Consider the following 72089-nt stretch of genomic DNA (forward strand, 5'->3'; position numbering starts at 1 on the left):
AGTTGGTAGTATTTCTAAAGAATAAGCTCACGAACTAGGAGAAATTTCTTATTGAAGTACACTCGCGCTACTCAAGGACGAAATCGTTGGAACTTCTCCTTTGCAATTTTTCGGGACTGCGGCCTACTTTGCCCTGCACATCGCACTGAGCAACAGGAGAATAGGCAGGACAGTGATCTTGGCGATGGTTGCTCTGCTGGCGTGAACAACGCGCTTTGCCTGTCGCGTCAAGTAAAACAGGGATGTCTGCTTGCGAAGGAGGTCGTCTTGGCCGTAGTAAGAAAAAAAGCAAGTATTGTTGTTTCCAGGTGAAAAAGAAACCACGGACGGCATGAGAAGGGTAGGTAATGTACGTCGATTGGATCTGCTCGTCTGGCGAGTTGTGACCGAGACAAGCGGATCCAATCGGCATGCATTGAATCTAATCGGCATATGTCGGATCCCATGGGCTTCGATAATCCAGGAGCAGTGACGTTTGGTCTCGCTGTTGCATCTGCAGGATTATGGCAGCCCCATTATTTTTATTGCGATCCCCAGAAGATGATTAGCCTGTTTTATTACTTTGTCGTTTATTAGTTTGTTTATTACCCGGATCCAAACCATGAGGCAGAGATCATTCGAAGAATAAGAATGGGGTGGAGGGCATTTGGCAGGCATTCTCAGATAATGAATGGCAGCCTACCATTGTCCCTTAAGAAGAAAGTGTATGACAGCTGCATCTTACCGGTATTCACCTACGGGGCAGAAACTTGGAGGATCACTAAGAGGGTTCAACTTAAATTGAGGATGACTCAGCGCGCAATGGAACGGAAATGGTTAAGTGTAAAATTAAGGTACAAGAAGAGAGCGGAGTGGGTCAGGGAACAAACGCGTGTTAAGTATATATTAGTAGAAATTAAGAAGAAATGGACGTGGGCGGGGCATGTAATGCGAAGGCAAGATAACGGTTGGTCATTAAGGGTAACAGAGTGGATCCCTAGAGAAGGCAAGAGTGGCAGGGGGCGGCAGAAAGTTAGATGGGCAGATGAGATCAAGAAGTTTGCGGGGATAAACGGGTAGCAGATAGGATAGGACCGGGGTAATTGGAGATTAATGGGAGAGGCCTTTGCCCTGCAGTGAGCGTAGATAGGCGGGTGATGATGATGATTATTTTGTTGAGCTGTAGGTGCTAAGCAAACGCTGAAATCCCGGCCCCGTGAGTTTGTACAGTGTTTTCTTCTGTCTTGTATTTAGCGCGCGTTTCTGGTTTTCCGGAAACAAGCAACTTCCACGCAAAGGTTAGCGCACCGCAAACCACTTATTCAGTGATTTCAGTGGTCGATGTAACGCTTTTTAAACGGAGCGATGGTAGCGAAGCCGATAACACGATATAAGCAAAATAATTTACTGTTCGAGGAGTTCGATGCCTAAGATAAAGCACTGACACGAAGGGAAGACGAAACCAACCCGCGTACGTCATTTGGTTCTAGGTTTCAATCCAGGACTACTTTGTAAGAAGGTTGGCTCGTGATGAAAAGGAAGCGCCGTATGCCTTGATGTGTTTGAAACTGTGTCGGAGTAATCTTCGATAAAAGTTAGATTGAACGGGTTGTTACGAAGACCAATAAAGCCTGCGAGTAACCATCATCAAACCGGATGTCGAAAAGAAAGGTAGGTAACTAAAAAAATTAAAGATAATTTTTTTTCTACTAAGGCTAAACTTGAGCCATCAGTTGCGCCGATAGCAGTCTATAGAGAACGGAGCACCTGCAGAACTTCAGTGGCGCCGAAACCTCAACGCACTGGCATCAATTGCCTCCATCACCAGCCGTAACTGTTGGAATAGAACAATTGACTTCGGATTCAGGCAAGCCCCCAGAACCAAATCGAAAAGAAACGGCTGTTGCGCGTAATCTTCGCGAAGCAATAACTAGGAAAAATTCCTTGGGGCACTTGACCCCCCTCACGTGCTTTGAAGGCGAGTCAGGTGATGCTTATTAACAACCTTCCTACTGCTAAACCGTACTTAGTCTTTCTTCGCTTTCGCTTTTCTTTCTGGTGTCGCGAATCACGTCAGCCAACAGACCAGCACTAGGTACAGCTTCCATAGAATCAGGGTTCCGCCCGGCCGTTGTGCACCTATTGTACTAACGCGCCATCACGTTCAGCGGTCACGGGCTATCCTACAAATTTTCGGTTTCCAGCTTATAGTATTTTTAATGTTGTAAAGTGGGCATCAGAGTAATTGGCCTATTCATTGGAGGTTGTGGCTGTTACTACACCAGGGTGGCCAATCCTGCTCGGGTGAGGGAGTACATTACCGGCAATGGGCGCCGGGGTCAGGCCGCACCCCAAGCCCCTTTGTGCAATTCCATCAATACGCGGATCTTTTTTTTTAATCCGGCGGGAATTGCCCGGCACCGGGATTCGAACCACGGTCCTTCTGCATGCGAGGCGGGTGTTCTACCTCTACGCCATCGCTGCAACTTAGACATATTAGTAGAAATTAAGAAGAAGGAATGGACGTGGGCAGGGCATGTAATACGAAGGCAAGATAACCGCTGGTCATTAAGGGTAACAGAGTGGATCCCTAGAGTAGGCAAGCGTTGCAGGGGGCGGCAGAAAGTTAGATGGGCAGATGAGATCAAGAAGTTTACGGGGATAAATTTGTCACAGTTGGCACAGGACCGAGGTAATTGGAGAATAATGGGAGAGGCCTTTGCCGTGCAGTGGGCGTAGATAGGCTGATGATGAAAGTAGGCATATTCGCCCTTTAAAGCTCCAGATGGTTGGCCCCTCCCTGCATTCGGTTTTGCCCAATGACGAAAAGAACAACTTTCGTTCTAGCGCTCAAATCTAGTCGGGTCACTCATGGGCATTTTCTAAACTCTTAGCAAGAACCGCAACTACACCTTCCTGCAGAAGGAGGTGTTTGAGGCTTTTCTCCCTTAACAAAAACAAAACTGGCTCTCTTCGGCATTCCGTAAGAGTAACGTCGCGATAAAAAATAATCGCGGGCCATCTCCACTAACGTGAAACTTGGGGAGGGGCGAAGCATGTAGTGTATAAGTTTATTCTTGGCACCTTGACGTTTTTGCCAAAGGAGATGAAACCGTTGGGGGGTACACGTTTACAGCTTTGCTGTAAAAGTCTCTTGTCTTTGAAGACCAAAGCTCTCAAGCGCGAGGCATAAATTAGTGTCCCGGTATTTTTTAGCACTCATTCGTTCTAGCGTGAGGCGTAAACGAGTTTCCGGTGTTAATTCCTCGTTCCTTAAAGCTGGTTAATTCCAAAAGCAAGAGGAAGCCGTCTCCGTTCATATTAATGGATGTTCGAACTAACTAAAGGGAAACAGAATAACAGTACACTGTCTTTGGGAGGCAGTAGTTTGGGCCAACACGTTGATGATTAATAAAGTCCGTGATTGCCGCCTGTCCTTTGTCCTCGAAGGCGACAGACAGCACTTTTTGATCGAATGAGCGAATGTGGCAGCAGTCTTCCACTTCGCGAACTTCAAAACTAATAAAAGGAGCGCTGCATTCAATCTGGCCAGGGTATCCACAGGCGGAGGGTTGCACCGGGGTTTCGTCCTCCTCCACCTCGTCGTCGTCACTGGCCGAGACAGGTTCGGCGGTTGTGACCTGAGAAATGATTTCCTCATCGGTCAGCGCACCATACATCCCGGCACTCGCGTGCACCTCGACATAGTTCGCAGAAAAGACTAGGGTTTTACCTAGCTATATCCGGGATTTCATTCAAAAAATTGGGTTTTGCCTAACTTCACCTTTTCATTCCATTCTTCCTGCGGTTCGGGAAGCCATGCAGCCTGGTGTGTGCGGAGCGGGTACACGCGTTCCTCTGGTCAAGTGCAAGGCGCCAGCCCGGCCGAGCTGTGGTCCGTAGTTTGAATTATTTGTGGTGGATCCTACCCGCGTTATAATTAACGGGCTTTTTTATACATAAACTTCCATTGAGTGTGGCCGGACCCAATCGTAAAGTTCTGATAAGCAACATTCCTGGGAGTCGTCACACCATATATGGAAATGATATCATGGTATGATGCGGAACAGGGGTGACGTAGAAGTGGAGCAGTGCTTGGAGAGGACCACAGATGTAGTTGATGCCTGTGCTAGAAGCAAGGGTTCGCAATGAACCGCAGAAAAGTCTGCTCCACTAATCTTTAAAAAACCCAGAAGAGAAACAAGAGGCAACAACGAAATTCACATAACAGGCGAGTTCATTCCTCGATAAAACTGTATCACGATCCTGGGTTAACACATTCTACCAGCCATGGGTAATGGGGCTACACTCAAGAAACTCGAGGCAGCAACAGAACAACTTCTCCCGATGATCAGAACACTCAGGAATAAACTCCACGTATAAGGTGAAACGGAAGCTATACGGCTAGTACAAGCTTTCGCAGAATCCGGTATTATCTACGCGACAGCGCATCTCCGATTCACCGACGGTGAGAAATAGAAAGGAAGCACTAGATTTAGAGAAGAAAAACGTACAGGACAGCCTCTGGGATTCCGAAGTGGACATCCACCATCATACTTCTGGAGCTCAGGATTGACAACGCGGTGGGAGAGCTGTGGGAAGCTCGGAAGGTTATCCAAAATAAACGGATATTCCAAGGAACCAATGGAAAGTGGCTCTGGAGTAGCCAGGTCTCGCCACCCACGGCGGGAAGGCAGAGCCGCTGAAAGATCTAACCCCAGACGCGTGAGCAAAAATTACAATCAGCCGTATACCAAGAAATATGCACTGCCTAGAAAATGACGAGAGAAGAGCCAGGGCCGAGTTTCTGGGGAGACTAAGGAACAGCAAACAGAACACTATATACGTGGACGCCACCGGACCTCGAGCGGGAAAGATCGTATTGGCAGTTCCAACACCAGATGGAAGATTTGTAAACTCAGCTACCCTAAATACGAACAGGCGAACATCGCTATCTGGGATGAAGAGACAAACATTGCCATGGCCATCACTTCCAACCAAAGGACACTAATTTTAGCTGATTCGCCGGAGGCCTGAAGACACCTTACGCAATGAAGTGAAACCGATCAATCACATCTTTTGTAAATACTCATCGGAAAAGGTGCTTATCATCTGGACTCCAGGACACACAGGTCAAAAGTTGAACTAGACTGCTGATGCCACGCCTCAAGGTCTTGTTAATCCAGCCCTCCTGTATCAATTCCCGTCCTTGGACATGGCGACCGTCACATTCACCGAATATTTAAGCATTAGGGCTCAACAGAAGAAGTTATCCACTGACAGACAGCAGCCTCACTAAAGAAGATTACACTCTCTAGTGACTACAAACACACACACATCCCACACTGGCTAAACCCCACTCCTGGTACCCCACACTACATTCCACCTTTCTCCCGAACTACAGGGGGAGGGCGGTCGCTAACCACACAGTATGGTCTTGCTAGTACACACCAACTATACACGCAATCACAAACATGTAAAGAGAGTAGTGGGAGGCCACCATAACCAGCGATGACCCTGCCTGCCAGCGATAACTGTTAGAAAGAGCCACATCGGCGTTGGAAGCCAGTGGAATCCTGAAATCAGGATATGCACCGTCTTTTCTCCCTGATTTTTTACTCTTTAATAAAGATATTGAATAACCACATTTGACTAAACTAAAGAGTAAATATAAAGAAGAGAGAGGAGTGGGTCAGGGAATAAACACGTGTTAAGGACATATTACATAGTAGAAATTAAGAAGAAATGGGTGTGGCACTGGATAACTGGAAATCTATGGGAGAGGCCTTTGCCGTGCATGGGGCGTAGACAGGCTGATGACGATGAAATATATTTTCAATCAATCAATCAATCAATCAATCAATCAATCAATCAATCAATCAATCAATCAATCAATCAATCAATCAATCAATCAATCAATCAATCAATCAATCAATCAATCAATCAATCAATCAATCAATCAATCAATCAGTCAATCAACCAATCAATAAATGCGAACTTTTGAAGTTGGCATTAACTGGCTTTAATTGTAATGCATTACACGTGGTTCAGTGACCTGGTTCTGACTGGACAATTTTCGAGGTAAGTTTTTATAACGTCTATTATCTCGGCAGAGTAGTACGGTCACCGACGTTTCCTCAGCAGTAATGTGACAAGTCTTGGAAACAGCAGTGGAAAATGGTAGCAGCTCATGTTTTCCAGATTCCCTGAAGTACAATAGCACTCTAGGCTCCGCGAGCTCGCGCACATTATATTTCCTGTATAGAACAATTTTTAAGCTACAGAAGAAGTTTCAGCTCACGCACAAAACCTTTATTCATGCATTTTATAGGTTGTTTGGAATATTAATATGTTCTATTATATAGTGCTTTATTTTATCCAATATGCTGCACACTTCTTTGCAATGAATATTTCGTTCTTTGACTGAATCAGAAAGTGTAGCGTTTTATTTATTCCATACACTTTTGTTGAAATCCGCTGATTTATAGCGGGTCTGCATGAGCTTTTTTTGTTAACCATTTGGCAACACTGCCAAATTTTCCGACTGCGAATCATAGATTTTTCCACCGTAGATAAATCTTACTTATTCCTAGTCATGCCATTGCCATGTACAAACTTACCCGTATATGACACTTGAACATTATACGTTAGTGAACTAAGAAAGAATATACATTACAGGGAAAAAGATGCGATTCTACACAAATATTAGAGGTCATGTAAAACTCACCAGAACAGCCAACGCACCCTAAACGAATCTATGCATTCAATATTTTTTTTTTGTTTAGCTACATATGATATCTTTACAAGGAGTTGGCCTAGCTTGGGTGTCGTCGCACCCCAAGTATCCTTTCATCGTCCACTTAGTGTACACTAAGTGTACACCGAGAGTCATTTGCGATCAAGCCCGGCATCGAATGTGGTGCTCGTATCACAGAGGAGAAATTTTGAAAAGAACCGCCCAGATGCACACGTTTGGGTATGAAATTATGTACCTGGAGAACCAAGAAAACGCGTTTTATAGAGCGGCACCTGGCGAAAAACGTGTGTCAAATTATTCTAACATCCCCACATGCATGCTCTACTGTGGACATAGATTTCATCGCCGTCGGAAAATTCCCGCGGTAGGGTCGCGACCATGGGGACCACCCCGACCGTCACGCTTACATCTGCGGTTTGCTCAGCGAAGTCTCTCTTTATGGTCAGAACGCTCCTTAGACACCACCAGCGCCAAGCGGAGATAACGCGATACCCGCATGAACTGTGTCTTTTCTGCCGGCGGGACCTGGGGCGGCCTGCGTTATCTGATCTAACATCCCCGCGACCCTCTCCCCCTCCTTCAATCGCTTCACCTGCCTGTGGGCGAGGTACCTGGATGCCAGCCTTATCTGGTGGAAGATAAAATACGGTGGCGCCGCCTGCCAGAAAGGAGAAGCAGCAGCATAAGCAGCAGCAGCAGCAGCAGCAGCAGCCCCTATGGATCGGACCGAGAGCTAAAAAAAGCTTCGTTGAAAATTTACTGGTAAATCCATGTTATATGGAATTGGTAGAAACAGAAATTAAGATGAAAAGTGGGCACACACGCGCAATCGCACACGCATGGTAGGAGAGGAGCACTGGCCACATCTTTTCCGTTTTGGGTATTGGTGTGATGATAGAGCTCGTCCACTATCGTATTTAGCGCTGTTAGAACGAAATTAAAAGCAATCTTACATTATCACAATTCTGATTGCAGATCAGCATGTACATCAGTAGCGGTCTTACCTTAGTGCACAAAAATCCCCTTAAAAAACCAAGAACCGAGCACTAGTTGACAAATCTGTTCTCTAAAAACTAGTCACAAAATACAAATCAAGTTACAGAGTACAAATAAGTTCATAAAAATGAACAAATACAAGCTGTAGTCCACAAAATCCCCCCCAAAACGACTACTCCTTTAACGCTCCAGAAACATCGCGATGAATTGCCTTCGTGTTTTATCCCTATCGCCTTTATGCTCACATACGAGGTGACAACGTTTCGGATTGCAGTGCCGCCTGCAATCTCTACGGTAACAGGCAACAGGGGCAAAGCGAGCGCTACCACTGGGCGTGACGCGCGTTACGCAATGGCCTCGTCCATGCGTGGGTTAGCGCCGCGGGCACTGCAGTCCGCTTTCGTCCCGCCTTTACCGTCTCGTCCCGCGCGCTGTCTAGCAGCATCGACGAAGTCGGCTTCGCGGTCAACTGGGCCGCTGAGCCCCGCGGCCCAGTCGAGGTCAATGCCGCCGCTCCCGCCGGGACGGCCTTTCCCGCTGTCGTGGTCATCGGACCGAGATGCCGCTGCTGCCTGTCGCCGCTAGCCATGCGAGGCGCCGGCACGGCCACACTTTCGGTACTGCGCCTTTCCTTCTACTTCATTGCACGCTCCAAGGAGAGGGAACGGGTTGTTTGACGTCCGATTACGTCTCTGTCCGAGGGCAGAAGCCGAAGCGAGCGGCAAGACGGTGCCGCGCACGCGCAATAGAAGCAAGCGGGAAGCCGGGTGAAGGAACAAGTATGCCACTGCGTGCGTGATCGCCGTTGCCGAATAAGATAAGCGAGGATCAGGAAGCCTGACATCCACGGCTCAATTTCATTGACCTCTCTATGGAAGCGATATCGTTCGGCGTGTCAGCGTGTTAGCTCTCCTTTTCCTCCTTCTGCGAGGAGCGGGGGCGGCTTTCGTGCGACGGTTGTCACTTCCGGGAGCTCTGTACGCGAATGCAGCTGAATGTGCACTTGTAGAATACGGATTGGCTGTTTAGCCCTTTCCTCAAAGAGCTGCTCTTTAATCACAGCGGTCTTCCAGTAATGACGTACTGGGTAGACACTTGTGGTCTCACTAAACAACTTTATAGGAAACTTAGATCAACACAATGCGCTATGGAAAGGAGAATGCTAGGGGTCACGCTGAAGGGTAGGAAAACCGCCGCGTGGATTTGGGAACAGGCTAGGGTGGAGGTCTTTCTAGTTCAAATTAGGCGAAGGAAATGGGCATGGGCGGGTCATATAATGCGTATGTCTGGCAGCAGGTGGACCATCCGTTTAGCAGAATGGCTTCGAATAAATTGCGTACGCAATAGGAGTCGGCCGAGGACAAGATGCCGAGACGAGTTGCGAGAATTCGGGAGGAAAACATGGACTCAACTCGCAACCCATAGGCGTGGTTGGAGAGCCTTGGGAGAGGCTTTCGTCATGCACTGGACACAACCAGGATGATGATGATGATGATGATGATGATGATTTAGCCCTCCATTATGAAGAGTACTGATCGTCGCAGGGGGCAGAGATGTAACGTAGGAAACGTTTCAACTTTGTCTTTCACGAATAGGGCAGCAATGACCACTCAGGGACACACGCGAAATAATGACATCATAGAAAACGAATAAGAAACAAAAATGCAAGTAACACTCTACGGGATTTGTATCTTCCCGAGAGTGTGTCTCCAATGAGTTCGCCATTTAAATTTTGTAGGAGACGTAGACGTGCAAAAAATGCCAACGTTCATACGTCGACGTTTGCAAAGGCGCGCGTGAAAAAAAGAAATGAGCGAGAGCGAAGTGGGTGAGAACAGGAACATTGAGAAGAACCGCATCACTTACTCAGTATTTTGCGGTAAAGGTCGCTCTGGGTATTTTTATCTGAGCATTAAATTATTTATTTATATTCATTTATTCAGGCAACAAAAGTCTTGGGTGAGTAGAATGCAGATGGACTACGCGAAAGGGTGTGGTGAAATGCTTGTCATAAACGATATAAGGTGGACTGTGCCTGATTAAGTCCCATTCACTTGTACGGGAGCTTTGCTAACAGTGGTAGCAGCAATTGTACAGAAGGCAAAAGAAAAAATACCAAGGAACTTAACAGAAAGAAAGATCATAACGTACACGGAAGTGTAAAACAACAATCACTTCGTGTACACAAGAAATCCAATTCAGCAGAGTTCATTCCACGGGACGAGTAAGAAGGTACTGCTTAACATTGCGGTTGAAGGCAGGCATTGAACGGGGCTCATGCAACCATGAAACCTGGATCCAGTAACGCGGGGAGGCAAGACAGGTTGCATGAGTAACAGTCTGGTACAGGCGTAATTCGTCGTTTATGACACCTTCAAGCGCAGGTTGTCATTGTTTCTTAATCTAAAGCCACGCAACGTTTGTGCGTCGTGGTCAGCGAAAACTTTTGCAACTCAAACAGCAAGAGTGTGATGTCGGTTGGTCCGCTTTCACTTACATTTCGTATTTCTTGCACCGCACACAAGCCATGTATTCCCTCTAGCTGTATTACTTTTTGAAAAAAAAGCACCAAGGAATGTCTCCCCATTTCTTGTCCTTGAACATTACTAAATTGGTTGTCCTTTAAATCGGTTATCTTCAGCTGGGAGTATGTGCTTTTTTATAGATGCTGGTTTGTTAGATGCTCTGAATTCACTGCAAAGGCCAAAAATTTGTTTTAACGCGCAGCATTCTTTGCCGAGTACCACCATGGCCGGGACCGTGGAATAGTTATACTAGCGGAAATAGACATAATTTGTAGAACCAAATTTTGAAAAAAGAATAATAATAATAAAAAGGAAAAATATAAAAAATTATGGGAAATAGTCAACTGTATAACGCCTGCATTTGTTCAACAATTTAGATTTTGCGAAAGTTCTACCTCTAATTGCTATAATAGCTGAAATTGAGCTAATTGGCGCAATAAAATTTTGAAAAACTGAAAAATCACAAAATATCAAGAATACGGAAACTGCATACCGTGTAACGCCCTCCATTTCCACAATAATGCAGATTTCCCAAATGTTCCACCGGTAATCATTATAATAGGGTAAATGGAGATAATTGGGTGGACAGGATTTAAACAAAACATGAAAAATCGGCTGTAAAGAACTCACAGTCAAGACAAGCGGCATTAGTATGCTACGCATTAGTAGACAATTTTCTGAATTCCTGCAAATTTTATTTTCTTCTCTTTGATAAGGGTCTTATAATCATTAACAGTGCATCAAAAGAAACGTCGGGAGCAGGTTTTGAAAAGGAACACTGATCATTCTGTTTTTTGAAAAGCGAGCGCTTTTTAGCGTTCCTTTTTGATTGCGGTGGTCAACGCTGGTGTGGCACAAAGAGAAAACACTTCATTTGGCCCGAAAATTTTGAGCTTAGACGGTTAGCGAATCGGGTTCGTTGATAGCGGAGCCCGACTTAGACTGTCTGCTCTCCCGCCTCTGAGGGCTGAACTGGCGTATCTGAACAAAGCCTTATCGGTGTGAAAGGCCGGTCACGTTTCTGTGGTAGCGGGCCTGGTACAGTTACACGGCACACTCCCCCCGGTACAGCACCCAGCATCGTTCTGTTTGCTCTAGACTTCCGTTTGCGGATGTGCAGATTGTATTTGTGTGTGTATATATATATATATATATATATATATATATATATATATATATATATATATATATATATAGGGAGTAGTAGAACTTTGAAGATGGTAGAGAACACAAGAGAAGAAAAACTTCGAACAAGGTAAAAGCACGATTGTGGCCTACGTTTCAGCAAAGAGAACTTGCTTTCCTCAGGGCTTTCCTCAGAACTTGCTTTCCGCCCTGAGGAAAGCAAGTTCTCTTTGCTGAAACGTAGGCCACAATCGTGCTTTTACCTACCTTGTTCGAAGTTTTTCTTCTCTTGTGTATATATATTTATGTATACAGAAAGAAATGTATATATATATATATAAATATATATATATATATATATATATATATATATATATATATATAGGTTTGGGAAATGAGGGGCTCGTTGGGAAATACAGAAAGAAATGCCGGCAGTCTACAACGCCAAAGAAGGCATAGGGGAATGATTAGACTATTTTTTTACCGTTAGTGACGTTACATTATTTTTTTATTATTACGTGAGAAAGAAAGAAAAACACGCGCATGGGTTCGGTCCCCTCTCTGGGCGCGTGTTTTTCTTTCTTTCTCACGTAATAATAAAAAAATAATGTAACGTCACTAACGGTAAAAAAATAGTCTAATCATTCCCTTATGCCTTCTTTGGCGTTGTAGACTGCCGGCATTTCTTTCTGTATATATATATATATATATATATATATATATATATATATATATATATATATATATATATATATATATATATATATATATATATATATATATATATATATATATATATATATATATATATATATTGTAGCGTTGATTATGGACGCGATTGATGTAATTGTCACAGGCATTCATGCAAGGACAATTCCCCGTTGGGGATATTCGGCTTGGTGCACGCCCGACGACGAGGAGGCAGAAGCATCGCTTGGGCACGGGCCGATCGAGTATCGCGTCGGACATAGCTTGCTAAGCACGAAGAACCTCGGCTTCTCCGCAGCTCTAACTGCTCGTTAGTGGTCCAATAAACCACGCTTCAATATATATATATATATATATATATATAGATAGATACGGGACGAGGGACTCGGTAAGGACACATATCAAGGTTGCAGTCGTCATTGCCAGTGCTATTCCGCTGTTTCCGAAATATTTAATAGTGCCGAATGACGTGTGTTTGTCATGTTTCTCTGATACAGTCATAAATAAGCGAAAAAACGGCGTATTTTTTCTCGACTTATATTTTCGCTTATTTATCACTTTATCTAAGAAACATGATAAACACACGTCATTCGGCGCTACTAAATATTTCGGAAACAGCCGAATAGTACTGGCAATGACGACTGCAACCTTGATCTATATATATATATATATATATATATATATATATATATATATTTAAGGGTTGGCAGTGAAGAAAACTTCGGAAAGCAAAAGGGAGGTTGTGGTGGGTCATAGAAAGTAAAGCAGGTCGTGGGTTCGGATCCCACCCGGCGGGAATTTTTTCGCCACTTTCTTTATCACTAAAAATTCCTTCATCTGTCCCTTTGCTCTTCGAGGTTTTCTTGACTGCCAACCCTTATTTTCTGTCTGATTTCACCGAGCCCCTCATTTCCCCTTTTTGGCATTCGCAATATATATATATATATATATATATATATATATATATATATATATATATATATATATATATATATATATATATATATATATATATATATATATATATATATATATATATATATATATATATATAGATATATATATATATATATATATATATATATAATATCTTGTAAGTTGCTTGCGGGCCCCTCGTTAATCTACGTCTTTTAGTCTTTCAACTTTGCGGCGCTGCTTTCCTCTTACTCTCAACAATTTCCTAGCAACCTAATATTAAGTTTCGTCTCAGGAGGGTGAACGTGCCTTCCACGGATTCAACGTACGAGGCCCTCGGCTATTCCGTGCTGACTCACAGTTCCTTTTTTTTTGCGCGGTTGGATTCAGCCTACTCTAAATCAATGGGGACCATTGCGGAGACATCATGACCGCAGTTCTTTACGCCGACTGCCAGAAGACGCGGCACTCCTTCGTCGTTGCTCCAGTCCGCGCAAATGTGAAACCCCACGGTACTCCCACTCTTGACCCCTTCAAGAATGGAAAGATGAGTGTCTAAAGCCAGCTCTTGCTATCTCTCTCTTCGCGGAGCAGCCGCCCATCCGAAGGCGAAGCCGTGTCAATCCGGTGTCAGAGGCCATCCGCCAGAAGCCCCGGCCGCCGTCAGGCAACCCAATTACCCCGGGGGGCGAGCCGGCCCTGGCAGGGGCCAGAGGTGAAGAACTGGTGGCGGCGGCCAGCGGCGGCAGCCCGAGGCAACGGCGCCATCGGCCGTCCGGCGTCCCAGAAAAGGGCCGCTGCGGCCGTCCCGGAAACTGCTGACCCTGTTTTTTTTTCTCTCTGGGCGGCCCACTGCCCCGCTCGATGCGCGCCCATTGTCTTGGCGCCCCTCACCAGGCCCCCTCTTCGGCACCGCTAATGGCTCTCCCTGACTCCACGAGACGTTTCTCTTCCTATTCGTCCCGTTGCATGCGAATTCGAACGTCCTGGCCGGACTTCGGCACCGCAGGAGCGGTTCCAGGACGTCGAATACCGTGGAGAAACGCGGTTGGTCATATTGGTAGCAGCATTTATCCGAGCGCCTGTGATGCATGTCCATAGTTTGTACGTGAAGGGCGCTGTTCTTCTGTCCGAACAAACAATATACCTGTCAGAGATTCGGAGTTTTGTTTTAAGCATGCTTTTTAGGCCTTGTTGCCTGTGATTCGCAGCCGCCGCTAACGAATCCAAAAGGGATGCGCTTATGTTGCGTCGGCCTGACTCAGCTGCTCCTTTAAAGCCACATATTTCGCACATCACAGCAGTGACAACACCGCCATATGTCAGATGCAACGACTGCCTTCGCTGAAACTAAGCTGACGCTAATGTTGAGTCGAGTTAACGACTTATCTCGAGTTAAACGCTATCATAAGGCTGAAAAAATAACCTGGGCCTTGGGTATTTCTGTTCTGGGTTAAAAGGTGCGTGGTTTTAAAGGTCGCTTCCATTGATCTGATGCGACTTAGGTATCTCGTGAGTACAGTAAGCTGAACTGCTGCTACATCTCTAACGCTTCACATATGACAATGCCTGTGTGTTTTCGAACCACAAGAACACTGTCCGAATACAAAGACTCTGGCTGGAACACGCGAGTGTAGCTTTTCAATATTCCCACCGAGCGCCGTTGCTAGGCATCGCCTCAGAACCCAGGGACTTTCGTATATAAACAAACTAGGGAAAATGCCCTCTACCCCCTCTGCTTGTATTTGTTTTTTCTGAGAAAAAGGCCGCTTGTAATGGCCTGCAGAATGCGCTGCGTGGGAAAGTTCATTGGTGATGAATGGTGATGTCTGGTGCGGCAAAGCATAACCGCCGTGTCTTTACGCCCCTTTTTTGGCAAAGTGTATTTGCTGACATCAAATTGTGCAAGGGTGACAGAAAAATAAAAAGTGGGCCTGTGTCATCTCGTAGTGGCATGATATCGGGTAAAGAAATAGTCGGTGCTTGCTTTATATCGCGCATAACTTTGCTGTTCGTCCCTTTATTGAGTGTTCGTCCTTTAAATTCAGCGATATAGGTTCATCTCGTAAATTCAGCGCTAGGGGTATTTATGCCAGCTAGCCCAACACCAAACTATACTGAAATTAAAATCTCCGTTATGCACAATCTTCGCAGATGTAAGATTTCAACCGCTGGGAGTTTTCAGATCGTAATGCGATATTGGAAACCTAAATTTAGTTTTAATGTGTCGCCATCCTTGGAAAAGATTAATATTTGCCAATACCGGGGGAACTTGCCGAAAATTCAAAACAAGCGTTGGCACCGAAGGGCAACTTTGTTGAGGTCACAAATTTGCCCCGTTGTGTTGTTTACACGATCGCTTGCGTCTTCACCGAAAGTCTTTCTAAAGCCATGCAGCATTTTGCACCGAAGAACTCCTTAGTATTGGCGCCGCCAATTTCGGCTTCTTCGTGACGTACAGAGCCTCCGAAGTATTTTTGGGGATGGTATTCCACCCGCTATAAAACCAGCATGCTTGTATTTTACGAGTCGAATCGCGCCAACATGCTGGAAAGTAATATACGCGATAATAATAAGATGGCGGGACAGATAACAATCTGTACGGAAGAGGTACACCTGCGAGAACGAACTTGTTTTGCATGCTTAAACTTGTCCTGGGGACAGTCGTTAGCACTGTTTTATACATTCACCAGGTCGAGGTTTGCAGAATGCAAGCCATGTTACGGGCATTTTCGTACATCGCCTGCGCAAAGTGCGAAATTCGATTTTCCTCTCTCCATATCATCGTTTTGATCTATTGGCACCCCGCGACTAGATAGCCACACGTCTCAAAGCAATATTACCAGATTGGAACTCCGTATATCTTTTTGTGCTGCGGCCCCCCCCCCCCCCCCCCGCATAAAAAGGGCTACTTGTAAAATAAAACGGAGCATCGACGAACACGGGCAAATTGTTAGAAGGAACCCATCGTGGTAGTAATTAGCACGGCCGTTATGAGCTCCTGGCATTTTGTTATTATTCTCAAGGCAAAAAAAGCGCGCGTATCTGCTCATTTCGTTGCAAATGTCGACAAAAGCCGATACTCGACTGGCGCCCCTGCCTAGTAAATGCAGCCCTTCTCTTTTACCGCTCACCTCTCATGCTGTTCCTCTCCCGTCTACTTCCCCTCAATATAACACGCCAGAAGTTTGCTCAAGTCAGTTTAAATTTACCGTGTTACACTGCTACAGGCCGGGTACCTCGATGCCAGCGCTGTGGTACGGCGGAAACGTGTGTGAATCGAGGCGCCCTACTTCAACGTTTATAAACCACAATCCCCTACCTTACGCGCGTTCCAAGCACAATGTGGAGCCTATCTAGTAGAACTTTTCGTTACTGGTGCCATTTCATTTTTTTAAATGCCCCCAGGAGCTACAGTAGCGCGGGAAAACAGGCGACGAAGTGACTGTTTTTTCTGCAGTTGACGTCGTTTTCGCAAAAACCAAACGTGGATAAATTTTTTATAATGAAACACTGCAAATATCTTTTATGTACTCATTACCTGCCTTAAATTTGCGTAATGCCTTGTCCTTGGTCAAAAATGCTGACAAGTATGAACATTGCCACCGTACTTAGACGTCAGGATAGCTATGGGTAAATAAAGCTTTTGCTCTGCTTCTGTTTCACTTTCGCAGGGGGCCTGAATTGAGTACACACAGACAGACGGACCCAAATTGCTGCGCCTAAGCAGCCCAGGAAAGACTATCGTCTTTAAAAACCAATGTGAGAGACTTCCTCGTACGTGCTCATAAAAATCAATCAATCAATCAATCAATCAATCTCTCTCTCTCTCTCTCTCTCTCTCTCTCTCTCTCTCTCTATATATATATATATATATATATATATATATATATATATATATATATATATATTTAGTGTAGGCAGGAAACACTACAAATACTGTCACGATAAAAGCATTACGTCACCAACCTTGCTTCCCGCCATGAAATGTTTACTGGCGTTATCCTTTTAACTTTTTCGTGCATAAAACCCGGTAATGACGTTTAATCTTACTTGCTATTCGTCGCCTGAGTCATGTTCGAGGTAAAACCCCATTAACCACGGCTCATTCATCAAATAGTTGCAATTTTTCCTTAGCGTAAATTCTATAAATCATTTTTAAGGCTTGTGTCATTTGCGTTCCAGTACATATAGGCATGTTGAAATTGGATATCCCTTTCCCACCTTTATGTGCATCCTCATTGGGCAACTAAACATTTTGACTTGAATATGTTTGCATTTGTAGTTCCATGACTTTCGCAGTTCTTGTGTTATAGTTTTTCTCCGCCCCTCCTATGTAACACCCGTAAGAGCCTTTAGGGTAAACGAATAAAAAAAAAAGAGCTTTCTACATAGTCCCCTCGAAAACGTTTTCCTGGCTTTGGTACTCGTCTCATTGGGAAGGCAAACACGTTCGCACAGTGAAACTGTTACACGATTTGGTTACACGTCGGCGAGAAGACATCAATGGGAACAAAGCGCGCAGTGGCGCTCGCGAGCAGATAGCATCTACTATGCGCACGAGTAAGCCGCGTCAACCGAGCGTGGAAGGCGAACGTAATACAAAATGGCGGATGCTCGGAGTGTGTCGGGTCGTTAACCTTACGAACTTATCCTTGTACGTAAGAAGGCGGCGGGTGCGGTATCGTTGCTTCAAGATGGGAGATTTAATTAAGTTCTTGGCGCTGGTATGCGTGTTGTAGTTTCGTTTTAATAGAGTTGCCTGTGCGCCCGCCCTGTCAACGAAACGTGACCGGGCAACTTGTTGGTGGCTGGAGGCTGCAGGCGCGTCAAGGAGACGGACCTGTCTCGTTGCCTGTTACACCAAATGAGTTGGCGAGAAGTAAAAAAATGGTGTTATTCATTCGGGCAAACGTGAGACACCCTGCGATGATTCATCGGCATTTTAGGATAAGAGAGAAGAAAAAAATTATTGTACGCTTTTCGCTCTTTACACGGGTGCATTGCTGAAAAGGTGCTCATTCAGATAACCCGCCAGGGTCTTAGCTCAAATTTCTTTTTTGGTGCCTTTGCCTATTGTGTTCAAATCAAATCAAATCAAATCAAATCAGTTTATTTGCATCACAGTGATGCGGGCAGGCTCGGGCAAAAAGCGAACAGGTTTCACTTGAGGAAACCCGAGCCCCCCTTGGGTACAAGGCATACATCAAGGGCACATCTCCCACCCTCAGCAATACAGACGCTTCATGTGACAAGCGGTACATGCACTCCATTGGTAAAACAGATTGGATAAAAACACTGTCTCAATAAAATACCGCTATTACAAAACTACTTAGACACTACTTAGACACTCAAACATGATCTGAGTCAACACAAAATAGAGCTTAATATATAGCAATGCACAACAGCAATATCTATGAAAAACGAAATCGGCATAACAAGTGGCAGTTTGAAAATAGTAAAAGAAATGTTACAGGAAGTGCTCTCGTGTAGCGCGAGCACTAGATCCTTGTAGGCAGAAACCGTCTGATATGAAATTATTTAGTAGCCTCGGTAAGGCATACCTTATCATCTGCCGTCCATGCTCAGTACGGCAAAATGGAAGGTACCAAAATTGTTGCTTTCGAAACGTGTAAGTTACGGGCTTTGGTTTAAGGGATAGCATTTGTAAGAAACTTTCTTCAGAATTAGCAACAGATTTTTTATAACGCGTCGCCAAGCAAAATTTATATAAGTTAGGAACAGGTACAATATTAAAACGCGTGAACAACTCCTTGGTGTGGGCAAGGTAGTCAACGTTTGCTATGTGACGCACTGCTTTCTTTTGGAGCAGGTTCATTTTCTGTATGTTAGATTGTTGTTGTATTGTTTGTTGTATTGCCCCAGATAAGGAAGCAATAATTCACATGTGATACAAACAACGCGTTGTACAATAAAAGTTTTACAGATAATGGAAAGAAGGAGCGAACTTTGGCGAGTATTCCGACATATTTTCCTAACCTACTTAAGACTAAGTTTATGTGATGGTCCCAGCTCATGTTTTTGTGGAAAATAACTCCTAATGTTTTTACGGTGTCTACGACCTGTGTGATAGTGTTATCCATTATTATGCTGCGGTCCACTGAAACAACACTCTGTCTTGAATGAAATAACACGGCTTTCGTTTTTTTACTATTTATGAGTAAGGAATTTGCTGTACTCCACGAGTTCAACTTTTCTAAAACGCCATTTATATTTGAAATTAGAGAGGGTATATCTGTGCCTTTGAATAGGAGGGTTGTGTCGTCCGCATATAAAATGTAATGTGGTTTGTCGCTAATACATGTTATGTCATTCACGTACAGAATAAATAATAGCGGGCCTAAAATGCTTCCTTGCGGAACACCAGTGGTTATTTGTTGAAGAGTAGAGAGGTTCTTTCCTATTGCTACGCATTGCAACCTGTGTTCTAGATATGATTTAAGAAGATGAGACGCGATGCCACGGATGCCATATAACTCTAATTTTTGGAGGAGGGTCTGATGATTTAGGCGGTCAAAAGCCTTCGAAAAGTCTACAAATACACCCATACACAGTTGTTTATTTTCGAGTGCGTCAAGGATTATTTCTTTTTGCATTAGCAGAGCTGTTTCAGTAGACCTTTTGGGACGAAAGCCATACTGCGCTGGACTTATTAGTTAGGGGCAGTCGACTAGTAAGTATTATTTTTTGTGTCAGGCGAAGTCCTGTCTTGTTTTCATTTTACCAAAGTTCTGCAGAAATGACTACATTATTTCATTGCAAAAGCAGGTAGCCTAGCCGATTACAGCATCTTTCTTAGTGATTGAGAACGATCGACAGAATTCTGGCTTCATTGGGTCGGTTTGGTTATTAATGGTCTAATTACATCTAATTACAGCGTGAGCGCATGCTGGTGGAGATTTTCCTTCGTTATCTGTAGAAATTAATGAATGTGAGAGGGACATTATGTTCGCGAAAGACGGGCGAACTGACATCACGAAGTGTAACAATAATTGCGTGGAATAAATGTATAAAATAAAATTACGCCCACCTCCGCTCGCGGGAACCCTGGTGGGATGCGACGCTGAGGGGGGTTCAAGCGCAACGGAGAGCAACCGTCGACCGAAAGGCCGCCGGAGAGCGGTACACCGGTTATATGCGCAGCGCGCCCGAAGGAGAGGAGACCGCGGAGAGTGAGAGTACTGCACATGCGCAGCACCGCGCGCAGCGTCGCCCACCGGCGGAGTGAGAGCGCGCTGGGCCGCACACCCGCAGATGTTGAGAGAGTGTGTTCGCTCTCACCTGGGCACGCGCCGGCGCCAGTGCGTCTGCCGCGGCTATGACGCAACACAATCCAACACAATCCACTTTAATCCAATCCAATCCGAGTCAAGCCAAGCCGAGCCAATCCAATCGAATCCAATTCAATGCCCCTCGCGAGAGAGTGTTCGCTATCGGAGAGGAGAGGGGGAGAGTGGAAAGGCTGCGGACAACAACGGACGCACGCAGGAAGGACAGGGCCGGCGACAAGAGATGCTCTCAGCATCGCATCTAATAAATCTCTTTATATAAGACTCAAACGTATTTCTACTCAGTATTGCATAGTTCTAATTCTAAACCATTCGAGGCATGTTATGCACAAACCGATGGTGTTCTTTCAGGAAAATGTGTTGTGAGTAGCGAACATGTGTTGTGAACTGATAGGAATGTCGCGACAGTAGCCATGGAAAAATTACAGCATTCCATTATCCCGTTACATTATAGACAAGATCACAATACAGTATAAGTGTGGCAAACGTGAAGCATACTTGTTTTTTTGGGATGCATACTCGTCGCTCACATATTATTCACTCATAAAATATGGTCGCATTGGATGTGGTGAGTGAATGTGTATATTAGAACGTACCAATAGATACATTTGTGTTCATACGCGACATACATGAAGACAGACGGTAATTGTGGGCCGCTTCGCGTGGTTATGGTTGAACATCTTGGAGCTGTTACATGCCTTCATAGATGTGACGATTCCCGATGTATGCCGCCATAATGATATGATTTCGTGGTGTTTTAAGTTCTATGACTTTATCATTTCTTCAGAAACATAGTGTGAACGTACAGCTCGCACTTTTATATTATATATATATATATATATATATATATATATATATATATATATATATATATATATATATATATATATATATATATATATATATAAATATGAAAACGTATACTGTTGCGCTCCCACTGCGCCATTTGAAATAATAGAGGGCTGTTCCAACTATGGTTTGAACTTGGGATAGTTGGTTCTGCATAACATAACAAAAAAAAGAGCGCCTGAATGAGCAGCACGAACAGAGCGTACTCAGCTAGCAACTAAGCTCGTCTCTCTTCTTGCCCCTGCAATATAAAGGGAAAAATTCATGCAACCTTCCGCCTAACGACGACGATGGTTGAATGCGCAGCTTTCTCGTGATGGATTCATTGGTTGGCTAATCCAACACTGCGAGTATGTGCTACTCTGGATGTATGCTGTATGCGTCACTTTTCTAGAACACCCGCAGCAATTCTCGAGTGTGCACTCCGTAGGCCTAACGTTTGGGTTTGGGGTGTACGGCGGAAATCCATACCTGCAGCTTGGCGCCCGCTTCGGCCATATCCAAAGTGAGAAAATCGGACAGACGCCGGCTTCATAACACGAGGGATCGAGGTTCGATTCCGGCCGCGGGAAGGGTTCTTGTCTCTCACTTCACCCACGATCATTCATCATCATCGTCAGAGAAAGTTGGCTTTCTTGCAGGGCGGATTGAGGTACAACGGCATCAGCGAGGACACTGAAACTTCGCTTTAAGAGTAGAGTGACGTCAGATGTACGTCAATGAAAAAAAAAAACACAAACACATTAGGAATTCAAGCAATGTCCGATATCCAAATGTAGCTGTTGGGTCACCATCCCTGGAAGTCACGTGACTAGGTGGCCAAGTTCCAAGTTGTATTGCCTGGTGCAATAAAGACGAACTTAGTTGTTAGTCAGCGCTCGCGTTTCTGCACTCTTTTCTTGGCCCTCGTTTAAGCGGTGGTTTTCTTCATATGATGGGCGTTGTTTCGTTGCAATTCACTGGAGCAAGGAGCATCCGAGCGTCGTAAATTATTGAGTTATAGCAGGTGGAGAGATAACTATTCAGAAACTGGGCTTGAACAAACGCACTTGGGAGCTCAGTAAAGCAAGCACAGGATCACTCAACGACAGTCAGTTGGGGAAGAAATTTATTATGATAGGGACATCTCTAACGCATCCTGGTTGCACTGGGGAAGTGGGGAAGGGGTAAAATATATGGTGTGCGCTGAGGAAGGTGCATTTACCCGTATGTGTCGGCCCGCAGATAAGCCATATTGTTTGCTCAATTTTCAAGGCCCAGCGTGAATAAAAGAAGTAAGTTCGGAAATTTACATCTGTTTTCGTCTCCTGAAACTTGAACCTATTTATTTATTCATTTATTTATTCGTTTATCGATTTTCCAATACTGGCAATACAGTGGAGGTGTGCATACATGAAAAATGACAATGCAAGCAAAAACAGACTAACAACTTCCAATTTACATTAATACATGCACACACACATTTTCACAAAGCCTTCACAAACGCTTCATTATCAACAATGCTGACTGTTGCAGAATGCAGGGCGTTCTATTCCCGGATAGTATAGAGAATGAAAGACAACTTAAACAACTCAGTTTTGCTGCGATATTCATGTACTTTATTGTTGTTGCCATGTCGCTGCGATATGTAGTGTGGTGAAAGTACGTACTTCTCGCGGGGTATCGCAACTTGATTGTAGTAAATATTATGAAATAACTTTAACCGCAACTTCTTCCTTCTTAGTTCTAGCAATTCCCACGCCAAGGACTCTCTTAAATTCGTCATACTTTGGTGTCTCGCGTAATTTCCAGAAACATAACGAGCTGCTAGGTTCTGTACTTTTTCTATTTGTTTTATCTATTGCTGTTGGCGGGCCCCACCAGTACATGCAGTAAATGTGTTTGCTTACTTTGTGTAAGCTTATTTAAGCAAAGTCCTGAATAAATGAAATGCGAACACGAAAATAGGAACTAAAACACGCAAAATCGGAAAATACTGTTCGTTGAGGTTCAATAATGGCGGGCTATTGGTATATTTTGAAAGGCACATTTCCCAACTTTGGTCTTGTAACTAACCCACGCGTCAGTTTGATTTGCATGGAAAGAAATGGCGCTATGTGAGTACTGTTGTTCATATTGCCGTGTTCGTGTTTCATTTGCCCATGACTGTTCGTTCAAAACAGTAGGCAGAAAAATATTTCTGTCGTCGGATTAATTACCGAATGCTAGCTGAAACACCTCCCACCAACCCTCCTGCTCCTCCCCCTCCCGCACCGTAGCCAAGGTGCGTATCTTTCGCACAATAATTTTCCAAAAACCGAGCAAAGTATTAGCCAATGTCACCATTTTATGACCAGTGAAATAGTAAATTGACCCCTTGAATCACACCTGGAATCATCAGCGTTGCAGAAAGGATAGTGTGTAAAACTTCTTTATTAAACGCAATCTTACGGGAGCGGAGCCTATTCAGCGTAGCCATGCGCCATCCTGGTTGTTACCATTCTCCCAACCTGCAGGAGCTGATCGCAAAGGCGGGAGCGGGGAAGCAGTATCTCGCAATGCTCAGCGGAACGGAGAGGGTTAAGAGTAAATCGAAGTTATACGTGCACTTCCGTATATCTAGTTGAGTTTGACGGACCGCGCACCGAATTAACAGTAAACTCCGCGTTGATTTCGAACCGTCAAGTGTTTGGCGGGGAGTTTAAGTCCTGACACTCATTCAACCTTTTCCTGTGCAGGAACGGCGGAATGCGGCGCGCCCTGCTCGTGGCGCTTGTGGCGGGGCTAGCGTCGGCGACGGGCTGGCATGGCGGTGGCGGTGGCGGCGGCGGAGGCGGCTGGCACCAGCACGTGCCAATCAAACTGCTCGTCAAGCACGTGCACAAGCCGATCCCGGTACCTAAGCCCATCCCGGTGCCGCGACCGTATCCAGTGTACAAGATGTTCCCCATCTTCAAGCCGTTCGCCGTCGCAAAACCCGTGCCCCAGAAATACGTCGTTCATCAGTACCACAACATACAGGTGCGGGATGTGTCGGCGGTGGTAGTTTTCGATCGTGTAACGGGCCGGCTACGATACGAAGGGGATGTGGTAAAGGAAAGCACGTTGCCGCCCTTACACCCCTCTTTAGGTTGCGACACTGGCCGAACCTGAGTACGTGTCGTCGCACCGTAGCCGCCACCTGCTAAAGGGGCCATGAAGACAAAATACTAGTTTGTATTATTCGAAAGATTTCGTGTTCTATAGTGCCCCCAGCGCTTGTCCGGAAGCAAACGATGCTTTGTTCACTGCGAAATTAATCAATTTAAGCTAACACTGATTCTCGCGCCAAAACGTGCGCTTGAATGACGTTTGCCATGACATCATAAGAACAGGTCTTTCAGCTAAACTGGGTGTGGAGCGCACACTTGCTTACTGTTAGTCAACCTAGATGGCCCCACCACACCGCAGCAAGCAGTTTTCTGCCTTTGGTTTGTTTGTGACTGCATTTACACCTGGGTTGTTTTTGCTTATGGAGAAAATAATCGTTTCGTGAAACATTTTGCTTGTTTGACAAATGTGGTCACGTAAGACACGTCGCTTGCGTCAATCGGCCAGTGTCGTCTGAGACGACCCCAAAGCCCCGCAGCGCTCTGCATGCAAACGAAGTATAGGGCGCGCAGTACCAACAGCACTACGCATCGGTACTTCTATGTTTACGTGTGCTTCCGTAAGGTCCACTGTTTGTCCCACCATTATTGTTGATATAAAGAGAATGCGCCTTAAATTTAAGCGCAAATAGCTCATTCAGCAAGCTTCGAAGTTCTGTTTAACTTGCGTTTGCTTTTTCCGGCCTCGCCAATCGCAGAGCTGGCTGGTATGACATCATGCGATCTTTTGCGGGAAATGAGCTAGTGGGTCACAACGCCATTCCCTTCTTGCCTAATTATACAGCGTATTTGAGCGAAGTTTACGTTAAAAGTGGCGTCAGCATGGTTCTAACGAGGCAATCTTTCGAATGAACCAAACTTGCATTGTGTCTTCATGGCCCTGCTAAAGTGTTGTTAACCATTACACGCATACTTTCGCACTTTGAATGTCCTTGTGCCTGACGCTACCATGCAATAATTTATCGGACATGCCAGTGGCAACACAAAATGGCCTTCGCCGAAAACTTTAAATGGCTGGTGAGAAATGTACCTGAGATACTTAGTAAAGTAAGACAGGTATAATATGACATTCATAGGGAAACAAATCCTGGGAAAATCAACCACTGTAGAGAGAGGGGGAGAAAATAAAAATTTAATACAGCAAACGGTGGAGGATGAGCCGTCACTCGGTGGGGTAGGTTCGCCTCTGTCCAAGTACCCTTGGGCCTTGGCTGCAGCCCTGGCACGGGTGCCAGAAACATCTGGTCAGCGTGACGGCTAGAAAAAAAAAAAACAGCAACACAAGGGCAGGCTGTCAGCTGGTAGAGTTTCTAAGAATGAATGTGTACTGACTAGCTAAGGTTGTTGTTCTGATAATACATTGCATCGCGGCAAAAATAAACAACCTTGCAATACGTTCACGTAAAAAGAAGGCAGAATAAATAACGATGAAGAAAATAGCTATTTGCTAATCGGGAAAAAGGAGAAAAACATAAGCAGTATTGGTACCAAAGACGACGTGTGCGTATAAATCTAATGCTCCCCGGCAAAATGACATGTAACAAGCTCAGCGGTATTGTTCTTGGTCTTCTGAAAAGGTAATCTCCTAAGTACGGTACAGATGCTCGATCTGGGGCGGTATTCTCGAGTTTTGTCCCTTTTGCGTCCCTTTCAAAAGTGTCCCTTTTGGCGAGCCCTGATTGGGTAAAAGCAAACAACCGGAAGTGACGTAACGCAAGTGCGGCAAACCTACTGTTAGCGCCATGGTTAGCGCTCACTGCTTAACCGGAAGTACGGCACGATGAAAGGGACGCAACAGGGACGTTTTCAAAAGGGACAGTTACGAGAATGCCGCCTCAGAAATTCTTTTCTGGGCTTTTAGTGCAGCACAAACAGCGAGCAAATGGCATAAGTTATGCAGGTAGTTTACATTTGTCATTGCACAAAATTACAATTGTGTTATAATGCAAGCACAGGCATAAGACAGCTCAAAACTGTATCCTGCTCCGATGCCCGTGGTTCTCTCGCTGAAGCGCAGTTTGTTCCAGCGTTTTGTTGTGCACGGTGGCTGAGGGCACAGTTTTTCTGCGCACTAAAGAATGCGTCCAATCCTCGCAACGTAACGACGCAGTAGATTGGTTGCCAGCAAGTAGTTACGTCCCAAAATCTTTGCTATTCTGAACAGTTTATTCCTGAACAGTTTATTCCTGCTTTATTCCTGAACAGTTAACTTCAACCTTGACAATATCATTTTAAATGCCCTAATGCGAATCCGGGCTGGGAACAATCTAAGCCCATTACCCATAGCGTTTCGTGTTGATTATATGAGTTAATGGTTACTTCTCTTATAAACGAGGTGGTTCTGCCGTTGCAATGCGAAGTGTCTTCTAGGTGTTCTTCAAGGCATGACTCGTGCTTTAGTGCAAAGTAACAACTGCCACAAAGAGGTGCATCTGGTCGTCGGTGGCGTGTTCGTAGACTGAAGAAAAACGTACAATGCGCAAGCTCGAAAATGTCTTTTGCTTTCACTCCATGCAGATCCCGGTGCCGGTGTTGAAGTTCATCCCGCATCACACATCCATTCCCATTCCGAAGCCGGTGGCCCTCCCTATTCCCATTCACGTGCCTAAGCCCGTGATCGTACCAGTGCCCAAACCAGTAACTGTCAAGAAGCCCTACCCGTTTCCTGTACACGTTCCGATCCCCAAGCCGTTCGTGGTGCCCATATTCAAGTCGGTGCCCGTGCCGGTGCCAAAGCCGATCCACAAGCTAATCAAGGTCATCAAGGAGATCCCCGTCTACATCAAAAAGCCTGTGCCTATATAGTGAGTCTGTGTTATATACCGCATCCGGTTCGAATGCTGGCCACGTCATTTAAAGTTGTTCCCATTTTAAGACTAACCAGTATCGACCAATACGTATATCAGTAATCACACCTGTACACTGAAATGACTCGTAAGTTATGCCCTAACCCTTAGCTGGACATGCGAAGTAGCCAGACATTGTTCCGCCTGGCTGGACCGGTACTTGAAATTACTAAAAAAGTGTTTAACTCCGCTGTATGAGTAAATCGCTTCCGTGTTTTCAAGAAGTAAACAAACTTCATTGATGTACGGTTGTGATGTGATGTCATGTACTGTTAGTTGCTACGGCAAATCCCTGGGGACTTTGATTTACTATCCATGCGCTTATTATACGTTTAAAATAATTACAATATAAACATACAAACTCGGGACACATGTATCATTGCCAACTGATATTGTTTTGTGTTATCGAAGGAATTCTTAAAGGTTCGAACAAAAATGACAGCATGAGCATAATTTAGATAAAAAAAGTTGTATTACGCGATAGTAGCCTTCATCACCTTAAGTGCGGGACAGTGGTAAGATGCTAGTGACATAGAAATCCCGAAAAGTGATTATGATACCAAAACAAGGACAAAAGCGCAGGCTGGGAAATGTCAGAACTATTTCCTTGACTTCCTCCAAAATGAAGCTCATAAAGTATGTTGTTCTGATGCGGCTGATGGATTTCCTTTAAGATGGGGTAGCGTGCTCCCCCGAACACATCGGCTACATGAACAGCGCTTTCCCTAACACTGCTTTGTACAACCGAAGAGGAAATGAGGGAAGTGAAGAAGGAAGTGTGCCCAGTTACGAGCTCTGCCTGTAATCGACTTGTCGAAAATAGTTGACAAGGTTTCGCACAACCTTATTTGAAAAATTTACTGCAAACAAAATGGGGTGCAAAAAAGGCGCATAGCTGCGTCTGGAGCGCCACAAATCCGGCACACGACCTGACACTTGGCGCCCTTGAATAAAAAAAATCACTCCTAAGGGGGGTCTTAAAGGGACCCAGAAAAGCCTTCTGTAAAAGTTACAAAAGGCCTGTATTGTCACGTAGCACCAATATAGCGATGCAATGCCGTTGGAATTATTCATCTACATTCAGTATTAGCTGCGCCAGAAGCAATTAAATGCACCTCTCCCCACTTGCCGATCGACTCCTCCTCCCTCTCTGCCTCCTTCAAAGCAGCTAGCTACATTCCTGCGCCTAGGCTCACGTCAATCACTGCGGACCCGCCTTTGCCGCCTTTGCCTCGGGATCGCGCAGGAAGGAGGAAGAGCAGCCGGAAGCCAATGGCAGTGACGCCGCCGGCGGCCGACCTTGCCGGCGATTGGGCGAATCAGGGGGCGCCTACGCCGTTGCGTCAGCAGCGATCGCCGTTGCGTCACCCGCGGTCGCCGTTGCGTCAACCGCGGTCGGCTAGCTGCGGCGTCGCGCTCATCGGCTGAGAAAGGCGATCTTCAAAAATTGTTTACAAATTATCTGTACAACGTATGGGGCTCACACTTGGCTAAAAAATCCCGCGTTATGTGTTCTACCACCTGAATGCATTTGATTGCCACCTTCACAAAGCTTTTCGGGGTCCCTTTAAGGCTAAATACCCGCGCCTCTATGGTTCAACATTCCGTCGATGGATCTCCCGCAAATAGTGATCAGCGCGGAAACTAAAGAATACGCGATATATGGCTGCCGCGTCACGGTGTGAGTGAAGTAACGCCACCAGCTGAGATTGAAGATGCAGTGCAAAAAGAGGTGCATGCAAGTCCGAATGTACGCTTCGAAAGTTGGGATTACCCGCTCACCGGAAAGGGCAAGAACTCCTGTTTCTCCACAAACACTGCAAAAACAAAACGCAGTAGCAATAACAGGGTATCTCAATGACATGTTTTTTTACAAAAAGGCAAACCATTACGTTACTGGGGTGGATAAAATCAAAGTCAAAGCCAGCCTAGCTAAGGAAGAAATCAAGACAATCAAAACAAAAGAAAACAGCAAGTAATAAATCAACACAAGAGTCCGAGCAGAGCTAAGTAAGTCCGTGAAAAAACTGTAGCCAGGTAATTCACACGCAGGCTAGGATCAACAACAGACACACATGTGGGAAGATGATGTCCTTGGAATAAAGGAGGCCTCATGCTTTCCCGAACGATGTACTGTTTTCCGCCTCTAAATACCAGTAAAACAGTAATTAAAAACTCAAAATTGGCTTTATGTTGCGCTAGTTCATACTGCCTATACACCTGCACCACGAACCCCCTCGAATAATTTACACTTTTCTGCAAGACAGTCAACTTCAGGGACTCCAGGAATTCGAACAAGGCGCAGAAATATGGGGAAGGTGAGGGTATGAGCTGAGAGAACAGTGCAAGCGTAAGATGCAGCTGACTCCCACCATGAGAGCTTTGGTATCTATAGCCCCCTACCAATAAACTCGAGCACTTCGAGGTGCAAGAAGCAGACATCACTGCGGGCGAAGGCCGTACTCCGAATAATTTAGACAAGAAAAACACTACAAATACAACAAAAGCTGTACACAGATGGCAGTCTCTTTGCAATGACACAAGCTGCACAACAGCAGTCGACAAACCATTGAAGTTAATTAATTAAGTTAAATTTATTCATCCTTTACAAGCACCAAAAATTTCAACTTTTTCCAAAAACACATTAAGCAGACCTAAGTGTCTGGATGAAATATTTTGATTGTGGGATAAAATAAAGGCGCAGTTCACTGGGCTATGGTATTTAGGCACCAAAATGTAGAATACGTTGTGGACGTAAGTGCAAAACTTGACAGGCACCATAAAAAGATGAAGCACGCCTCACCCTTTCGTCGTCCTCGTGGGCTTTCGCGCTCAGTTTTATGATGTTTCGAATACCAACTTTGGAAGGCGAAGTTTCTAATTACGGCACTTACGTGCACCATTTTTTATGCCCTGAACAGCTCGAAAAGGGAAAGGTCAACTGAGGTTTTTGAATCCCGAAGTCTTCCGTGGTACAAGATTACATGTTTAGAAGACGTTTATAGAGTGCAAGAATAATAGAGCGTATCTGTAATGACGAAGTGACCTATTGTATCAGTAAAATTAAAAACGTGATCACATTTACTTCCTTAGTTTTCGGCAGGCTTTGGTACTGCGAAATTTCTATTGTATTAAAATTTGTTTTGTAATGTGGTGGAGAAGATTTGTGTCCAGCGGTGCGGGTATTCTTTTCTCTTCACGGCAGCACATATGTGCATGTGCGCGAACGTTGAGCATTTAACGAGTGATGCCTAGTATTACTTTATTTAAGAAATTTGAAGTTCGAAACGGTGTTAGGGTTGTACTAGCAATCGTTTTATAACCACCCTGTCGCTAGCTTTCCAAGCTGAATTTGCTAATTACCACGCTTGTTAAAAATTATTGGGGCGTAAGGCTTGCTTTCGGTACATGTATACAAGCTTTATAAAACCTATTACCGCGCTAAAGAAAACATAATTGAGAATCACGAAGGATTGATTGTAGGGTTTAACGCGCCGACGCAACGCCGGCGATGAGGCGCGCCGTAGTGGACGGCTCCGGCTTAATTTTGACCACATGGGGATCCTTAACGTCCTCCGAAATGTCGTACATACGGGCATTTTCGCTTTTCGCCTCCATCAGAAAAGCGGCCGTCGCGGCCGGTAATCCAACCCGCGACCTTGTGCTCAGTAGCAGAACGCCTGAGCCACTGAGCCACCGCGGCGGGTGGAATCACAAAGGAGCTTCTCCCTGCTCTAGCCATGTTCACGAATTCAGCGCGTAAACTGGCGCACATTGTTTTCTTCCGGCAATGTCAAGCATCCGGGGAGGTGTTACAGCATTGGTCCCCTATTATTGTAGGGCGCATACTCACGTACTCATCATTTCTGAAGGAGTCATAAAGAAAAGAACAAAAATACTCAGTTCAGAACGGAAGTACGGTACCGTGCCACACATTTGTCTAAAATTCTTTGCATTTAGCGACTAAATTATCCCGAAGACTGGCTGACAGAAATTGTAAATAAATTATTGATACAATTGTGAAGGTATTCGTTACATCCGTCTTCGTAACTAAGTTGTTCAAAGATTTAATTACATGATAGCATTTCTCTCGCTACCCCTTCTTTTTCGCACTGTACATAGATTGTTAAATGCCCACCCCCAAGCATACAGAGCAATGGTTTTAAAACTTAGCGCTTGGCACACTTTTCTTGCATTACTACAAAGTCCTACATATTTGAGCGAAACCTTATTATACACACTCTAAACTACATTGAATGTTGTAGAGTGAAACTATCCTTGTTTTATTCCCGCTGGTTAGGCGGCTCTAAATTTACCACCGTGCGTTTATCACGACTTGAGCAACCTTGATTCCGGAAACATTAGATAAAATTTGCACAGCTTCACTGACATAATGTCGCGAACGCTTATGTTGATATGGAAGCTGCTTGGAAATCTTTAATCGTAAGGTTAAGCTTCGCAGAACTTCTCGAAGCTAACAGATGAATTTGAAGAAGCTACGACTGGCTGAGCAGTTATCTATCCACGCCAGGCTATCTCCTTGTGCCGACCACTATAGCTTATTGTGAACATTCGAGAAACTACCACTAAGTGTACGCGTACTATTCTCCATTTGATGCATAGCGCGCAACACTGCCAGTGCCAGACAGCGTGATTGCGTGCTTCCTCCGATGACGAACGTGGGCCGCAAAGCTGTTAAAAGGAATAAGCATCAAAATACTGTGAACACAATTATTCTAATTACAATTTGCGAGTGTTTCCTGGATGATGTTTCCTTGTGTTTCAGGCTGCTTTTAGAGTTTGATACGAGAGAAACTCAGAGATGACACGATGTGTTAAAGCACAATGCTGCGAGACGAGCGCGTATGAACTTTGAGCAGACGGCGCGAACGGTTTCGCCACTCATGCCTTTCCTTTCAGGAATGTAGACGATATTCTCTGGCGCTCGCATGTGAGCCACAACGCGAGGCGGAGTTATACCACTTGTTTATTTTTTGCTATGGACTACTTGCGTAGCTTCCACTGCGTTCCGGTGCTTGGCCCTTGGTCTCATCTTCGCTAGGTTATGCCCTTCCACATCGCGGCACCGCGTTACCGCGCCTCGTCCCTTGGAAACATCGACCAAGAACCGCTTCGCTGCTAAAACATTTGCGGTTTCTTAACGGGAATAGGCATAACTCTGACCTACATTTATAAAACAAACACGCAGGCGTCGTTACTGAGGGTACAATGACGTCTTCTTATGACATTGTACATCTTGGTGCAAAATACTCCCGTATGCTGGCAGGGTTCCGTTTCGCCGGAGTTCTGAACACGGGGAAAGTGGATCGCGCGATAGGAAACGATATATTTAGGTTATTTCATGAGGATTCTTTTTTTTAGTCGAAGTGCATGCATCTGCGTCCTGGAAAGCGTGACAGCCGCTGTTTCTTTCGACTGCATCCTTGTCTTCAATGCATCTACGTTCACGCTTTCAAGTAACGACTAGGCAAAACAACCTAGTTCTTTGTAGAGACGTAATTTAACTGCTCGGAATCAGGTCATTATGGTACGAAAAGTACCTTAGATCACCGAGCGTTAAAATGTGAGTAAGGATCAATTGTATTGCAGTTCCGGGAAAAAAAGCACACAACCTTAGTACTTAGTACAGTGGGCAGGTTTTCGCGGAAGGGGCGCCACGAGCTCCACGGCCAATAAGGAGTTTTTTCGACCTGCACGGTTACTGTATAAACAAAACATTTGGTACTTTTTAATGTTCCGCGTGCACTTTGCTTTTATGTTTTATGGTGAGTTCGTGAGCTTGAAGCAGGCCGATAACAGTGCTTGCTGTTTTTAAGAATATCAAGGAAGCGCTATTTGAAGCTCGAGGTTGCTTCCTTAACTGTATTCAATGTTAGACTCTGATGGTCTATATACACGCATGATATCTCCTGTTCCTCTTCAGCCGTGTTTGTATTCAGCCGTATTTATTGCACTCGTTTGCGTGTCTAAACAACAAGTATGCGTGTCTAAACAACAACTCTAAACAAATGTTTCCGGACATCGGTGTATTCTAATGTGGTTACTGAAAATTTTGAAGCTAGGGCGCTGAGCTTAGTGCGCACTCGCCATCAAAGCTATTTATACAAAAGCATGGCGCAGAAAACAGGGAAGGATGGTGTTGGTAGCTTTTTTGGGTGCCCAATGGTATTTGAAAACAGGCCACGTGAAAGAGAAACAGCTGTTCGTCTTGGGAAACTGCTCCAAAAATTATGCACCCCTGCGCTTAACCCCGACGATGGTTGAACGAGAAGGTTTCTCATGCTGTATTCCTTGGTTGGCCAATCCCACACGGCGAGTATGTGGCTCTGTGAAAGCATGCACCACTTTTCTAGAATAACCGTATACCAACTCCTGGGTGTGTGATTAGCCGAGACTGAAGAGACGGATACCTCATTGTGACACATAGAAAAGCCAACCTTGTTTCTCAGCAATTTACTGACAACCGATTATGCTATCTAGCCTATCTTCAATGTTATGCCGACCTGGTTAATGGCATAGAAAGATCGTAATCCACATAGCGCAGCTTTAAAGGTTTGCTCCCGTTTCTTAATAGGGCAGCACCTTTTTAAGTCACTGTTAGCTCAACTGCCATATACTCGCCTTATTGTGTGTAACACGAACCTCCTCTGCGCATTTACGTCCAGCGTACATGAAGTGAGCCACGGCTGGAAGGGTGGCTGGAAAGGCGGCTGGCACTCGTCCGGTAACCACGAGGGTCTACTGTCCAGCCAAGTGGCGGCCGCCGTGGCCGCCGCACACAGTGGACGTGGAGGAGGCCGCGGACATGGGGGCGCCAGGTTCCATCCCCACCGACACCACGCACAGCAGGCGTCCGAGGCGGCGCCCATCATTGCCGCCCTTCACCACGTCAGCAGTTCTGGCGGCGGAGGCTACGGTGGAGGCTATGGCGGTGGCTACGGTGGAGGATATGGCGGAGGCTCCGGCGGAGGCTATGGCGGAGGCTCCGGCGGAGGCTATGGAAGCGCGGGCCTCAACGCCGCCCTGCAGCACGCGTCAAAGGCATCTGCCCTGGAGGCGGTACGCCAGGTGTCTTCGGCATCGGCGGCACTGCAACACGCCAGCGGTTCTCCCCTGGAAGCAGTGCACCACGTGACACATGGCGCCTCGTCCGCTTCGTCGGCGTTGAGTCACTTACCCGATCACGTGAGCAGACACCATTTGTTCAAAATTGTGGTCGTGTTGCTTAGTGGTGTCTTGGGTTCTGTGTTTATTTAATGCTTATATATGTCTAACACAACATATACTGTGACTCGGACTGGTATGTTGTGATGCCTAAAATTTTTGATTGTATAAAACAATCAACGAATAAAAATTTGGAGACTCAGGTGGAGGAAACCATCGATAACACGTCTTATATGCTTGCAATACCAGAGTCATGCCAGCAAAAAGACGACAGTATCGTTTTTCGTTTACAAGACGAGGAGGGTGGGAGAGCATGGGAGAGAAGAGAAGTGGAGCAGGATAGACGTAGAGGCGAGTGAAGCAGTAGCGTGACAGCCAACCAGGCGACGGTCAACCATAACTGCAGCCATGGCTCAGAGGTAGAGCACTCTCCTCGTTTGCGCGAGGTACCGGGTTCGAATCCTTGTACCGCTAGACACCCACCTGTTTTTTTAATTGCCACAGGCACACCTGGTCGAGTGTGGAACCTTGAAAGGGGAATTCATGTCTGGAAAGTTGCCTTTACCCTGGCGAGGGTCCCCTGACCTTTGTCCATCTGGCGGGGCCCCCAGCCATCATGCCGCGTTGCGCCATTGCCGGGAGTGAAAGAGTCTGGCGGCATGTCCTGGGCATCCACAATGGCTGTGGAAGGCACCCTGTGCATTCGTGTGCCTTGGTGGTGCTCTGCACCCGACCGGTAAAATAGGTAATAGGTACAAGCGACTCCCCGGCCTGGCGCTCGGCCCTTGAGGGGGGCCACAACTCTTGACAAGTTCACCCGGTTTGCATGGGAAGTCGCCCCTATTGAAAAAGGTGAATGCAAAAAACCAGGCGTGACACCCAACCAGAAGATAGGGACGTCAAATTTTCTCACACGCTTGGAACGCTTTAACGTGCTTAGAGTAAATGTAGTGTGACGCGAACGCGGGGTAGGCAAAAAATTATCTCAAATGGGAATGACGGTAGCTGAATGCGAATACTGCTGCACAACAAAACGACTGACAGGCCACTAATGTGCTAAACGTCCAAAGGCGACCGCTGACACAGAGGAGAAAAAACTCCAAGCGCCTTTGGTACGTTAAACGGCTGCGGCTCGTAATCTTCGGGCGCAAAATGCATAGGGATGGGCTATTGGATTCGAAGCACACCTGGAGGCGGTGTTGACGAACATGCCAACGAAGCAAAATAGTGCAAAAATTACAAATTCTCAGAAATTCAGCAATGAATATGCCATTGTCGCGATCTCTGCGTCCATTTTCGTTATGACTTTTTTTATTCCAACGCGTTTCTTTCCAACTATCTCGGTGCACTATCTAACTTGAAGGGATCATTTCACAATGAAAACGAGAAATATTAAAAAGCATGAGTATAACAGACAGGAGATTCCCAAAATTGTTAACTACGCTCTGTGGATTACTGACGCTGTTCACGCATATGCTTCACTTGCAGGCCACAAGTTCTGTGTCTGCAGTTCATCACACACACGCTGTGGCTGTACCGACTGTTATCAAGACTTACTCTTCCGGCGGTGGACATGGTGGATCATCGGGGCACAAGCCCCACTACGGCAACTATGGTAGTGCAAGCAGCACCGGCCACTACAGCACGGGCCGCACCAAAAGCCGCTACTCTCCGGCGTCGAGTTCCGGTTACAAGGCGAGCGGAAGCTACAGTAGGCCAACATCTGTTTCTTCAGGCAGCTCCTCCAGTTCGTCGAAAGGATCCAACGGGTAAGGAATGTTTTTATTAGATGCGTTCTGAAGGAAGAAGAAGAAACCGATTGTGGAGGGTAGGGAATGGGGAGATAGCGGCCAGTAACTGTCTGCCATGACGCCGACAGCTTAACTGGATGAATAAGGAAGAGGGCAGAAGGGAGAGTGCGTAGGGGGGATAGAGAAAGTAATGGGGAATCAAAGTCGATAGGTCACAGTAGCGAGAAGCAAGGCGCGAAATGCGAAGACGGAAAATAAAAATGAACAGGCAGACTAATCAGACATACAGGCAAACAATCAAACACACTAAACGAAAATTTTCTTCTATACACGGAAGTATGATTTATTTATTTATTTATTTATTTATTTCAAGTACCCTCAATCGCACAAGCATTGAAGAGGGGAGTGGGTTTTCGGGAAAAAAATACAAGTACGTAGCAAGTAACAAGGCGGCAAGAATGTAAGAGACTACATATGCTGGTAGTAACAGACAAAAAAGTTCATAAGAAAATACGCTAGTGGTTCTTCTGGACGAATGGGAAGAAATATTCGCGTTCTAAAGAACAAACGGGAAACATTTGTAGGCTACAAAGCAAACTACACAAACTTTACACAGTACTACACAAGAAATGCGCAGAACATGCGCTCAAGAACTGTTATTCAAGAGAAATGAAAATAAGCAACAAGCAAATATGACAACAACATGAACAGAAATAAGGTCACGTGGAATCGATACACCCGAAAAAGGCGATGATGGTCAGAGAGTGATGGTCAGAGAATGATGGTCAGAGAATGTGAATGAAATGTAAAAAAAGAACAAGCAGACTAATCAAACATACCAGTAGCCGAACAACACACTAAACAACAACAAAAAAGTGTTCTATACACTGCACTGTGATGGGCATGGTATGTCCATGAATAGTCCCGGCTAAGCAGATATGTAGTCCGGGGATGGGGGATACATTGGTGAAACTTTCGGTCCCGCACCACGGCTTGTTTTAGTGTTCGGTTTGGGATTGCCTTGCTCTCACACACTGTCGCGCACACACACACTGTGGCAAGGATGTGACATCACAGCACCGCATACTGTGCACAAAATGGCAGGTTGTATGAGCAGTGGAGCAGGTGTGCCAGCGTTTTGAGGATCGCATGTGGACAGTGTGGGAGTGGTCTGAGGTTTTTCTGTCGACAGACGGGCGCAGGACGTTGTTCTTGGGGCGAAGGGTAAAGAACATTCATGACGAATATGGGAGTATTATCAATGTCCTGGATGAGAGTTCCGCGAAGACAACTGGTGATCAAATCACCGAAGGTCGCGTCGAATCAGCTGACGCTAAATGCAGTATGAAAGATTCTGCATTCGCAGAACTCGAACTGAGGGTGAACACAAGGTGTAATAACTCTTGAACTTTGGGAGCTGTAGACTTTCAAGGTACTGTTTTTGAAATAAGATGCAAAAATGACCAACCAAATGCTTAGCTAGACATGGTGCATGGATTATGGGCCAAATTTCTGAGAAACAATGTAAATACTGAGAACATGAATGGTATTTAGAAACAAAGCACAGGCATTTTTGTGGAATGTGCTGCAAAATATCATTTTGCACAGTCAAATTTAGAAACAAATGAATAGCAACAAGAATTATAGAATTATCCGTCTCTAGTTCAAGGGCGGCCAAAAGGTGTACTCCGGCCAGTTTTACGGTGGGCTGAATACCGGTGTTACCACGCGGATCAGCAAAGCGAAAGATCACAGTATAATGTCTAGTACTTACAAAATTGAAATAAATGACCTCTGCAATTCGTAGTACTGCGTAAAGAGTAACGACAATATAACACACTGCTACTGGAACGGCTGGCCACTTTCGTTTATCCAAAATACGTGCAAAAGATTGGCACCAACGAAGTTGCCCTCTTCCGAGGAAAGCGTAACTACAGAAAAAACGATAAGGAAGCGAGCCCATCTCCCGTATTCGCCTAGAATCAGCGAGGCACGTGTGCGCCTTTTCCGCATACATGGCGTCCATATTGCGCAGGTACCAACGAGCCAGGTACGGATTCAGCTCGTAAATGTGAAAGACCAGCTTCCTCGCAAAACGTTTCCTGGCGTTGTTTACAAAATTTCCTGCGCCGAACAAACGCAATCACCGATCATGCGAAGAAAACAGCCCGTCACAATAACTGGAATGAAACAAAAATAATGACAACAGAAAAAACGTGGCAACCCATTGAAATTTTGAGTCACTAATGATCCAGACAGCGTACAACACGCTAAACAGGAGCGATGGAACTTTGGACCCTATCTATGCAAAATAACTGAAACCTTTGCTGACTGCTGCATAAACGGAGAGTTCCAGCAGGTTAAAAACAGAGTCCCATTCGTGGCAAGCAGTGCGCAAAAGGTGGCGTTACTCTTGCGGCCAGATGACTGTATGTGGCTTGTACATTTTGTTTTCCCGCCCTGCTAACCAATCCTTAACGTATGTTTGCCGTACGACCACTTAATTCCGTCGGGTGCGGGTTACCCTGGAGGTGCTGTCGAACAAGTTAATCAAGCCGTGCGAAGGCACCACGTGATGTACGCGAAGCTGCACCAAAACAGTCCCAAAACAACCGCCGCTAAAGCAGACGACAAAGCTGTACCGCTGACGCCGACGCCGGCGAGCAGTCACTCTCGCCCGGGAAGCGATGTGTAAATTCCCCGCGTCATTTCAAGTGTCCTCTGTGAGTGAAACTTTCCGCCCCATCCGCCCTCCTCTCCACCCCCCACCGCCGCCTCCTATGCGTCGGGAGTTTGTTGTCCCGCCCGCCACGAAAGAACCTTTGGTTGGTAGAGCTAGAAAGCCTTGCTTTAACCAGCTGGTTATGAAGAGGGCTCAAATTTATGTATGAAATATGGTCGCTGCATAGTTGAATTAGGAAATTTTGCATGTATTTCCTCACAGCTGGCGAGTAAAACTACACATATGCTTGGGATTATGGGTGATTATCTGGAAATGGCGCTTTAATCAACGAAAGTATGAAAATACCAGGAAATAAAAAAAAAACGGACCGTCACTTGCATCTATTTTATGTCGCTTAGTGAAACGTTGACAAAAGTGATCTGAGCGAGAACGGGGAGTACCGAACACCGATAAGAACCACCCAGAGAGACTGTTTAAGAGTCCCGAGAAAGGCCAGAGGGGTCAGGACACAGGTTAATTCATTGCGAATGCACGGAAAGCGTGAATATTACAAACAAATAACTAATAATATCATAAGCCCATCGATTGTATCACCTCTGACATCAGCTTCGTGTAATTGAAATGAGGCTAGAAAATTTGGATTTTTAATTTTGGTCGCTTTCTTTCTCAGCGTTTTATAATTGCAATCTGCCAAAAATTCCTGGTAACGCTTTATACCAGATTCATAGATTGTAACCGTACTCCTGATTAATGATGCAAATTGCTCGGTAATCCTTATTGTCTTGTCGTAGTTATCGCTCAATAGGATGTTATTCTTGACAGTGCACGTCCAAACTCCGGTTCTAAGTTCTCTATTTTGGGGACGAGTGATTATGACTATAGGGCAAATAAACGGGCTTTTCAAATTTAAAGCTATCGCGAATAGATATAACGGTGTGAAAAACCTCATTACAAAAATGAGACAACTCACACTAGAGTCATATATTTTAACCAAGATGTTAAAATACTTCCTTATACAGGTACCAAGTCGTTGCACAAGTGGACATTGACCTTTCCGGGAAACACTGAGTTCAACGACTGCAGGACGAAGACCACATTTTTGCCATTCGAACGAGGCTGGACCCCACTCAAAGCGACTGGAGTATTCTGACAAAACGCACTCTCTGCTAGCAGAGGAATGCCAACTGATCTTCTTCAAGACATTGTGTTACGAGGGACGATTTTCCAACAAGCATTTCATCTACAACCTTAGAGTTTTTATGAACCTCATCAGTAGAAAAAGCTGATCTTGCTTTCATACCTGCCTCTCTGAAATGGTCGTTGTAGACGGCGTGCATTTGCAAAGAAAGTTGATGAATTTATTCAAACTGGACGCATCCTTGCATCTGTAATAACATTTGAAGATGTTTTAGAGGCCTGTGAATTTTGTGAAAGTGTAAGATGAGAAAAACTTTTTTTAAGTAGTCGCGTTGTTTGCTGTGCAAAACATTCCAATTCTCATCGTGCCTGCACATCGAACCATTTTTTATAAGGAGGCTAGCGAAAGCATTGTTGTAGTTAGAAGGGTGTCAGCACAATTGAAGTAGGCAGGATTTAAGATTTCACGTAGCACCGGTACATATTCAGCTAAAAGTTTTAGTCGCAGTGCTAAAACATACATTTGGAAGAGTCTTGTGCACTTACTTGAAAAATAGCTTTTGTTTTCGTACACACCTGATCTTCGTAGCGTACTCATGGAGCCATTTGCAGAGAGCATTTCATTTCAGAGCCTCCCGGTTTTCCCGAGAGCAAAGAGCGGTGTCGGCATTGTGCTTTAGTAAAGTTCTCAAGGAGTTTGTAATACGATCAGGTAATGATTAATATCAGACGTAATTAGTTTGTATGGGTGTCTACAATCATCCTTTTGTGCTTAAAAGAAGAGGTCAAGTGCTAATTGTGTTCCAGGTATTCTTCTTTAAAATTATGGTAAATTCTTCCTTCTGAAACCAAACAGAAGTGTATGGTACATCGTGAAAATACTCCTAGATTTTCTACGATAAAACAGTGTCAGCATTGTTTACTCCCACTATTTAGGTATGGTTTACATTTGTGTCGGCCTTTGTGAGCCACACACGAACCCCACCTTACTAAGTATAGAGTGCCCAGCTTTGTTTTAGAGACATTCAGATGCAGGCTCATCTAGAACATCCCACCACCCTAGTGCAGAATAAAACAGTCGGCTACCTATATTCCAATTGACATGCTCGTGCCGACACCATGCTAAAAGTGCACAACCGGGCTATGGTACCTTGTCTTGAAAAGCAAACACCCAAGAATGCGAAGTTAGAGCATACCACGTTAGCTCAGGGGTTTGCGAGCCTGTGTGCCAAACTTGTAGCAGCCTCCTCGACGTCGTGGCAAGTGAGAACTGAGATACGCCCCGTAGATGCCCTATTTTCTGTTTTGCACTTAACTTGAAATTATGAAAAGAAAGTGTTATCATGATAATGGGGATCAATTGACTTCATACCTAACGTTTAAACATTTGCTTATATACACCGTGTTTTCTCGGCGCATCCTTTAGAGCACGGCAAATTGTGCACGCCTAAGCTCTGTGTAGCGACTGGCTATTCAGCACACAATAAACGCCCCAGCAAAAGAAACATTAACTCAGCTGATCATGGTAAAGGCATTTTTAACGGAGTAGGGACTAAGAAAAAGCCCTACGGCTGGTGTCAGCAGAGTGCAGACCCGTCGCCGTGTGACCGGTGGTGGATATGCGTTTTTTATTCACCCTGTACGCGCCATTTCCGCGTAGATTGTATGAAGGAATACATTTTCCCCGTAGAAAGCGTCATTTTGGATAGGAAAACAAAAAACGTCAAAGCTTCCCTAGTTTCGTAGAGGAATTTATTTAAATTCCCATTCTCTTAAAAAACAAATCCTTAGAACAAGCTCTCTTTTATGTTCCCCGATATTCAGTTTCCCAGTTTGCAGAAAATACCCTCACAAAAATGAAAAACTGAGCAACTTGGCGTTATGTAATTCCCAAGTACTCGGCGCCGTCTCGTCATAACGTACTGATTGCCCTGATTCGCGCTGTATGCAGTAGCTTAACCACAAGCTCAGAGTAAAATGTGTTTCCTGAATTTGTATAGTGATAAAAATTCCAATCGTGCTTCAGGAAACTTCTCATAAGCTGGCACGCCAGAACCACATTGTGCGCCTTTGTTTACCGGCGCTAATGTTTTCTGATGCGTGAGCGACAGGAAAAACCGGTGTTCTTGTAGGGGTGACTTGCCATGGCGTCATTGCCCACCTCGACGAAGGTAGTTTTTGTACCCAACCGTGTGCATACTTTGACAGCTGTAGCTATCAATCTATACTGAGGTTGTTATTTATTACCTCTACACGGCCTAGAGCCCCAATTTCTCACAACCCCACCAACATTTGTCGGAAGAGCTCTTCGGTTTATTTAGCACCGGAATGCTCTTCCACAGTTCCTGGGCGCTCCTTACGGTAAAGTCATCAGCGGAAGTGTAATCACTGTCAATATGCGCAATTTTCGCAACACACCTGGCGGTGAAGTGGCGGTATACAGTAGTAGCAGCTGGTGGCAGATGTTAGTAAGTTTGAAAACACTCCGCAAGTAGATAAAGTAACATTTTCTTACTTTTAGCCAGTGTTTCTACGAACACAGAAATTGGAAACCGAGATTTCAGTCGAGGTGTATTTTTATACCATGTAAACTATTTCTCGTATAGACGTAGATGATGCTAAAAACTGAAACCAAAAGTTTGGCTTTGAAGCCAGATTCATAATGATTTGTTTACAATATTGTAAACCCCGGAAAAGCGTTCTTAGCACCGTCCTGTGAATTACGTATAATTATTTTTATTACGTCTTGGTTTGAACAGTATAGAAACTCCCTATTGTGCAAAAAGTGTGTAATTTCGAACAGAGCTGCCCTTCCGCTAAAAAAAAAACGTTATATACGAGACTATGAAAAACACTACAGTTCAACTATGTTTAGGAAAACTTCACAGTTGATTAGTAGCAATTACTAGAAGCCTAATTACTGATTTTCAATGGATGAAGTCAGCAGCCTTACGGCATTTTCGCAATGTACCGAAGGAAGCGCCCATTTTGTGTCGTTTTTATCCATATTGTATTGTTCCTTCGGCATTAACAAGTGCTTCATGCTGTAAGAAAATGTAGGTGTTCTGTTTATTACAGTGTGCGTGAGTTTGTGTTGTATGTGTGTTCTGTGTAGTTATTTGACGCGCTACTCGCTCGCAGCAAAGGAACACGCGATTTACTGTCGCCTTTCGTACAGGCTTGAGTAAGTCGTCTTTTGTAAACACAATAAATGCTTTTGTAATAATAACGTGCATAAAAAACAGGTAGGAGGCGTCTTGAATTTGTCAGGAAACCTGAAAGCGTCTCACCAATTTATAATACAGCGAATCTACAGAAAGGAATCTTGAGCCATTACGGACTGCGAGTGCGAACTGCGCAATCGGCACCAGCTTGGCCCTCTTAAAAAATTAACCGTAAATTAGACGCAACGTACGGTTGCGACGAAACTTACGGCGTCTGCCCGGCACCTCATGAACATTTTTCGTAATCAACATACTATTACGTGAACAAGTCCACCATGGGCAACCAATGACGTCCCATTTGCATGTTTGCAAAAACCGGCATTGTACAGTCAGCTGCTAAGTTTCTTGGTGTGTCTTTCCCTTTTACGGCCACTCCAGTATCAGTGATAAAAATGACTGAATAGCTAATCTTCACTGGTATGAAGTGTTAAGGTTAAGGCATATTTTCTGTGTCGAAAAGTATTTATTGGTATTTGCGCTTGATTCGTATTCAGCTCGCGGATGCACCAGCAGAACGGGTCTCAGGATTCCTCAACTGTATCTTTGCCAAAAGTGAACACGGAAGGTGAAAAAAAATCGCAGAGAAATAAAACGAAACATTAGCATTCTGCAACAGTTTCGATGAGTTAAACTTTCAAACTAAATTTATGCAAGACTGAGGTGTCGAATTAAAAACGAAGTCAATTTGTCTGTTAAAATCAAGTCAGTTCTTTATGTAGGTAGCGTCAAATTTGAGCCAATAAGGTGAAATGAAATTGCACGACATTTTCTGAAAGCCGATCATTCCAAGAGCATGATTTACTGCCAAGTGTCATGTTACGTTGAGCGTGAGGCCAGGTCTCGCAAGAGCAGTGAAGGAAGTGTTGCATTGATTGTGTGTCGTATTCTTTTCTGCTTTGTGTGGTGCATGGCCGTGCCAGTGCGCTACGCCAAAATCATTCTGACCGGGCGGTTGCCACTGCAGGGCAGTGAGCCGCCGCACGTGATGCTAACCTCAATAAAAGTGTTCCAAGAAGAATCCGTGTCTCCTTGGTTCTTTTATAGTCAAACCAGAATATATTCTCCTGTATATACTCCGCGACGAACGGTACGAAAATAACAGCAAATTTAGCCTTACTAACACAAATGCCGGAAAGAATAAAAAATGATTTAATAAAATTGAGAACTTTATGCCGTTTGTGAAATTTTATTGCTTCGAAAAAAGGGTGGCTTCCATTAAATTGGTAAATTTATGATTATAATTTACCTAACTCCACATTTAGTGAACAATGTGATGTTAGTGCGATAAAGGGCCGTAAACATAAAATGTGTTTGCTTTGCTTAAGCTCATCTAGTTAAAAATTCCTTTATAACTCATCCGAAATATTTTCGCAGTTTACTGGTTCTAGAATTTAGTAGACGCCTTTGAACTGCTTGTTTTTAAATGCATCTCAGGCGACCATACGATACCCTAGGGTCGGCGGTGCAACAAGCAATGACGTTATATATAGAACATTACAGAGTTGAACGCCCTTTGTCTATGTTATTTTGTACTGCTGTAAACACGATATTGTAAAAGTAATGCATCCTTTTTTTGTTGCCATAAACAGTTCCGATCCATTTTGCTGCGTGACCCCTTTAGTTGTCTGGCACTAATTTTAGCAGAACATGGATTTGCTATTTGCTTCCGTACAGTCTTCCTGCTGGGGTCCACTTTATTTTTGCACGCTTTTTGGAATGTTACTTTTGCGTATCAAACGGCGCAAAGTCGTTCAGCAAAAAAAAGTACCCCACACGCGATTCTAACTTGCAGACGCAGAGCTGGCATGGATGGGAGTCAGATACATCACACATTTGTCCATAGACGTGTTTTTTAGTAACAGTAAATTTTTCAGTTCCAGATACAAGCCATATCGAGTGATTTGAGAGGTTTCAGAGAAAATAAGTACATGACTTCAGGTATACAGAATCAAAAGACTCGCGCTTGTGAATTTTGGCAACCAAGAATCAACATGTTTTGCCTGGCAAGTGTAAACCAGTCCACGGAAAGTACTACCAAAGCCGTAGAGCGCTCGCGAAATTTATGCTAGAAGAAATTGACGAAACGGCGAGGTTGTCACTTCCGTAAAGTTTGTGGTGAAAGGGGCAGATTAAAAGTGCGGTTGAGGGAGGCCCTGAAGGAAAGTCGATGGTGGGTAGCAGTAGGATGCAATGCTTCCCGGTTCCAGCCCTAAAATTGAGTCACATCTCCACTGCTGTTTAACCTTGAACTCAATGAGATTTCGAAGTTCCCGCTGCAGTGGGTCACGTAGCTGTGAGTCTGAGTCAGGCCCATCAAGGGTGGCCACTGGCCACTTGCATATTGCCTCCACACCGGCCAGGGCGTTAAGCAGAGTCAGCAACATCAGCTATCACTCTACATAGCGAGTGGAGACTTAAGACATGGAAAGAGTCAGGGATAAGTGGGCATTCCGGCGCCGCTTCCATGAACGTCAAGTTCATCCAGGTGAGCTGCCGATGCGCGTCAAAGCAGCACTGCAGCTCGTCCCAGATATATACGCCATGTTGCACTCTACGAAAACATGCTCGGGCGTCTCTCCCCTTCTGCACAGGAGACAGTTGGCACAGTAAACAGTAGACAGAAAGAAGCGCCGCCGTTCTGTATTGCCTATAAGGTAGTACACCTGTTTGCAAGCGGAAGAAAAAATCCTTGATCCAGTCGGGTTAGGCACCTTCTGAAAAGTCGCAGGACTCTGCTGCTCAGCCGACCAAGGAGTGGTAGGCGACACATGGTTGGTGGGATGATCTGTTCCACCATGTTCCAGTACAGGTTCTTTGTTTTCACGGCGGATAGGTGCTCTCAGGAAAAAAAACCCTGCAAGAGCTCCACAGCATTATCTGTAATTGGATTGGAAAAAACTTTTATTGTAAAAGACCATTGCATGGGCCCCGCGTGCAGTCGGTGCTCTTATTGCGAGCCAAAGGGTGAGGTGTAAGGCGCCTACATTTTGAAGAGCCGCCTGGAAGAAAGTGTCGTGATTATTCCGGAGGAACATAAATTGTTGCACTGCCTGCTGAAGCTCCACGTTAACAAGCCCAAGGTCGCCAGCTTGCCCACTCTAGTAAGTGTTGGTACGATGCATAGGATTGTATGTGGATCACCGGAGAAACACCGCGAACCGTCGGTGAAGCTTGGCGACTGAGCCTGCATCAGTGGTCGCGACTGGGGCTGCATAGAAGGTGCCCAAATATATCACAGCGTTGCAGACACGTGGCCTCGAGAAAAAGGCATGAGTCGCACTTCCCATGGCTTCAATTGTATCAAATGGTGGCTCCCTCCTTTGAACACCGTAGAGTTGTGCTTTGGTGAGCCGTTCCCTTAGCCATGATCATTGTAACTTCGAAAGATCGAGCTGAGCCTCGAGAACCGGCAAAATAATTCGGCTAGGACGACGACCTCGTTTGCCTGCCCTCATGAATGAGCACACAAACGTAACATCGTCTGCATAATCCAAGAGTAGTAGTATGTTTGTGTTTAATGACGCAAGGGTATCTGCGACCAAATAGCGCAAAGACTCTGTTAAGTGGTCCTTCAGTGTCAGGTTTGTGCTTAAAATGCGTATCAGATGAGCATTGGTATGATACTGCCTAAAAAACTGTTCAATTTAGTGTAGAAGGTCCGTAGAGTAAAATATAAAAATGCTTAAAATGGATGATGAAAGGGACTAGGATACAAGACGGCGCCTAGAGCCTCAGAGCGTGCTGTGCAGCCACGCTCCCTGCACGCACAAAAGAGTCTTCAGAACCTTCCTTAAATATGAGAGGGTCGGACGTCTGAAGTCACACCCAGTATGAAATAAGTTTTAGGAGATTCCTATCTCCCACATAAGTTAAATGACATTTGTAAGTGAACATCGAATCATATCATAAGAATAGGGAAGGGTGTAGTGGAACGTTCTATGAGTACACATTAGGCAGCGGTCGTTTTTTTACCATCAGTCAAAGGCGTACACTCAGTTAATACGTGAATAACGGAGAGCCGTTCCCCACACTTCTCACAAAGGGGTGGAATGGGTCATTTAAAAGATATGCGTGTGTGGTGTGAGTGCGGACTATTCGCAGTCTAGTAATGGAAACCTCTGTAAATCTATCTTGTTTCTCAGTAAGGTATTCACCTATGCATGGTATAATTGTGTGTAATTTGTTGTTGGATAATTTGTTCCATTCCAACTGCCAAATTTCACGAAGTTTCAGTCGTATAGCTGATTTCATGGCGAGATACGGAACCAGAGGTTCATCCACGCCATTTCAAAGAGCAGCTGCCGCAGCATACCGGTCGGCGATTTCGTTCCCCCGGACGCTGCTGTGCCCCGGCCCCCAGCACGCTAGTATCGTCATATTTCAAGCATAAGCTGGCGTTGTCTCCTTAATGAGCTTATTTAACTTCAACTAGGTCTGGCCAAGTGTAAGGGAATCACGACACCGAGAGAATCTGTCAAGATAACAGACTGTTGTATATTTGTTTCTGTGATGTGGACTACTGTAATGAAATTTCCTTGCGCTTCTGATAAACATACTGCAGTTCGTGTTCAGTGTCATGGTACTAGTCATTTAGAGCCATGTGCAGCGCATGAGGCAGCAGAAGCTGACTTCGAGGCGTCTGTGTAGAAGTTAGCGTAAGGGTACGTGCGTTATCAAGTGTAGAAAATGCTGTAAAATTAGTTGTCTTGGTGCATTTCTTTTTACGATTTTAAAAGATGCATACCAGACACTGGACGCAGATCCCAAGGAGCACCGAGGTCGCTGAGAGCAGTCTTGTATAGGTCAATAAATGAGAGCACAGTTCCTGCGCCTGCATTCCCGTTCAGAAGAGGAATGGCATGGTGATACACGGACGGATAAAAATGAATTGCTGGCCGACGTGTCCCTGATGATAGAATTACGTGGATTAGTTGTAAACGACGCTATCTCGAGAGTATCGATTACTGCTGTATACATCCGCTGCTCCTCTAAGCACCACTGGTCACACTCAACGTATAGGCTATGGATGGGGCTTGCCTGAAAGGCAATGGACTCAAGGCACAGCCCTAGGTGGAGGGCTGGATCCAACAGTTTTAAGGCTTTTTAATGGCGGATCTATATGCGACACTGCCACAGTCCTTGCGCGACATCACCAAGCTGCTGAAAAAACGCAGAGGCAAGTTTTCTCTGCTCCATAGGACTTGTGGGTCAAGATTTTCAGTACGTTCATTGCCCTGATGCATTTATTTTTTAGTTGTTTAATGTGCAGAATAAATGTAAGCTGGTCGTCTAGAGCGACACCATGAAATTTATTTTCCATTTTTATCGGAATAGCGGCACCATTCACAATATTATCACGGTCAGGCCTTATACCAAGCTGCCTCGATAAGAAAACACGAGTACTGTTTCCGGAATTCACCTTAAAGTCATTCTCATCAGCCCACTTGGCAAGCCTGTTCACAGCAACTTGAACCTGCCGCTCACATACCGATAGGTTACAGGATTTAAAACTGACATGTATATCATCTACATATACAGAGGAAAAAATTGCTGATGGAAGTTCCTTTAGAAGAGTGCTCATGTTAATGTTAACTAGTGTACAGCTGAGTACCCCGCCATGCAGAACCCTGTTTTCTTGTGTGTGTATTTCTGAAATTGCTGCACGAACTCCTACTCGAAAAGTGCGCTCATACAGGCAGCTTTCTAATGTGTTCGGAATATTTCCTGATACACCGTGCGATTTCAGGTCGCGCGACATACCGTAACGCCAAGAAGTGTCATACGCTTTTCTAAATCGAAGAAAATAGACATGCAGTGCTGCCTGGGAACGAATGCATCATTGACGTACGACTATAAGGCCAGTCAGTCAATCGTGAATCAGCCCGACCGAAATCCGGCCTAGTAACTATCAAGTATTCTGTGATATTTTAAGAAGTACATAGGTCTTTTATAATAATCTAATTAAGCAACTTGCTTAGTATGACAACTAAATGTAGGGGAAATATCCTTGCCTTCCTTAATAACTGGTACGACTACTGACTCTCTCCACGCCCTTGGAAAGCGTCCAACAGACCGAATTTTATTAAGGAGGAAAAGAAAGTGTCCAAGCTCTCCGCCTGAAGGTGCGGTATCATTTCGTATGTGATTTGGTCTGGGCCTGGTTCTGAATTTTTACATGTCGGCAGGGCAGCCTGAAGCTCCTGGAGCGAAAACAGTTGTAAAAGCCATTCCATGGCTTTTCGTCCCGTGTGTGCTTGTGCTAAGGGGAATTTTTCTACTGTATAAATGTGCTCGTGTAGTGTGATAAAATTGATACATGTTCAAAGTGTTTTGCAAGCGTGTTTGCCTTGTGCTCAAGCGTGTCGTCTGTGGTGCAAGAAGTAAATTAATCGACCAGATTTAAAGGAAATCTCCAAGGTGGAGTAAGTTTCTGCAAAGGGAAGTTTGACATCCAGCTGAATGCAGCCGCACGGCTTCAAAGGAAAGCATACAGCTTCCTCAGAAACTTTGAAGTCGAAGGAAAAAAAAAAGAAAAATTCGTCCTGGCGCCGGATTTACACCCCGGACCACCGCTTAACTGGAGCAGTCGCTCAACGAACTGAGCTAACCAGGAGGCTAGTCGTTCGTGGCGGGAGAGCGAATTGATCAACAACTCGAAGAGAAGGACAGGTGTTAATCCACCTGATTTAGTGGAAATCCCCAAGGCGGAGTAAGTTTCTGCAAAGGAAAGTGTGACATCCACTTCAATGCAGCCGTACGGCTACGAACGACTAGCCTCCTGGTTAGCTCAGTTGTTAGAGCAGCTGCTTCGGTTAAGTGGTGGTCCCGGGTTTGAATCCTGGACCAGGACGAATTTTTCTTCAACTGCAAAGTTTCTGAGGGAGCTCTGTAGCTTTCCTTTGTTGCCGTACGGCTGCATTCAGGTGGGTGTCAAACTTTCCTGTGCAGAAACTTACTCCCCCTTGGGGATTTCCCCTAAATCTGGTCGATTAGCACCTGTCCTTCACTTCTAGTTGTTGATCAATTCGCTCTCGTGCGACTAACGACTAGCATCCTGGTTAGCACAGTTGGTAGAGCGACTGCTCCGGTAAAGCGGTGGTCCTGGGTTCGAATCGTGGACCACGACGAATTTTTCTTCAACTGTGAAGTTTCTGAGGAAGCTGTAAAGTTTTCGTTTGTAGCCGTATGGCTGCATTCAGGTGCATGTAAAAACTTTCCTTTGAAAGGGGTAAATTGTTTGTCTTGTGTCCTTTGAGTTTCCTTATTCGATCCCATACCTTGATTGTGTCGTAGTAAGAATTAATAGATATAAAGGACCGAGAGCGGTTGGTTTTGGCTTCTTTGGGAATGCGCTTTCCCATGGCGTGTATTTGCGATTTTACTTGCCGAATTACTGCTCAGCTGCTTCCGAAGATGCTGACACAGAACTCCTGTAATGGATGTGTCCATTAGAGCAGGCTAGGATTCGACACTTTTGAGGCAGAAGCCTCCGCCTTTGCAGGCCAACATCCCCCTCTACTTCCCACTCCCACGCCCACCGTTCTCCACTGGTGCTTAAGGGACCCCACCACCGCTACCCTGCGCTCTACGTATAAATGTATTATAAATATATTAGGCATACAATCGCATTTAGGAAAAAAGAGCAGCCTATCCTTATTCGCTAATTCAAGAGCGAACGTACACAACCGCCGAGTATCCCCCGTACGGCACCAAATGTGCAGCCCTGGATTTCAGCAGAAATCAAAATTAGTGGACTTAATATAATTTATCGCTACAAAGCATAGATAAAGATAATGAGTCGAACGTAATTTAGAACAAATAAAATTACAGAAAGTAGAAAAACAATAACACATAAAGAAGTGATAATAACAAATCCAAAAATATAAATATTATACAGATCCTCCACAAAACAATGCGACGAATAAAGGAGCAGCGAAAATAATGACAAAAACATGAATAAAGAAATCGCCGAAAAAGACAAACCTTGTAACGCCTGCACTTTCACAGAAAAGCATGAATTGTGAGAGCTGTAGATTTAATTGTTGTAATACCGCAAATGGAGGTAACTGATTGAACGGAATATACAAAAGCTAGAAAGAAATAAAGTGAACTTACGACTTAAAAAATACGAGTTATATGCATCTCCCACGCAGAGCGAAGAAAATCAAAAGCCATGACAAAAATTAACGATTGATACACGAATAAAAATATCATGAAAACTGACCAAAGTGTAACGGACTGAATTTGCGAGAAAAATGTATAATTGCCGGAAATAACACGTTTATTTAACCGTTACAATTGCGTAGACGGATATAATTGGTCGTACAGAATCTCAATTGAACCAAAAATAGAAAATGAATTATAAAGGCTAGGTTAAAAAGTTTAAAAAATCCGCATTTGCACACCTCCTCCAAAATAGGAATACTAAAATAAAAAGCCGCTGAAAAAAACTATGGAAAAACGTATAAAAATATAGTGAAAACGACCAATCATGTAAACTCCTGCCTTTGCATAGAAGTGCATAATTGGCAGGACAAGATTAAATATTTTTAAAATAGCGAAAATGGAGCAAATTAGCTCAATGAAACTTGAAAACCAAAATGACAACAAAAATAAAAATAACAAACTTTAAAAGTGATCTTACAAAAAAAAATATCAGAGTTACCGCATTTAATCATTCAATTTATATGAAACCACTAATTTACTGAGCCTTCCGCGCGCACAGGTATACAAGCAAAAAGCATTACCACTTGCAAACACTGAAAAATAGGGCACACGCGGTAATTTTGCAGCTTCATGGGCTATGATGTAGCGTGTAGTTGTTGCAGACCGCTAGCTTTTTTTAACTGCAGCGCACACGCATTGTATTAGTTCAGAAAGCGCTTACTATAACCTCGCAAATGCTGATTGACACTGCATTGCAATGGACCGTAGTGTCTGAATGTGCCACGGGTTGGTTCGTGTCGTACTTGAATGCTTACGATTTTCTAAGCTTGCTTTAAAAATCCATTGCGAGAAATATATCTTGACATGCATAACAATCAGAAACAGTCTTAATATGGTATTAATGTGACAGATGCTTGTGCCAGTCGCCACACTTATAGATAATCCTGGGTGAGGACGTGTGGGGTTTTTCAGGGGCACCGTACGTAAATACAAATCGAAAAATCATAAAAAGAAAAATAAGGACGCCAAACCGCAGCAGAGGCCGCCAGTATACGACTGTGCTTCGTTCCGGTAATTGTTGCTTAAACGGGTCGTGAAGGGGAAATGCATTTGTCTTTGCTTAATATTCTCTTTTTTAACGACCTTTTAAGAACATAAGTCCGAAATATATTCGCCAATTGATTGCTTCTGAACTTTCGGAGACGCATTTTGAATTTTCGTTTTAACGCGCATCATCGGACGGCAGTGCAACTAGCAGTGATGTCACAGTAAAAACATTCGAGATTTAAACTTGATAATTAAAACGCTTTTTGTGTATATTGTTCGGTACAGCCACACACCCGATATTTTAAAAAATAATACATCCTTTACTCGTTTCCTGACCAGTTTTCTATCCATGTGAATGGTGTCGCGACCGCTTTAGTTGTCTGGCAACCATTGTAGCATGACTCAAACCTACTGGCTGTTCGTACCATTTGTCGCCATTTTCCTCACAGGCTCACGTTGTTTTGCCGAATTCTCTTCGGAATCTTGCCTGTTTTGTATCAAATGGCACAAAACCACTCAAGCAAAGAAAAAAAAAAGAAGAAGAAAAGCGTCCTGTGTGCGATTCGAGCTTGCGACTGCTGACCGTTACGGCCAGCCTGCATTGAAGTCAGACACCTTAGTCGCTACACTATCGACGGGGAAAGCGCACATTGCAGAAAGCATCGGAATAAAAGCCACTTCAAATTTATAACCCGGCACTCTGGAGTGTTTTCATAAATTCTAACCCACCCAGAGGTTTAACCACCAACTACGGTTGAATGCTTCTGAGTAAGCAAAAGGGGGAGCATATGCAATCAACAAAACGACGTTAACGGAATTGTTCATTAAAGGAAACATGAAAGCAATCGAACTGTGTGATGGGACTCTGCGACTCGGCGCTGTATCATTGCTTCTCGCTAGTTATTTTTGCACTTAAGTAAATAACGGGTTGGCTTAAAGTACTGACTACTCAAAGTTCATCTGATAAACGTGTTTATGTAGTAAATTATCATTTTAATGTTTCATTCATTTTTCTCGTCAGGTCAGAAGCTTCACGTTCGCGCAACTACCATTGCAGGCTACGTGAGACAGACGTCGTCAAGCTTGTGCAAGAATGCCGGCTAGCAGAACGACAGTTTAAACACGTGCAAAACAGCGTAAACAGTTTACAGATACCCAGTTTACTTAGACGTGGGTACTTCTGCCTGCACCTCTCGCCCGCGTTGTTGACTGAACGATCGTCCAGGTTGATCAGTCATATCAGAGATCAGACATCTCCCGTTCAGTTGCGGGGCGAACTTCATCATGTCGCCGATGTTGTAGCTTTATCTGACCATTTGCGAGCCCGCTCTGTGCCGACGTGTTGTGCAGACAAGGGAGAACTGTGGTTGGCTTCTTACTGACTTAATGAAACGTCACTTTACGAGTTGAGGAAGATAGCCTCGGAGAACCGGTAACTGCATTTTATCCCTATACGCCGATATCGGGCAACAAAACGGGTATGCATTGTTTGTTTATCAAGGTTCCGCAGTTTTAACTATCCACACAACACATTTTGTTTAAATCTCTTTACGACCCCTTTAATCTTTATGCGTGCACTCCTCGTGTTATTAAGTTAACCATAATAAAGTGTTTGGTTATTGTATTGCACCTGCCATTTGAGAGCTGGATGCTAGACTTAGACTATGTTTGACTGCAAGCTGCGAAAACGCGTTTCCTCGATTGCGCTGAGTACAGTGTACATAATAGCCAGACGGCACCGTAATATTTTATGCACAGGTTGCAAGCGCCGCGGTGCGGCGAAAGACGGGGCCACGCGCTCTTTGGAGCTTACGCTCTCTCCGGCTGATTGGGACGGCCGGAGCAAAGCGCGCTCGGATTGATCTCGGAGGCCATGACACTGCATCCGCAAAGTGTGCCACTATGACTCTAGCGATACTTGCCAATCATGCAAGGGCTTTGAATTAGAGGCCCTGCAGGTGAAATGTGGGCCTACAGTGCTTGTTCTATGCTGGTTACAGTACTTACATATCGTGTCCCACAATCGTGCCCTGCATCATACCGCTCATCTCTCCACCAGGACAGAACTATCCTGCCACCAAAAAGTGAAGTGCTCTGGTGGAAATTACCGAGTGGCACTTCACCACAACCATACATAATTCATAATTAGATTTAGCCTGCTTATTGCGAATGGTGATCAGGGATCCGACGACAACTTTTTTCAAACAGTAACGAGCGCGATTCCTAGTCATGTTTCGAGACTCTCGTTAATTGCCATTACTTTACCATCAGCTTTCGGGAACGCTGCCAATATTATCACGCAAGAAAGTTCCACCAAACAAGAGCAAAACTTTGCAGAGGTCACCCACATTCTTTCTAGACTCTTTCGAGCATGCGCAGATGATTTGTGAGGTCATTCTGTTTACGCTTTTTTTCTGTAAGCCCATAACGCAGGTCACAACGGTGAGGTTAAAGTTGTTTCCTTTACAAATTTGTACACAGTCAGCAAAACAAGTTTTAAGTGAGACCGGCTTGGGTGAAGCTTCTCGTTTTGTAGAACAGCCGTGTTTTCAGGTACTGGCTGGTTCCTTCTTCCTTCACTCCGGAGTCTTTTGCGGTTGCGAAGTATTTCCGTGGAGGTTGGTTGCGAGCACTGCTTCGCCGTTCGGTTACTAGTTTTCACAGTCAAGGATGGCGGTTGCGGTCAGAAATGCCACTTCCCGCTGACCTGCCACTAAAACTCGTTTTATGCATGAGGGCCTGTTAATGTAAGACGTATGCACAAGTTAAGTTTACCATTAGTGTCAGCGTGTTTCACGCTAAAACTTTGAACACGTGACTCTAAAGCAACGATTAAAAACTGACACAGACCCCGAGGTTTATAAAAACGAAAAAAGATGTTTCGGCTCCCGTACGGGAGCCTTGTTCACAACTGTGAATTGTGAATTTACAGTTCAATTCACAAAGTTAATTAACATTGGGGAAATGAATTCGCAACAATTAGTCCAGATAGCGAACTAGGCCCAGATTGTGAACTAGGCTCCCGTACGGGATCCTATACGTCTTTTTTCGTAGGTATAAACACTCGTCGTCGATGTCAGTTTTTTAGTTGATGTCATGCGTTTCCCCGACCAGAAGGGCTTTCATTCAACTCTTGATTTCACGCAACAGTAATCTTTTATTGAGGTTTCTTTTAAATTCTCTCGTGCGAGTGGTTCGTCACTATTGGTTTTACAGGAGAGCAAGCAGGTGTTTTTTATTAAACACCGAAGACAAAAATACGATACAACGATACAATACGATACACCTGAAATTTGGCGCTTAATTCGATGTTCCTATAGAGTCAAACTTAAAGTTCAAACGACTTAAGGGTTAGCTTCTTGGTTAATATTTGATTATAGAAGGCTCATTGCCTCAGAAATGGCATTGATCTCATCGCTTTTGTGCCGAAACAGGGGTACTAGGCTATCAGGTTTGATACCTCTAGATGGAGTCATAAATTTTCGGATTGTGCCTGCTACCACTCTCCCTTCTTCAACAGTCAAGTTTCTCTTAAGGGTAAACCGAATACTAATAAATGAAATGTCGTCTTATGATTCACTCACACGGAGACTGCGAGATTAGAAGCCCTGTGCTAGGTCACGCTCGGCAGTGTTACGGACCTTTACATGTTTGCTTGACTTTGTCCACTTCCAGGAAAAATTTGCTTCATGAAAAAGATGACAGAGGTAGCATGAAGCGAAAACCTAATTTCAACTGTCAAGCCACAGTTTCCCGTCTGCAGTAAAAAAAACTCGAATTGCGGTCGCTCTCGCCTGTTTCGCAAGCATAGACATCTATTTCAAAAAGAAAAGCAATGTGTAATGCTGTAATCACTCTGTACAATGATCAACCTCTTCCAGCCGAGATTACGCTCAATTTCAGCCCCCTAGATTGATGTCTACAACAATTTGTTTTGTTCGAGACATTCTGGAGCAGTTTTTGGAAGCCAAAGTTTGCTTTTGAACAGTCCAATGAGCTCTATAGCAGCCATATTCGTGGTTTCATAAAGTAAAACAGGCGTTTTTAGTTGACAGAAGAATGCATATTAGCGTCAAAATAGCCCTCAGCCTTGAAGAGCAAAGAGCACGAACACCGCGACTTGCGCTCTCAAAGGGTGAAAATTTCGTTTGCAAAATCGCGTTTATTGTTCAAGCATAATCGTCCTATCAATACAGTAATATCACGTTAATTCGACAATTCGGATAATTCATCATTCTCAACCCCTCCCTTCAAAAATTCACGTAGCCCTAAGGCAACAAGAGAGAGAGATAAAAAAATAGTTTTATATCTCCAGCAGAGGCTGATGTGCGGGCCTCGCTCTGTGGAAGGCGTCCCTAGTCCGGGATGCCTTGACTTCGGCTGGCCGTCCGTGCACGGGTCACCAACTTAAGCTGGATATCCGGGTCCGGGCTGGCCAGGGAAGCCCTCCACTGGTCGAAGGTTGGGTTGGAAAGGGGGGGCAAGTCTGGAGTTCGTTGGCACTCCCATATGATGTGGTAGAGAATGCCATGCTGGGGACAGTAAGCGCAGAGGGAAGGTCGTTGGATGGGGAAGATGAGGTGGAGGCGGGTGGGATGTGGGTAGGTATTTGTCTGGCCACGCCGCCAAGTTGTAGCTTCCTCTCTGGAGAGGCGCCAGTGTGGTGGTGGGAGGCTGCGGCGAGTTTGCTTACGTTCGCTAATTCGGCGCAAAATTGCACGCGCACCGGTTAATTCGGACTGGAGGCAAGTCAAGCACGGCGCAACTGAGACAAGCTCTCGTCCAGTTTGCCAATGACGAGATCATCAGCGCTGCCCTCGGTATAACGGATGAGGCATCCGACGTGCTACGCCCGGTGTGTCGTACCGCCAAAGAAGCCGCGGATGCTCTCGTCGTTCTAGAGGAGTTTTGCTACGATGTTCCAGGCAATACGTTTGCACTAGAGGGATAGTCGCATGCCCGCAAACTAGTCCTTTCCGCTTAGCTGTGCGCAAAAAAAGCCTCACGGACTTCGTGCCAAAATAAATGTATGGAATAAAAGAAGTGAAAATGCGCGTTTTTGTTATTTATTCGGTAATTCGACATTCGAATAATTCTGACATGTTTTTCACTTCTTCTAGATCCGAATTAACAAGGTTTTACTGCACTAGCATGCGATATGCTTCTCACGGGAAATTTTAGATGCTCGCAAAACCTGTTATAGCGCGTTTAGTAGCCTAGGAGCGTGGCAGGGACCACTAGAGGACACAGCATGAAGAAAACATCTTGGAAAATTTGTATTACCTTTCATTAACGATAAGTTTGGAGATGCGATGCAACGTTGATGTAGGAGAAGGAATGAAGCCAGTAGTCGTGATGAAATCCCCACAGGCTGACTACACAAAAATGTATACGATCTAAAATGGGCCGTGTGCTCCAAACCAAACAGTCCAAATTGAAGTTATGAGCTGGCATTGCTCGTCAAAGACATGAGAGGTCAGAATAGCATAATAAAAAAATGCTGCACGTTTTATGTGTAAAACGTTCCGTCATGAGCCTGCTACGTGTACGAGTGTAGCTCCGCAGGATTTCGATGTCGGTCCAGCCGAGATGCCATCGACATGCCAACTACATATCATACGCCAAGTACGGTTGCATAAGTTACAGAGTATTGCGACACAAGAGAATCCAGCCGACTTTATCACAGAAATACAGCGGCATTTAAACCCATGCAGCACAAACAAAACGTGAATGGTGGTTTGAAGGTGACTTAATTTGGGTACAATACCATCGTCGTAGGAAACGCAAAAATGACCGATGTAACAAGTGCACACAAGGAGCAAAGTTTCGAAATAATCGCCTTCCTATCGTCTGGCCCACAGCTTTCAGTGGCCCTTATGAGGACCGTAAATGAGGTCATGCGCCGAAGGCTTAGGCCGCAGGTTGTACAGTCCCCGGGACCCGTACTGGCAGTAGGGGTAGTCCCTGAGCTTGTCCCGTTCAAGGTAGAGCCGTGCCAGCCAGCTGTCGCAGTGGAGCCACGAGGAGCCGTAGGCCAAATAACCCCAGCGCATTGGCCTATGGGGCATGCCAAATGGAGGCCAAGGCCACTTCTCTGAAGAACCCACGTTGGCGTCTGCCCGGAACACAGGAGCCAGCACCAGGAGGAGAATACACAGTAGCGCCAGGCCAAGGCATCCCAGGAGTCGCTTCATTCCTGCATAGGCATATATGGTAGTGTGAAATGCACAGCATGCCACAGTGTAAGATAGATAGATTGTAGCTTTAAAGGCCGAGATTTTTTATTGAGACCTGATTATACTCAGAAGTTGAAAATTCATACTTGGTTTTGTAGCAGCACAGATACCACCAAAAAAAATGCATGTTGACTTCTTCGGGCCGTTTTTCTGTGCGATGTCTGTGCTGCGAACGTCTCACTAGAAGGAGACCTTTAAAATGACCTTGAGTCGACACCCATGGTAAAAATCTGGTACAAAAGCTGTCATGTGACTCAGAATAGGCCAAAAAAGGACCAAGCATCGTAGCAGTGTTTGAGATGACTGATGACTATCAAAGCAATTCATGATTGATTAGGGATCTATAAGGATGCTAAATAAGTTTGAGCTATAGGAACGAGATGGAACAATGCTTGATTAGCGGTTGATAGTAATAAACAGTAAGGATGGATTATGGAACATTCAGATGTCTTAGGAGAATTCAGGTGGAAAAATAAGGTGGATTGGGGCGAATTGCGATGAAATAAGGTGGAATACGGGGGTGTTTATATGGGTGTGAGTGGTCATAAATATATTTCTAAATGGTAAATTAGTGACACGGTAAAATAACGCACCTGCTGTGCCTGCGGGTGTAGGTAAACATACCCACCTTCCCCTCTCCCTTCTCCCCATAGTACAACCTTAACCAGAACCGGCCCACTCGTCAATGGTTGACATAAAAAAACTCCCACCTCCCCTCGCGGGAACCCCTGTGTAGATGCGACGCATAGGCGGAGCGTCGAAGGGACCGCGTTTTATAGCGCGCATAACGTTGAGGGGACTGCGTAAGCCGGTCCCAGCCGATGACGACGTTGGCGTACTTGTAAAGCGGCGTGGACTAGGTGTTTGAGCCAAGCGTGATTGTTGCTTCGCCGTAGAACGGCACACCGGTTATATGCGCAGCGCGCCCGAAGGAGAGGAAACCGCGGAAGAGAGAGTACTGCACATGCGCCGGCCCCAGCGCGTCTGCCGCGGCTATCACGCAACGTGCCGCGGCTATGACGCAACACAATCCAACACAATCCACTTTAACCCAATCCAATCCGAATCCAATCCAATCCAAGCCAAGCCAAGCCAAGCCAAGAAAATCCAATCCAATCGAATCCAATCTAATGCCCCTCGCGAGAGAGTGTTCGCTATCGGAGAGGAGAGGGGGTGAGCGGCGGAGAGCGCAGCTGGCGCGGCGAGGAGAATGGGGCAGGGGCGGACAACGCCGACGACGCCGGAGGGAGAAGGCGAGGGAATGAGGTGCTCTGCATCTAAGAAGCCTCGCCACTCTTTCGCCTCCAAAGCACGTAAGCAGGCCTGGGTGCCCCGAGAAATTTATTTTTTGAGCTTGAAGATATTTTTTTGTTCCATTTAAAGCACAAGGCATATTTAGGAAGTAAAACTCTGAGTTACATATTGTTCGCGTTTGAATTCAGTGTAAAAAGCACTTAACTCAGGATATAAAGAAGCAGCAACGCTGGTTTATTACGGCGCGGAGTCCGAAGTGTATTCTTAGTTCGTAGTTATGCCAGCACCATTTTACCCTCCTTTTCACGTACTCATTATCCCGGCTTTGTCGCCAGGTTCGATTGGTCAATAAATGTTTTTAGCCAGTACGAAAAAAAGGCAAGAAAGAAATTCTCAGAAAAAACGGCAACCACGTTCATTAGGGCACTCGGATATGTTTGCGGTGAGAAAACCAGTTCTACAACAATTCATTCTGTTGGCACCTTTGATTTATTTCGCTTTATGGTTATGCTTGTCAGGGTAAATTATTACATTTGTTTAGCTGGGTAAACGAAACAGGAGGTCAGATCAATCCCCTTTAAATAGTAAACCAACATAACATCTTCAAATATGAGTTCACGAATCAGGAGCAGCTTTTAACTTCTCTTGAAATATTGGCACTGTAAGTACGTTTTGAGGAAAAGAACCGCTCCTTCCAAAAGAACAAAAACCAAAGTAGGAGCTTAAAGGAATGCTGAAAACGAGCTGCAATTATACTAAGCAAGGTGTGTGTAGTGCTGATATTAACTCTCTTCACGGCACTGCGTGGGACTGTTTTCATCACGCGTTCAGAGTGCGGCGATCACGCGGACATTTTTGTCTAGATAAGCTCACCTTGCGCACTAATATCGATGTGTGTGGGAAACATACCAGGTTGGAAAAACTTGTTTTCAGGTATTTCGCTTTTGCATTTGTTTTCTTTATTCTTTGTTGTTTTCCCATATGTGCCCACAAACATCGCAAACAAACCCTCTCGCGTTAGCCTGCACCACAAACTTTCTTCATAAATTTTTCATTTTACACACCTCGTATTTTTTTTTGACACCCAACAACTTCATAATTTATAGCATTTGGCTCATTTCATTCGTTAAACAGTACACATTTCAAAGTAACTGTCTATTAGAGAATAAAAATATCAATGAAGGACGAATCCGCTTGGTAGACCAGAGTTATTATTGGGTGATTTGTTGGTGGAAAGTTCACTGTTCATAAGTTTAATCCGAACTGCTTGCAGTTATATCCCCCTGCTATTCATAACACATATCAACACGTATGGATATATCTTATTTTAAAGTCTCTGGAGAAATCATGTGATAACTAGAATGCATAATTGCTGCGTTTCTTGGAATGTACTTACAACGCTCTGGTCATTTGGTCTATACATCCCCAGATTAGTAGCACTGATAAAGACACAAAGGGCATTGTCACTTCATACAGCCACTAAAAATGCTGTACAAACAGCCCTTATTGTATTTTCCGCATCACAATTGGTTCAATATACCCACTGTGTTATCTTCATAATCAGCCTATCTACGCCAACTGCAAAGCAAATGCCTCTCCCAGTGATCTCCAATTATCCCGGTCCTGTGCTAACTGCGACCAATATGTCTCCGCAAACTTGTTGATCTCATCTGCCCATCTAACTTTCTGACGCCACCTGCCACGCTTGCCTTCTCCAGTGATTCATTATGTTACCCTTAAAAACCAATGGTTATCTCGCCTTCGCATTACATGCCCTGCCCACGCCCATTTCTTTTTCTTAATTTCTACTAATAAGTCCTTAACACGCGTTTGTTTCTTGACCCACTCCGCTCTCTTCTTGTCCCTTAATGTCACAGCTATGATTTTTCGTTCCATTGCTCGCTGAGTCATCCTCAATTAAAGTTAAAGCCTTTTAGTGAGCCTCCAACTATCTGCCCCGTAGATGAGCACCGGTAAACCACTATTTTACATTAATCCACAATTCCCTCTAGCCTCCTCTCAGATGTCGCTCCACCTACGGCGTAAAAATGAAAAAATAAAAGAGAGCGACACGTAACGGTTACGACGGCCACTGCGCCTCACGCCTTGTTCCTGTGGCGGCTTGAGGTTGCTGAACGGCCGCGCGTACACGTATGACCGAGAAAACTATCGGTCGAATCGGTGGCTTCGGGGCCAGATACGGGGAAGTGTCTCGAGAGAGGTTGATGAACGATGCGTAACGGGAGCTCTTGGTCAGCTTGCACGGCCTACAAGAAAGAATCACCGGGTGCGCGTTAGACGCGGAGTGTGTTGTGCAGCTGTTTGTTGAGTCTTGGACCTAGTGTGTTGCTGGTTTGCTTAGATTACGACATAACTCTTCGTGCAAGGTGAACGTAACTGCATCCTTCGTCAGAAATAACCGGAATAACAAAATGCGAGCCACAGTATTTCTAGATGCACTAGTATTATATCAAAAAACGACGCAGCATTTCCCGCCTTATTCCGGGTGCTGCTTCCGAGGATGGGGCGGAGACAAAAGAGGAGAGAAAGTTCCCTTGTTCGTGACATCAATTTCTGGATTTTGAGAAGTTATGGTCGCATTTGAGACTTTCGTTCGGGAATTTCATTTGGTGGAAAAATTTTTGAAAGCAGGAATCGGTGAGGCAAAGCTGTTGGGTATTACCCTCCCCAAACCTTGCAAGCTGATGTCTCGCCGTGACATCTATAAGTGACCATCTTGCGACGCCTATAAGTGCCACTAAATACGAACTGGTCTGTAACGAGTGTAGTCTTATTTCATACGGGAAATAGTAACATTGAAGTTTTAATTCAGTAACATGCAAACGTAAGTAGTAGATGAATGAGTGAGTGTATGAGTGAGTGAGTGAGTGAGTGAGTGAGTGAGTGAGTGAGTGAGTGAGTGAGTGAGTGAGTGAGTGAGTGAGTGAGTGAGTGAGTGAGTGAGTGAGTGAGTGAGTGTGTGAGTGAGTGAGTGAGTGAGTGAGTGAGTGAGTGAGTGAGTGAGTGAGTGAGTGAGTGAGTGAGTGAGTGAGTGAGTGAACCGGGCTATTATATTTCCTATGTGCCGGCGATATACAGTTGCCGACAGTTTTTCCGAACTCCAACAGTTCGGACATGCTGGACATTCCGGACTTTTTTGAGGAACTGGCAATAGTCCCTAGGAGTAATGTATATTTCCTACAAATATTTAGGTCAAAATGAAGCCAAAAAGTTGATTTTCCGGACAAAATGTTCCGTGACTGAACGCCATTTTGGATCCTAACCATCGGGCTTGCTTCGGATTGGGTGGGGATTGGCTTGACGCCCGCCGGGGTAACAAACTTTGATCTTTCGCGACATTTGAAGAGTTTGCTGCAGGGGACAGAAGCAAAGTTGTTGTGCACGGAGCTAACGGACGCCGATATCGCGCGCAGAGACCGCGCTGCGCGAAGCGGCTCTGATTCCGACTTCCGGCGAAACATTCCCGACCGGTCTCAACCATTAAGGCAAGGCACTGCCAACGCTTTGGCGTCGTTGTCCAATGTTTAAGCAGAAAACGTGATGCTTGCAGAGAGGCGAGGAGATGCTCTCACACGGAAGAGGAATTTAAGGCAAGGAGCAATCCGCGACTTCTTCATCCCTATTCAGTGAAATAAAGTTTGTTTTTGCGACTGGCGGAGTTTTCGGTCTGTTGGTTTATTCGGACTATTTCTCGTTCCCCTCCACGTCGGAAAAATCGGTCGGCTACTGTATCGAAATGTAGGTCTTTAGTTTATAGCAGTTAAACGTAAACCAACGTAAACCAACGTAAACCAACCAACGTAAACGTAAAAAAAACGTAAATGTAAACGTAGGCGTAGACAAATTTGATATCCGAGGTTAATGCATAACAATCGATTGGTTTAAAATACGTTCGGTCTTATATAGCGTATGTCAACAAATTAAACTTACACCCTTTTCGGCCGAAAACGGTGTAAGAATCCTGTCTTATGGTGAACACCTTTAGAAGGAGTTTTGGCTAAAAAAGCGTGTAAGGATGAAAAACGCAGTTCGCATGAACACCCTAAAAAAGGTGTAAGGTTGCGGAGAACCTTAAAATAAGGGTTTGGGCAGCGGAGCTACGCGTGACAGTGTGGATGGGCCAAGAGCGCAGCATGACATAGAGACACATTCAAGACGCACATGAATTAAGCAAGAATACCAGCGGAATGCATGGGGACAGCGACTACATACTTACTCGTAAATACGTCTGCACTTCTTGCTTTTATAACGAGCAGAGGAAATTCCTCGGATAGAGTCGGTGGGCTTGTAGCAAAAATAAGATATTTTGTCTCTAATTTCAGAATTATGCCTTTTTATGTGAGCATATACAAATGAGCACGCGGATTTGCAAAAGCGTTTTAATCGCGAGGTAGATGTGTTCAATAGGTCGTAGAATTTTATTAAATACCAAACAAATATTCCCTGCCGTCTCAACACCCTTCGAGAAGGATATTCATTATTTCAACACCCTTTTTGCCAGAAGGGTGTAAAGCTACAAATTAGGGTGTTCGAAACTAAGAAAAAGGGCGTAAAAAAAAGGATGTAAGAAAAAGGGTGTAAGAAAAGACCGCCAAATAAGAAAAAAAGGTGAAGGGACGGCCAAATAAGAAGAGACGGCCAAATAAGAAAAAATGTGAAGAGACCTCCAACTTTGGCGGCATTTTGTACCTGTTTACACGGGTGAACAGAACATTTTCTAGAAGCTGAATATGTTTTGTACCTCACAATGTTTCACGCAATATAAATTGACATAATGTATTAGAAGTAAAGCTGTTCAAGCTTTAACTACGCTCTGTCGGGTTAGCAAAAAAAAAGACAGAAAAAGATATGCGCCTCCCCTAAAACGGTGCACAACCGCAGATAAGGTATTAAAACCGTGAAGCCGGGATTGAAGTCTGTTTGAGCGTGATCACAGAAGGCGGAAGCGTATGCTCACCTCTTACTATACCATTTCAAAGATACTAGTCTTTATGGAATTCCAAAACGCAAAAAAAATGGCGCAGCTTGCAAAGGTGGTTCAACGCTGGAGAAACAGCATAGCCGGGGGTCGACCTACCTTGTTTCCCCCTTGTATCCGCTTTCAGTTTTGGGGCTGTCACTGGAACAGCCTTGTAAAATCCGGTTAAGCTTGGCCTCACTCCTCACAGCTTATCCTAGCTTAGCAACAACATCGCAAGGCCTAGCAAACGTAGCAAAACGTAGCAACACCGGAAGAAACTAGGTCGACCCCCAGCTCCGTTGGTGTTTTGCAGATGAACACACGTTTCGCACCGTTTCAACACCCTACAAAAAGCCAAGTGTGTTGCAGTCGGTCAACACGCTTTTCGCCCGCAACTGCAGTCTTTTTAATTTTAAAGATTCAAATTGTTAATGCACGTTCCAAAGCTAAGCATGGGGATGGGGCGCACCATATATTGCAATGAACGATCATTGTAGATGAACAATTTTTTTAGGTTTTGAACATTTCTTACGAGAAGAGTCTTGTTCTTTACAGTGCAATCATACATGCATGCATGGCCTTATTCAATGACCAGCTGAACACAATTTCCCCACCATTTTCACAACTTAAGAAAAACCAGGGTGTTGAAGTTGATCAACACCATTTTTAGCACATAAAAGAGTGTACAGCTAGGAAAAGGGTGTTCAGATTTAAAAAAATGGTTCAATGGCCTCCCAACACCCTTTTCCCACTTATGCTACACCCTTTTTGGCCAAAAACGGTGTATAAAAGTTTAGTATGAACTTAAACATCTTCAGCAGCACAACTGACCTACGATATTTGTAATTCTCACCATTGCGTTTGTGGGATCTTGTCAACCACGGAAAGATTGTATCTCCCAGTTACCTGAATTGATTCCATTTATACATACCTATTTTGTCACGATAGAAATGATAGTGCCGTTTGATAATTCACTTTCGAAACCTTGCTTGCATTTTTAACAAATTTATTTTGCTGATAGGCTCCCCAAATGGTGATCCACTACAAGCAACTGCGAAATTTTAAACCTTTTGCGCCCACTTTTCGTGTGCGCCCAGCTCTGCACTTTGCTGCTCAAAAAATTCCAAGAAAGTGCGCTGGTTGAGAGAGAGAGAAACAACATCTTTATTGGCCTGCGTTCAAGCCCCCGTTGTAGGGGCAAACCTACTGCCTATTACCTCGCACCCCCCTCGCGGGAGATGGAGGCGTCGGTTTCGGCCGCTGGCTTTCGATGGCCGCGAGCGCGAGCTGGACAGCCATCTTCTGTAACCCACAGAGTGCGCTGGTTGAGATTATACCCTCTCATTGAGGAGCATATCGGTTGATGCATGTAGAGAAAAGACGTCGGCGATGAAGCGATTCGAGGCTGGTGTGTATTGAGAAAAAAAGGTTTTTACCGTGGGCTAGCATTTTTAGCGCGTATTGGTGACAATAAAAATGGCCATGACCGGCCAGCCTTGGCGCCGTGGTGGCACAACCGTATCAGAATGCGAGAGCGGGGACCGCGACTTGGCGGCTGGCATCTCGCCAAGCGACTCGTGCTTCGCGGCTTGTGACGGGAGCCGGTGTCACTGACGCAAGCTTTTAACAGCGAAGCTCTAGAGCAAATCGTTTGTGTATGGTGTCCGCAGTTAAAAATGCCAAGAGTAGGCAGAGCGCTCGTGAACGCGTGCCTCGAGCGCAAGTTCGTCAAGCTAAGTATACCCACTTCGGGAGATTGGCCAACATTGGCCACAAAAAAAAAAAAACACTTCCGCGTTCGCCGTACCGTGGCAACACTTGCTTGGAACGAGAGAGGCACGTCATAGCGTACGCCCCTCTTCGTTCATATTTATGTCGCCCAGTGCATGCGATATGTACCGTAGAAGAGCCGCGACTTGAATGTCGTAGCTGATGTAAGTGACCTCTGACTCCCCATGGCGCGGCCGCGGATAGTTGGCTCGGCCGCAGAAGGGGCCGCGCTTCGAAAGGCTCTCGCGTGGAAAGCATCCGCTGGAGACGCGAAGTCGCGTTTGCTGAGCGGCGTACGAAAACGTCGACCAGAACGACGAGCTCACTCTGGCCTTGCTCAACATACCTTTACTGAAATGACTGATGTCGTGGTTGACATCAATACAACTATCCTAAAACTCAACTTTGTGTCCGTCAATGATCATCTGCAACAGCTTCGCGATTCAAGTCTTGCGCGTGAGTGCAAGCTTTCCCTGAATTGTTTTACAAATCCGTTCTCAAGCTGCTACAGTAAGTACCCCGCAAACTTTCTCGACCGTATCTACTCCGACACGGGTGAATACGTTTTGGACATCTGAACTCCCACAGCGCATATCAAAAATTCAGGAATAGATCGCACCCGTCCGACAAAGCCGTCTGCACATGCCCAGTGCGTCCCTCGCTTACGCCGGCACGTCATGAAAGATATCGGGCGCTTCAAAATAAATTTTGTGTTCCCTCTTGACGCCCTTTTTCATCATTGTATCCAACTGATGCCCACGCCAGTGACGTTTATCACGGCATCTCCGCCGATGCACCACCACCCTCCCCTTTCGCGGCAAATTTGATGGCAGGCGTTTCTACAATGGCCGGCTCATGCAGATTATTACGCGCAAGCCTATCATCTGCGCCCTTCGCTGCCTTTACCGCCTTCCCTATCACGGGCAGCTATCTCTGTCTGGGGGCATTTTTCTGGGGGCCGCGAGCCCCGAACAGTTGCACGGTTCGACCCAGGCTCGTCGTATGCATGTGATGAGTCAGTTAGCACATGTATAAAATCCAATTGGTCCCATCTTGTCAGCGGACAGCCCAAAATGTAAGACGTCTTTTTAGTCACCTCGCGGCATGAGCAATCAAAGTACATGTTATTTCCTGCTCCCACAGATTGTTCACCGCCCACAACGCCGACTTAAAAAGTATTCGCTTCGAAAGAGGGAAATACTTCTAAGTTTTGTTTACGCCGCAAAGAAAGGCATGACTCGTAGCAAAAGCACCAAGAAAAATATGCGGTATCCGATAACTACATACACCCCTTTTTTGGTGGTAACTAGTCCCTACTCTCAGCTAAAACTTCCACGGGTTCTTTGTAGAGCAAACACACAGAGATAGCGTATGAATTGTTTACTACAATTTCTCCGCGTATATAATGTAGCGGAGCATTAGGCCTTCTTTCTACGACGTGGAATCCCAGCTTGCGGATAGAGAAGAGTGTTTACAAAGCAGCTGGTGCTCGGCGAATAAGTTTCCACCTCTATAACCCTTCCTCCACCTGTTTCGTTTCGTAAATTTCTATTTCCTCTGTACACCAATGCCGAACCGTCGCGCTACCTGCTGTAAGAAGCATGGTTTCTGAATATTTCGACGTATTGATGCGTAAGAGAGCATACACTTCTTCCCCGGAGAGTGGAAAGTGGCGGGGAATATAAGGTGTACGCAAGGCGCGACCCATAGAGCGGAATGAACCCCGAACTGGAAATTTTCACCGTGTCATAACACAAACAGCTTCTCTAGCAGGTTTGGACTTATCAGTTTAGCCCCAATCACATTTGCTCCTCATTTAAACAAGTCAAACCAAAAATTAAAGCCCCCCTTTTTAGAAAAAGTTATTTTTAACCGCGAAGTTGCTTCGAACATGTTGGAATTGCGCAATCGAATGGATGCCGGCTTCATAACCCGAGGAACCCAGGTTCGATTGCAACCACAGGAAGCGTTTTTGTAGCGTGCGCTACACTGGCCGAGGTCGAGCAGTTTCGAATGGCTTCTGAAGAGCGGTGCTGCGCACGCGCCAGGAGCAATGACGTCACACGGCGCACAGCTGGCGCGCCGCAGCCGCCTCCGCCGCGCGCACCTCGCCGGTCTGTGCATTACAGAGGAGTGACGTCATAGCCGCGGCAGACGCACTGGCGACGGCGCGTGCCAAGCTCTGCGCCTCCGTTGCGCAGTAGCCAAGTCTGACGCTGCACCGGAGCCGCTTGATAGCGCCTCTCATTTTGTGCGCATCAGCAGAGGTATCAGGGGGGGTGGGGGCGTATACATATGGCGGGGTTTCCTAGACAACCAGGAAAGCAAAGAATAATCAGCTAAAACTTAGCTCACACTACGCATATCCTGGCAAGGCCGAGCTAAGCCACTGTTAATTGTTTTCTTGTAGCGCTTGATTTCTCTTCGCTTATCATCATCATCAGCATCATTGTTGTCGTCCTCGCCGTAGTTCTGTGAAACCCATTGTGTAAACTTGGCTATTCCGTACCGCCTTTAGGCGACGGGTGGCTACCGTATGGGAGGCACAGAACACTTCGCTTTAAATACATTGTATCATCCAACGCCTCAGCGAGCCTTTGGCAGCCAAGTTCTGACGATGACAGTGATTAGGCGTACTGCCCCGACGACAAACAGTAAATTTTAGTGCGTTTCCGCTAAAGGGTTTACTTCCTTGTCTCATGGTGTATCACAGCGCCACAAACTTTATTCTACAGTAAATCTTTTAGGTTCGCATCTATGTAGTTAATATAGATGCAATAAGTGCAGCGTATATACAGCGAAGTGTCGCTCGACTTCCACGATCATTGAAGATACGAGTAGTCCTGTTCATCTTTTTAAAGGTGTGATGATTTTGAAGTTGCCGGAATAAAAAGTCTAGTACTGTAAGTGATTATGCCTAGGGCGTCGCGACTGATTTCTACCCCACCGTATTTTTGTTTCTAACAGTCCTTTTTGCTAGCTATAGTTTGACCAGCATTCAAAATTTCGCACCCTAAATTACTAAGGAATTGCAATGGTCAGCTATAATACTAATCGGGATATCAGGTCTGAGAAATGGGAGCAAAGGTGTTGAGCGCAGTTTGTCCTGTTGCGTTTTTTGCACGTTGAAGGGATAGAAAGTAATACACACACAAAAGACGATTATTTCAGTTTTGATCTATCCTTACAACACCAGCCCCAAAACATATTTACAATTTTCTTACTTCTTTCTACCCTGGTGTATAAAACTAGATTCGATCATGCACCACTGAGCACGCACAGGGGTTGCTTTACTCCACTAAAAATAAACCGGCAACGTGCAATGGCGTCACGGTCTTTACTCCCCCCCCCCATTCCCCTCCAGTTTTAACGCCCACTATGTTCGTGCGGGAAGATTTGGCATTGTCCGTGTGGCGAATGCTTCACTGACCGCACGGGTGCATCGTTGAGAAATACGTGACCCTTTGTTTTGCTGTTTTCCTTGCAAGGCTTCCAAAACACGGCATCGCATGTTTTCATCTTGCTTTTCTTATTATATTTTATTCGCATGTACTGGCGACCTTGGTGGTCCAGGAGAGAATGGTACAACAAATACACTCAAATATTACACTCAGCAGGGTTACATTGAACAGGCATAAATATAGAGTTTTTGTCGAACATAGTTGAATGTGTAGCTTTTAGAATTTTCGCGTTGATGTGTTGAAAGTGTAAGGAATGACAGCAGAGCTTAGAGTATTCTTTTTTTTTTCTGCCTAAAACGTTTTTCTGGACTTTCGACCATTCTGTGTTGACAAAATTGCGCAATGTGCAACATAGCTCTGATGCAGCGCTTAAATATTTAAAGTGGTTGATCACGTCGTCGCAGGTTCGAGTCCCCTCCGCAATGGGGTTTGTGGTACACAAAATTGAGAACGCCTGGGGGTACAAAAGTGCCGCCTGATCATTAGTAGCAGGTAATAAGAAAATGGATTAGCTCCATAGCATTTGTGAAGAGCTTGGTGTTTGTTTTGGTGAACAAGGAACCAAAGTGGATTGCTTACGCACCCACTATTCATGTCACTACAGCAAACGCTCAGACAATACGTGCTTAAATTGATCGAAACCTCGCTTTGTGACTTTTTTTGTTTACTTACGTCACCTGAGCCTCAAAACGTCCAGAGATCCAGAGCTTCCAGAGCTTCCAGAGCTTCCAGAGCTTCCAGAGCTCTGAGACTCCAGAGCTCCCAAGGAACCCACCAGGCTGACTGCTAAAACTGCAAGGGACGCCAAGATCACAATATCGCAGCCTTCAAGCACTTGTAACGTTCTACACCCATTATTCGACTTTAACTACAGTCCTTCGGTTCAAATAAAAATTATCTCTCTCTTTTCCCCTCACTCAATTTGAATAAAAGTTGCGACCGTCTATTAAGGCCCGCCGAAACGGAAGAACTAAACTTGGTGTGTTTGAAATTATTTCTCTTGGGCCAGTCATAATATCAGGGTATATACAGTAATCCCTTGTTAACTCGAAGGCGTAAGACCTGCTGAAAACTTTGAGATAATCGGAGTTACGAGTTAAGCGAAATGTCAGAACTTTCTCGCCAGGTCATTGAAATAAGAAGTAATGCTGGTTAGAAAAAAACTCCCCTGCACAGGGGAGTTTTCGTGATTAAGGCAAAATATTTCACGTGAAACGCGAATTTCTATTATTGCCGGAGAAAAAACTGCGTCACCGTCGCCTCTTTCGCGTTGGCACCTAGTTCCATAAAGGCGTTCTCGAGCTGCTCAGTGCATCGCATCAATCGCAGGTCGCCACCGCTACATTCTACCTTGTTGCGAAGCAAGGCGCAGCATGTTTCTTTCTTCGGCCGTTGTAGGCAGTTCTCGAGGCTCCTTGTCGTCCGCATGATCTACTTCGTCGTCCAAAGCTATGTAAACTATGTAGGCGTCGGGCAGCATTCCGGTAACGGGGACATTGGCATCGTACAGTGTACTTTGCACAAATTTGTCCTTCACGACCGTGTTCTGGGCGTAGTAGGAGCTAAGCGCTCGAACAGAGACCTCATCAGCCGCTTGAAGCGGACTTTTCCTTGTGTACTCTGTGTCAACATTTCGAGATATCCGCAGTCTCCCGAAAAAAAAAAAAACATTTCAAGCTAAAAGAGGGCAAACACAGCGCTGATGGGAGGTAAACGCAAGACGAGAAAAGTTGCGACATAAACGATATTTTGAGACATCCGAGTTGGAGTTAACGAGGGATTACTGTGCATTTACCCATTTTAAAAAAGAAAAAAGTAGAGTAGATGATAAAAAATCTGTCACAATATTTTCAGTGTGTAACAAAGAAGATGCAGTGGGTTCTGCAGCTTTAAAAAAAAACCTCATATAACTGCGCAACAAAACTCTTCTTCGATCACGTGAATAAAAACCTTTGTGCCCTGCAAACGGAACGGGCTTTGTGCGCTAAAATATTCTGACATTGATCATTTCAGTATTACGGGCGTTCTTGGGTATTTGACGAAAGAGACAAAATTT

General features: G+C 45.0%; 1 protein-coding gene across 1 annotated transcript; it reads left to right on the forward strand.

The window, feature by feature from the left end:
• The first annotated feature begins 23891 nt into the window (after nucleotides 1-23891).
• Nucleotides 23892-36096, forward strand: LOC144175380 (uncharacterized). Its single transcript, XM_077704463.1, has 4 exons — nucleotides 23892-24164; nucleotides 26810-27096; nucleotides 33825-34344; nucleotides 35812-36096. The coding sequence occupies exons 1-4, from the start codon at nucleotides 23892-23894 to the stop codon at nucleotides 36094-36096; spliced, it is 1365 nt and encodes a 454-aa protein (XP_077560589.1).
• The last annotated feature ends 35993 nt before the right edge of the window (nucleotides 36097-72089 follow it).

This window comes from Haemaphysalis longicornis, unplaced genomic scaffold (assembly GCF_048455015.1).
Source record: "Haemaphysalis longicornis isolate Haplotype H1 unplaced genomic scaffold, Haemaphysalis longicornis Haplotype H1 scaffold_3, whole genome shotgun sequence".
Taxonomy (NCBI): Eukaryota; Metazoa; Arthropoda; class Arachnida; order Ixodida; family Ixodidae; genus Haemaphysalis; species Haemaphysalis longicornis.

What these genes read in the sequence shown, in the direction of transcription:
- LOC144175380 (XM_077704463.1), top strand. Translation starts at nt 23,892, where the DNA reads ATGCGGCGCGCCCTGCTCGTGGCGCTTGTGGCGGGGCTAGCGTCGGCG. An exon ending in ATCAGTACCACAACATACAG is followed by an intron (nt 24,165 to 26,809) that starts GTGCGGGATGTG and finishes CACTCCATGCAG; the next exon opens with ATCCCGGTGCCGGTGTTGAA. An exon ending in AAAAAGCCTGTGCCTATATA is followed by an intron (nt 27,097 to 33,824) that starts GTGAGTCTGTGT and finishes ATTTACGTCCAG; the next exon opens with CGTACATGAAGTGAGCCACG.